The sequence below is a fragment of the Eutrema salsugineum genome, unplaced genomic scaffold, assembly GCF_000478725.1.
Source record: "Eutrema salsugineum unplaced genomic scaffold, Eutsalg1_0 scaffold_17, whole genome shotgun sequence".
Taxonomy (NCBI): domain Eukaryota; kingdom Viridiplantae; phylum Streptophyta; class Magnoliopsida; order Brassicales; family Brassicaceae; genus Eutrema; species Eutrema salsugineum.
Window position 1 is genome coordinate 2468885 of NW_006256852.1, and position 71566 is coordinate 2540450.

General features: G+C 36.8%; 8 protein-coding genes across 8 annotated transcripts in view; 4 read left to right on the forward strand and 4 right to left on the reverse strand.

Moving 5' to 3' along the window:
- Positions 1-17185: 17185 nt before the first annotated feature.
- Positions 17186-17512, reverse strand: LOC112087482 (thioredoxin M4, chloroplastic-like). The gene has a single exon (XM_024157398.1). It carries the CDS (start codon positions 17510-17512, stop codon positions 17186-17188), a length of 327 nt encoding a protein of 108 aa, XP_024013166.1.
- A 15-nt stretch (positions 17513-17527) lies between these two features.
- On the forward strand, positions 17528-18259 carry LOC112087483. The gene has a single exon (XM_024157399.1). The coding sequence runs from the start codon at positions 17528-17530 to the stop codon at positions 18257-18259; it is 732 nt and encodes a 243-aa protein (XP_024013167.1).
- Positions 18260-30448: 12189 nt separating this feature from the next.
- Positions 30449-31636, forward strand: LOC18020493 (F-box protein At5g25290). Its single transcript, XM_006403229.2, has one exon. The coding sequence runs from the start codon at positions 30464-30466 to the stop codon at positions 31478-31480; it is 1017 nt and encodes a 338-aa protein (XP_006403292.2). The 5' UTR covers positions 30449-30463; the 3' UTR covers positions 31481-31636.
- A 3892-nt stretch (positions 31637-35528) lies between these two features.
- On the reverse strand, positions 35529-37197 carry LOC18020495 (F-box/kelch-repeat protein At3g04660). The gene is made up of 2 exons (XM_006403231.2): positions 37081-37197; positions 35529-36965 (listed from the first exon to the last, which is right to left on the reverse strand). Exon 2 carries the CDS (start codon positions 36804-36806, stop codon positions 35664-35666), a length of 1143 nt encoding a protein of 380 aa, XP_006403294.1. The 5' UTR covers positions 36807-36965; positions 37081-37197; the 3' UTR covers positions 35529-35663.
- Positions 37198-39135: 1938 nt separating this feature from the next.
- On the forward strand, positions 39136-43923 carry LOC112087484. Its single transcript, XM_024157400.1, has 4 exons — positions 39136-39139; positions 39551-39750; positions 39984-40072; positions 43808-43923. Exons 1-4 carry the CDS (start codon positions 39136-39138, stop codon positions 43896-43898), a joined length of 384 nt encoding a protein of 127 aa, XP_024013168.1. The 3' UTR covers positions 43899-43923.
- An 8912-nt stretch (positions 43924-52835) lies between these two features.
- On the forward strand, positions 52836-58448 carry LOC18020496 (transcription initiation factor TFIID subunit 4b). Its single transcript, XM_006403232.2, has 15 exons — positions 52836-52956; positions 53077-53176; positions 53733-54235; positions 54321-54413; positions 55526-55571; positions 55701-56323; positions 56477-56601; positions 56713-56800; positions 56888-57023; positions 57135-57190; positions 57287-57343; positions 57424-57564; positions 57660-57728; positions 57818-58040; positions 58174-58448. The coding sequence occupies exons 1-15, from the start codon at positions 52915-52917 to the stop codon at positions 58314-58316; spliced, it is 2445 nt and encodes an 814-aa protein (XP_006403295.1). The 5' UTR covers positions 52836-52914; the 3' UTR covers positions 58317-58448.
- Positions 58449-66596: 8148 nt separating this feature from the next.
- On the reverse strand, positions 66597-68481 carry LOC18020497. The gene is made up of 2 exons (XM_024157401.1): positions 66765-68481; positions 66597-66667 (listed from the first exon to the last, which is right to left on the reverse strand). Exons 1-2 carry the CDS (start codon positions 68479-68481, stop codon positions 66597-66599), a joined length of 1788 nt encoding a protein of 595 aa, XP_024013169.1.
- Positions 68482-70172: 1691 nt separating this feature from the next.
- LOC18020498 (aspartic proteinase-like protein 2) overlaps positions 70173-71566 on the reverse strand; it is a 3796-nt gene continuing 2402 nt past the window's right edge. Inside the window, exons 8-12 of the mRNA XM_006403234.2 lie at positions 71424-71566; positions 71017-71141; positions 70821-70922; positions 70637-70734; positions 70173-70554 (exon numbers count right to left, since the gene is read on the reverse strand). The exon at positions 71424-71566 is cut by the window's right edge and continues 58 nt beyond it. Of these exons, the coding sequence (XP_006403297.1) occupies positions 70362-70554; positions 70637-70734; positions 70821-70922; positions 71017-71141; positions 71424-71566 (661 nt within the window). The 3' untranslated portion in view covers positions 70173-70361. The remainder of the gene's footprint in view (positions 70555-70636; positions 70735-70820; positions 70923-71016; positions 71142-71423) is intronic.

Sequence of the window (71566 nt, forward strand, 5' to 3'; positions counted from 1 at the left end):
TGGTGATGAAGGTGGTCGGAAGTGATGAATGAGGTGGAATGGGGATTGGTGAGGTGGAATAAGGTGAAGTGGGTGGTTTGGATCGGGTTTTGTCTCAACGACCATCTGCCGCGGTCAGGAGCCACGCGACCGCGGCAAACCGGTGCTCGGCCGCGGTCAGAAAGACGCGGCCGTGGTCGAAGGGCTGTTTCCCGCGGTCAGAACACCTGCGACCTCGGGGGCTTATATCGCTGCCTGTTTCCTGCTTTTCCTTGGTTCCTGCTGGGCCGAGCAGTCAGGGACCATCCTTCTTTTTGGTCTTTTCGGTTTTTTTTTTTTTTGGCTTTTTTGTTTTATAAGAAACACCTGAAACTAAGAAAAAGAAAAAGATCAATGGAAAAAGAAAAATAAATCCTAAGAAAAACAATACCTAAATGGGTTGTCTCCCATTAAGCGCTTTTGTTTTAAGTTGTTTAGCTCGACTTTTGGTGTTGGACGTGGCTTAGTCCAATGAAGAAGATCTTGTCCTGAGACAAGTCTTTTTCGACATCTCCTTGCTTTGCCTAGCAGGTTCTTCGTCACTCCAAAGTTCTCCTTCAAACTCTTCTGTTGCAGAACGTTTTCCTGCATTGCTGTTGTATGGGACAGCTTCTTTGAAGACATCTTTATCGATATTAGCAAACGAAATCCTCCGGTTTGGCCAGTCCATTATAGCTCCGGAAGTTGCTAGAAAAGACCATCCGAGAATCACTGGATGTGTTGCGTCTCTTGTTTCGACAATGTAGAAGTCAACAGACACTATGCAATCTCCTATTCTCAAAGGAATGTCATGAGCTATTCCTTGAGGTGTTGCATTGGAATCATCAGCTAGACTAATCTAAGCTCTAGTCCTGAGCAGGTGTTTAATACCAAGTCTCAAAGCAATTGCCTTGGACATCATCTTAAGACAAGTTCCAGAATCACAAAGCACGCTTTTAAACATTTCTCCTCTAATAGAACAAGAGATGAGAAACTGACCTACACCTTCGATTTTGTGAAGTGTTCAAACATGTTTACCTCTTCTGGCATGATTGAACAAGTCTTCTATCTCAGGGATTTATTCCTTGCTTTCATAGAAGTAATGACCTATCATGAAGTCCTTGCAAGCTCTGGTAAAGGTGATTCCTTCAGGTAAATTTCGAACCACTTCGTTGAACTCATCGAGCTTCTCTTTGTTGATTTTGTTGGTATAGTAGCTGCAGTCTTCGGGTCTTTGAATGTGGATTGAATAGATTGCAGCATCAGGTGATGTCCTGGGAAAAGTCAGGCGTCTGGCCCTCCCAAAATAGGTTCGGATATCCTCTTTTGTCTCCTTGCTATACCTAAAGAAAACTTGCAAACAACCAAGATGCCATATATCATCGAAACATATATAAAGAGGGATCGATTTCACAAACTTGTTGAATTCAATGAGTATTCCCCTGGAGATTGGTGCTCCTAGTTCCCCCAATTTGTCTGGATTGCCTCTTTCTACGAACAGACGATAGTCTTCGTCCTCGAGGTATTGTCCTTCATATTCATCTTCATATGCTAAGACTATGTTACAGGGAAGTACCTCATCTTCTTCTTGAGATGTTTTGGAGCTAATGGCATATACCGTTTGCTCAAGAAAAGGAGTCTTGACCGTCCCAGCAGGTGCACCAAATGAACATTGACCTGTAAGAATAGAAAAGGGCTGAAGCGAATCTGACCGACTATTCGCCGCGGGTGGAGAGTGGTTTGCCGCGGGTAGGAGGCTCACGACCGCGGGTGGAGGGTGGTTGGACGCGGTCACGGGAGTTGCGACCGCGAGAGAGAGACTCCGAGATGGTTCTGCTGTTTCATCTTCTCCTTTGCCATCTAAACTGATTTTTAGATCTTCCAACTCTGTTTCCTCTTCTTTTAGGTCAAGATCTTTGCTGGGAAGCGTCGAACCATTTGTTTCACGTCCTTGCATAAGCTTTTCGACCATCTCTTCGACTTCATCAAGGGCATAGACTACTTTGTCCACGGTTGAGTCAATTTCTTCTGCTTTGTCTTGAACCTTGTGTACTCTATCCACTGGCCTTGCGAATGCTAATCTCGTTCTCTCCGACTCGTCCTTCAACTGCTTCTATCCTCTCCTTGATAGTCTCAGCATCCTTGTTTGCTTGATTTTCGATGGTTTTGACTTGAGCAGAAAGATCTTCAAGCTTTTTGTTAAAGTGAGTTGACATATTGTCAATTTTCTCGTGAAGGGCGGTTCTTAATGCGGCTTGAGCTGCGATTAAGTGCATGACCACCGTTTCTAGCCGACTCAATCGGTGACTGAGCTGGACGTTTTCATCTTGGTGAGGCGGACGACGAACAGGATGTCTAGGGTTTGCCATTTGAGGTACGTAGGGCTCGTTCTGGAACGTTCTGTAGTCTTCGGTTCGAATTTCTTCGTAGAGATCGCGTAGGTACTGCTTCTCTCTGCGTCTGGTGGCTTGAGGAGTGGAAACAAAATAACCGAAAAATGGAAATATGTAGAAAAAAGGGTTCTAGAGTCGATTTACCAACCTTTCTTAGGGTTTTGCGGAAAAGAAAACGTGTGCCTTCCCCGGCAACGGCGCCAAAAACTTGATGCGTGTCGTGGTGAGGGTGACAATTTTTACCCTAAATGAATTCAATAGCCGCAAGTGCACAGCTGATCGATTGTAGTACTTAGGGATCAAATCCACAGGGAAGGAGGATCTTTCCTGCAAAAGCCTTCAAAAGAAATATAAAGTAAGGAAGTCTAGAACCAGGCCAGTTTTGTGAGGGTTTTGGTGGTGTGTTTAAAACGTAAAAACGAATCTTAAAGAGAAAATACAGTAGTTAAAATGACCTAATAACTAAACTTAACGAAAACGAGTAAAACGAGAAAACGGCTAGACCTAATTGCTTAGATGAAAATCGATTGAAAGAGTAAAGAAACTAGACTAAAGCTTGAATGAAAATCGGTGTGAATCGATAAGAAAGAAAGCGTTGGGGTTCAGGGAAGTTTTCTCAGGGGTATGAACGATTCAAAACATTGCTAGAGAGTAAATTTGATAAGATCTTAGCTTAAACTTTTCGAACTAGAGTCACGGACATATGAATACGCCACTGTCGTGATCATAGACAACTATCACTCTCAACCCTGACCAGTAGGTTTCCACTCTGGCCCTGGAAAAGAAGAGATGCATTATGTTTAAGACTCGTCAGCATTCACAAATCGCCCATAGGTAGGTTTCCACTCCTATGTTTGTTTTGCTCTCCCAAACTAGATCTGACACCGAATGAACACTTTCGTGTCACCAAGCATCTGGATCAGATTGTAGTTCATGACGCTACTCTCATGCAGTAAAAACGAATTCAGAAGAAAAAGTTCTAAGATTCAGCTCAATAGCCAATGGAATCCTCACCGAACATATATATCCCCATCGAAAATCCCTTAGACCCAACAATAAAACTACTCAGAAATGATAAACGAAATCAAAAACATAGTATTAAAAAGTAGAACAAAAACCGAAATTGAAAAAGAAAGAACAAGGGTTCAATCTCTCTCCCTAAAACCTAAAAACAAAGCTTAAAGTAAAATTTCTGTAAAGTATTTCTTCTCTCTTCTTCTCTCTTAAAAACGACCTAAATGACATGTATTTATAGTCTCCAATACTCTCTGGTGTCTAAGGTTCCAGAATTGAGGCTGGAAAAATGATACGGGAGAGAGAGAGACACGGCCAAGAGAACGAAAGAAGAAGAAGAAAACGCAGGGAGAGAGAGGAGGAGAGCAGCTCGGCGTAGAGAAGAGAGAAAGAGAGAAGAAAAAGGTGGCTAGGGTTTTGTTTAGGAGCTTAATGAGGGTTTTAAGGATTTGATTAGGTATTTATATGAAGATTTAAGATTTAAGAGTGGGCTGGGTTTAATGGACTCTTAAAACAAATTTAGGAAATGTCCAAATAAAAAGAAAAGGAAATAGAGATAATTTAATTTAATTAAACCGGAATTAGGAAACTGGTAACATCTGATCTTTGGTTAACCAAGAGTCGGAATGTTACAGATAGAATATTAACTGTAGATGTTCTACAACCAATTTATATATTTACTCAAGAACGATGTGGGCTGTTTTGATAGCGCTTTCAAGGAAATGGAGCTTAAGAGGACAAGCGGTTGCTGCAGATCTGGGTAACCATTGCTTCCAGCTTCATTTTGAAGATGAAGAGGAAATGATGAAAGTCTTCAACACCAGAACGCACCTGTACGCACGCTAGATGCTCATCATCCAAAAGTGGGAACCAATCATCGACCCATCCTTTCCATCCAGATCTCCTTCTGGATCCAGCTCAAAGGACATCTTCTTCATTAATGGAAAGAGCAAACCATTGTCAACATTGGCAAAGAAATTGGAGCCCTGGAAAAACATGAAATTTCATCAACTGAGGCAAAAATAAGAGTTAACATTAACGGGTTGGAACCTCTTACTATGGAGTTAATAATTGAGTTCGCCACTGGAGAAGAAACGCTGATTAAACTACACTACAAGAAGTTAGAAAAATTATGTTCTTACTGCCACCGTCTAACCCACGAGAGGAGAATCTGCCCAACAAAAGAACAAGATGAAGACAAAAAGAGGAAGAAACGAGATGACCAAGAGGGCCCCTTTAGAGAAAGGATGAATCTACACACTCAACACGGAGAGGGAATCTACCATTACCAAATAGACAGACATGGGCAACCTTTTGGTGAAAGACCATCTCAACAACCTCCAAGTGAAAACAGGAACTACCCTGCTAACGAAAGAGGGCACATAAGGGAAGGACCCAATTCTTACTACAGTAGATCCTCGCGACAGGAAACTCAGCCATACCACTCAAAGCAAACCTATCCTGTTCAGCACCAAAAAACTATTAAGCACGGTAATGGAGAAACAACCTCACACTACCACCGAGGTACAAGTAACACACCAAGACAAAACCACCTACCAGTCTGGGAGGAAAAGAGTCAAAACAATAACCTCATCGAAAAATCAGCTACATCGAGGCCACAAATCCATTCGCTGGAAAGAAATCTAGCACATGATGCTTTCGAAGCCTCACCACCCACTCTCGAACTGCTGAAATGATCATGGAGGATCTTCAGGAAGTGACAATCCACTACATTAACTGCAGAGACCCTGTGGAAAGTGCAGCAAGAGTTCAACGTGTCATAGCAGGAGAAGAAAGAGGGTTTATGGATAAAACAACAGCAAACTTACTACAAGTGGCTATGCAGCAGGAGAACCTGACAACGAATTCTCCAACCCATGAGATAGAGGCAAGAATAACTGTGGAAAGGACCCAGGATACAGAGAAAGAACCACTCATAACAAAGAAGAGAGGCCGACCTCCAAAAAGAACAATGCCATCTAACCCCCTCCTCCAAGGAGCATGCTCGAAGAAACTCCTGGCACACAGACTGCATAACTCACCTAAAGCAAAAGGCAAGAAGTCAAAGCCCCTGCAACACAATACGTAACAGTAGAATCCTACTCCAACACATCAAATCATACCTGCTACACATAACATCTCCGGTCTGAGCCAAACGCCACCAACTGCAAGGCCAATTCCCCTAGCTAACAGACCACCACCAAAGAGCAAGGCAAGCATCCCGAAAGCGAAGGAAACCTCGGATTTTCGAGATCCGCAGGATCCTCTTCCTTAAAGGTACTGAGATGGAACTGCTGCGGGCTGGGGAACCCTGCAACAGTCCAGCGCCTAAAGGAAATGCAGAAGAGCATTTCCCCAGACATCATGTTACTCATGGAGACCAAAAACAATGATGATGTTGTGCTCCAAAAACTTACATGGCTCCACCACGAGTGATGCGAGCTAGGGTTGCTGTCGCAAAATAGTTTTAAATTTGTAAGCCCTAGTGTCTGCAAGTGCACAGCCGTGCATTGTAGTACTTAGGGTGTCGATCAACAGGGAGAGTTGTCTTTTCTGCAGAAACTTCAAACTGTATTGGTATTCGAAGTTAAAGACCAATGGGGGTTTTTGTGGGGTTTTTGTGACACTGAAAATGCAATATAATACAAGACTAAGACTCTACTAAAACAAATGTTGGGCTGACAGGGATATCTTAGGTGATATTCGATTTATGCTAGGGTTCTGAAGCTCATAGGTGGCGATTTAGACTTCTCTGTTTTACTCTAATCGATGTATGGTGGCATTTCCAATTAGCTTTCGGGCGATTTATCTTCATCTATCTTCTGAGATCTGCATGGAACTGGAATAGACATATGTATGATTAACCAACTCTCGTCATCTTAATCAACTAATCACTTACCTCGGCAATTAACTCTCGCTCTCATGCCGCGAATAAGATCATGCATTAGACATTGAATTCGTCTGCTCACATCTTCTCTACAGGTAGCTCTCGACTCCTGTAGCAACTATGTTCTTCTGAAGCTTTGTTCTGGAAATCTGATACAACACTCTCGTGGCTCTGATTCCTAGATTCAGTAGTTAGATTGCGAGTTTAACTACATGCATTATGAACAACTTAGAAGAGATGAAATCTAGAATATGGCTAAGAAAACTACAGCAATCCTAATCGAATATGGATTCCCCTTTGATGGATCCCTTAAACCCAACAACTAAATTACTCTGACATGATTAAAGAAAGCATAAGCAAAGAAATACATAGCATAAACTGAATAGATGAAAAGAAACAACATGTTCTTTTACCATATCGATTTCAATACAGTTTTTTAATATAATGTTTTTGCTTTCTCTAATCATGTCTGAGTAGTTTATTGTTGGGTTTAAGGGATTTTTGATGGGGGCTATACATGTTCGATGAGGATTCCATTAGCTATTGAAGCCGAATCCTAGAACTTTTTCTTCTAAAATTATTTTTAATGCATGGGAGTAAGCTCATGAATTACAATCTGATCTAGGTCCTTGGTGTTGCGAAAGTATTCATCCGGGGCCAGATCTAGTTTTAGAAGAGCAGATCAACAATAGGAGTGGAAACCTACCTATGGGTGAACTGTGAATGTTGATGATTCTTAAACAAGTTTGCATCTTTTCCCTTCCAGGACCAGAGTGGAAACCTACTGGTCAGGTTTGCGAGAGATAGTTGGTTATGATCACGACAGTGGCGTATTCATACGTGTGTAACTCGAGTTCAAAAAGTTTTAGCTAGGAACTTTTAATTATTTTTTAACAATGTTTTGAATCATTCATCCCCGGAGGGAATTTCCCAGAAAACCCAGCATCTCATTCCTATAAGTTTTCCAGCAATTTTATTCAAGTTATTAGGTCTAGTATTTTCTTCATTCCAGCCGATTTTACTCAAGCAATTTAGGTCTAGTCGTTTTCTTTCTTTTTAGTCGATTTTATTAGGGTTGATTATTAGGTCATTTTGATTTCCGTATTTTCTCGTTTAGATTATTTTTTACGTTTTAAAGACACCACCAAAAGCCCTTAAAATATCACTGCTTCTAGACTTCCTTACTTTATATTTTTTTTGAAGGCTTTTGTAGAAAAGAACCTCCTTTTTGTGGATTTGATCCCTAAGTACTACAATCGATCAGCTGTGCACTTGCGGTTCATTGATTTCATTTGGGTAAAACTTGACACCCTCATCACGCACGGAATAAATCCACAGGGAAGATGTCTAATCTGCAAGGAAACACCAAACTGGGATAGTAAGCGAAGTCATAAACTCATGGGGATTTTGGGGTTTTTGGTTACGGGAACTAAAACTAATCCTAATATAATATTTACGGGAAACTAAATGCAATGCAAATGAGTTGCTAGAGAATATCGAAAGGTGTTCGACTCAAACTAAGAACTCTAGACTCATAGTAGGCAATTTAGACTTTTCTGGTTTACTCTAATCAGTGTCTAAGCATTTCCAATCAGCTTCCGGGCGATTTAACCTTATCTATTCTCTGGGATCTTCATGGAACTGGAATAGGCATATGTATGGCTAACCAACTCTCGTCATCTTAACCAACTAATCTCTTAAATCTGACAATTAATTCTCGCTCTCATGCCAGGAATAAGATCATGCATTCATTACTGAATTTGTTTGCTCACATATTCTCTACAGGTAGCTTTCGACTCTTGTAGCGACTATGTTCTTCTGAAGCTAGGTATGGATGATCTGATACAGCACTCTGGTGGCTCTGATCGATCCTAGGCTCAGAGAATAGGTCATGAATCTACTCTCATGCAGTATAAACAACATAGAAGAGATGAGATCCAGAATATGGTTTAGAAACTTAGAAATCCTAATCAAATATGATGTAGGAAATAATAAAAGACATGAAAGAATGCATAAGATGAAATAAAAAAGCTAATTAGATAAACAAGAGAAAGAACAATGGAAACAGGAGAAAGAACAATGGATCAGACTGTGAGAAGGTCTTCATTTGAGGCTGGACTTCTGATGGTCTGACTTTGAGCTAAAAATGTGGATTTCTTCCATTTTGCCATCTTTTTCTCTTAGTTTCCTGTTAAAGAGCCTTCAAACTACAAACATAGAGAAATCATAATAAAACTTCCTAAAATTGATTAAAACCTTTGAAAAAGCATTTGAAATCAATGGTGAAAATGGGTACAAATACAGTGTTATCACATAGGATATTTCCTTGATGACATACCAGGTATCTCACCAGATTTTTTTATACACAAGATAAATCTTGAGAACAATGCCAAGAATTCGATTGAGAGCCAAAAGAGATTAAGTCCAAACCTGATGGAAGTAGTGAAAAATGAAATTATGAAGCTTTTAGAAGCAGGAATAATCTTTCCTATTTTGGACAGCACGTGGGTTCGCCCACTGCTTGTTGTTCCTAAAAAAGGAGTAATTGTTATCAAAAATGATTAGGATGAGATGATGCTACAAGAACATTAACGGGACATCGATTATGCATTGATTACCGGAAACTGAATGCAACAACTCACAAATACTATTTTCCTTTACCTTTCATTGATCAAATGCTAGAAAGATTAACAAATCATGAATACTATTTCTTTCTAGACGGATATTCCAGATTCTTTCATATTCCCATTTGGCCAGAAGATTGAGAAAAGCCGACATTCACCTGTCCATACGGAACGTTTGCATACCAGCGAATGCCCTTTGGATTGTGTAATGCACCTGCAACTTTTCAGCGATGCATGATGTCAATTTTCACTAACTATGTCGAAGATTTCATGGAAGTTTTCATGGATGATTTCTCTGTCTATTGAAAAATGTTTGGCAAACCTAGGAAAGGTTCTGCAGCGCTGTGAAGACAAATATTTAGTTCTAAATTGGGGAAAATGTCACTTCATGGTAAGAGATGGAATTTTGCTTGGACACAAAATTTAAGGACAAGGTATTGAAGTTGAAGAAGCTAAGATTGAAATCCTGACTATCCTACAGCCTTCAACAATTGTGAAAGGTATCTGAAGTTTCTTAGGACATGACGTATTCTATAGGCGATTCATAAAAGATTTCTCTCCAATTGCTAGACATCTTACACGTCTTCTATGCATAGAAACGAATTTCGAGTTCAATGATGAATGCTTAGTAGCGTTTCATAAGATCAAAAACGCTATTGGTTCTGCTCTAGTCATGCAACCACCTGATTGAGAACAACTGTTCGAAATCATGTCTGATGCAACCCTAGGTCAGTGAAAAGATAAGAAACTACACGCAATCTATTATGCGAGTAGAACTCTGGATGAAGCTTAGTGCAACTATGCAACTACAGAGAAGGAACTCTTAGCTGTTGTGTATGCATTTGAGAAATTTCGATCTTATCTTGTAGGATGTAAGGTCATAGTTCATACCGATCATGCTGCGATTAAATATCTAATGTCTAAGAAAGACGCTAAACCGAGGCTAATAAGATGGATACTCCTACTGCAAGAGTTTCATATTGAAATTCGAGATCGAAAAAGAGCAGATAATGGGGTAGTAGATCATTTTTTTACAATTCGAGTGGAAGAAAAACGTCCTTTGAATGATAGTTTTTCAGAAGAGAATGTCTATGCAATAAAATACGATACCTATTTTACCGTGCAAGAAAACACCACCTAAACCTCATGTGTGGCGGTCAGATGCTTTTAATACCCCATGGTTTAGGCATATACCAAATTATTTAGCAGCTGACAATGAACCTCCACAATTCTTTGGTTACAGAAAGAGGGAATTCTTGAAGGATGTGAGACATTATTTATGGGATGAACCTTATCTCTATAAGAAATGTGCTGATGGTCTATTCAAAAGATGTGTAGCCGAAGAAGAAAAGGAAGGAATACTGTTTGGATGCCATAGTTCAGCATACGCAGGACATTTTGCAACCTATAAAACAGTTTCTAATGTCCTTCAAGCAGGCTTCTTGTGGCCTACTATGTTCAAAGACACTCACACCTACATCTCATGTTGTAATTCATGCCAACGAATGGGCAATATTAGTAAGTGGAATGAGATGCCTCAAAGCTTCATTGTTAAAGTCGAAATTTTTTATGTATGGGGAATTGATTTTATGGGACCTTTCCCAACTTCTTTTTCAAATCAACACATTCTAGTAGCCGTTGATTAAGTTTCTAAGTCGGTAGAAGCAGTTGCTAGCCCCACTAATGATGCAAACGTGGTTATGAAGTTGTTTAAATCAACTATTTTCCATGCTTTGGAATTTCTAGAATAATAATAAGCGATAGAGGATCCTATTTCACCAACAAAGTTTTTGAGAATTTCCTTAAAAAGAATGGAGTTACACATAAAGTTCCATCTCCATATCACCCTCAAACACTTGGAAAAGATTTTTATCTAACAGAGAAATTAAGTCGATTCTGAAAAAGACAATCGGAGTTAATCGCAAGGATTTGTCTGAAAAACACCTTTAGGGACCACACCATTCAACCTTGTTTACGTAAAAGCATGTCACCTTTCTGTAGAGCTCGAATACAAAGCGCAATTTGCAGTGAAGGAGATGAACATGAACCTTAAGGAAGCTAGAGAAAGAAGAATGCTTCAACTTCACAAGTTAGAAGTAATCCGACACAATGCCTACAAGAACTCCAAAATATACAAGGAGAAAACAAAAGCGTATCACGACAAGAAGATCATACATTGATCTTTTGTTCCTAATGACAAAGTTCTTCTTTTCAATTCTCGTCTTAAGTTTTTTTCTAGGGAAGTTATGATCAAGATGATCTGCACCTTTTTTTACAATAAAGTAAGTCAAACCATATGGGGAAATTGTTCTTTGGGGTAAAAATGAAGATATGTTCATTGTAAATGGACACCTTGTTAAGCCACACCTCGCAGAAGAAGAAGAGAGAGAAGAAATGCTCTTGATGGATCCACCAGGCTTATGTAACAACAAAGTCAAGCTAATAACTTTAAGCAAGTGCTTAGTGGGAGGCAACCCACTTGGAATTTTAGTTATTCCCTATGAATTTCATTTTCTATTGTTAGTGCTTCGTTTTTTGTTTCTTTTTATTTCAGATTTTTAGGCAAAGAACGAGTAAGAGATGAGGACACAAATTGGAAAACTAGCATCACTGCGGCTGTGCACAACCTACCCACGGCAGAGACACGATCGACCAGACCTGCAACACTTTCATCCGTGGTAGAACATAGTTCACCCGCAGTCTTGGTCCACGGCAATGGTAAGATAAAACAATGCAAGGTAAGTACACCTAAACACTTCAAATTCCAATCCATTTATTTACCGTCCTCTCATAGATTTTTCACACTGAAAACAGTGTGATTAAGTTTGGAGGAGGATGTTCATCCGTTACTAACGAAAATTGGTTTGTTTTGAGTTTATTTTTCATAAAATATTTTTTCATAAAAGACAAAAAATTTCAAAAAGTTTTCAAAACAGGAACATAAGATTTCGACCAGTGTGCTTCTACACTTCATGCTTGCTTTTTTGTTGTTTAGAACTAGACTAGGCGGTAGCTAGAGTACATGCATTACAAACTTCCACCAGAGGATTTCTATCTATGGAGAATTTTTTCTGACAGTATATACTAGCAGTGGCGGACCCAGGAAATGTTTTTAGGGGTCTCATAATATATTTTCTTAATAATTACTTAGAATTAATCATGTATGAAAGGAAGAAACCCTAAACAATTAACACCATGTGAACTCGAACTCAGGTTTAGGGGGTTCAACCATATAAACTTTAACCAAATTAGCTAAAATAGTCAACTGATTATTACATTTGTAAATTTCATAATTTAACTTGGTTCAAGTGACCCCCCTTTTCCTCATGTAGGTCCGCCTCTGTATACTAGCTCATTCTATTTGAACTTAATTTGATATCTAATTTTCTCATCATTGATTATAGGCAGCCATCAAGATATGCATCCATGACATCTTTTTCTTCATTTTTATCACTCTTTGTTGTCCTGGATAGCCAGTTCATCTTTAGCTGATACCATACCCTTAACCCAAGCCTTTATTTTCAAACCTCACGCATTCTCTCCTTAGTTTTTATCAACAGATATGTGTAAAAACGCCAGAGATGGAGGGACGACACAGTTTTCAGTCAATCAAAAGAAAGACTGAACAGAATTTTGGGAGGAAGTGTGCCAGCAACTTATCTTATTTCATGATGCCTCGGAAATCTCATTCTTATTGGTAATTTTCATGCTATTTAAGACTCTATATCTAAAAAGGTTTCCCTTTCTTAAAAAAAAAAAAGGAAGAAGACAATGAAAGGAAAGGAAAAAAAGCTTAAAAGAGTTTTAATGGGCGAAATATTTTGGAGCCAAAAAGCATCAAGTATTCATTCACAGGAGATATCATGTTATAACCTAGACAAAAATCTAATTATGGGGGACTTATGAGGAGAACTTAAAGAAGAAGTCAAAAATGGGAGACCAGACCGACAGCCCACCACTGAAACCGAAATATGTATCAGGGCTCAAGTGTCTGAGAGTTTATGACAAGGAGGAAGTAACTGTGGATCTCATCAGCTCCATTATCTCTTGTTGTATTGCATAATCTCTTGCATCCTCAGAAATTACGGTAACCTTAAACACTTTAAATTCTACCCCTAAAAGCCCTTTGAATACCTAGTCTCAATTACCTTGTTTATTTTTCTTTGATGAGAACCACTGAAATTTTTAATTAATGTTAAGAGCTAGTTGACTGAAAGTTAGGTCTAAGTATGTAGATTTTCGCATGATGGATTAACGGACTAGTGATGCTTGTATTTTGGTGAGAATTTTCTAGACTACACTCATTAGATGCATAATGTTGGTTATGGTTTAAAAGGACGGTCACTGAGATGCTGTTTAGTTCCTGTGATTTTAAGATTCTTTCTTGACTTTGATTTTTGTTTTGTTTGAGGACAAACAAAGGTTTAAGTCTTGAGGAGTTGATAACATCTTATTTTAGCCAGTTTTATGGATGATTTTAAGATCTTATTCAGGTGTTTTAAATTAGTTTTCAATGGTTTTTAATTTATTTTAGAGTTTCAAAATATTTTTTCAGGATATTTGGACAAAAAGAATGCATTTTGGAGCAAAAATATAATTTTGGATAAATTCAGACTGTTAGGAGTTTGGCAACAGATGAAGACATTCTCACCGTCCGATCATTCCCAAATTCGGACACAAGATAGAGGAGACAACCAGATTTCTAATGTAATTGGAATGGAATCAATCCAACAGTTAGATTTCTAGATATGCTTGGTGCATCGAAGGCGAATCAACACAGTCCGGAAGGTGAGATTACTCTCATCCACGGCTGGAGGACCTTTTACCGCGGCCGCAACTTTACAAACGCGGTGAGCATATTTCCAAGCCTCAGAAACCCATTTTCAAGCTCAAGTCATTCCCGTCAGTATTCCTGAAAACCCTAGACGTTTCCAAAGACTACATACACTATATATACCTCTTTTAGGTCATTCAGAGAGGGTGTTTTTAAGTCTGTTGATTTTTTTTCACCAGGAGTCTTAGAGAGTAGCCGTCTTTGAAGAGGAGCCACCGAGAGGGGCACCATCGGATTTCCTTCTCACCTTGTTTTTTGTTTCTTTAACTTTCTCTATTTCAATTTATAGCAACCTTAAATACTTTAATGATGTTAAACTCAGCTATGTCTGAGTAGTTTTCCAGTTGGGTTGAAAGGGATTTTTGAAAGGGAATTTCATGTCTTGAACCGATAAATTGTTAGATTTAGGGTTTATAATCTTCTAGGAGTCATTCGTTCATTATTTTTCTTAGTGCATGTTGCTTTGATGGCCACTTAGAAGCTGATCTTAGGTTTAACTGGAGCTACGACATTGATATATTGGATTGCCTGACCTAGAAGCGATACGAGCGAAATCGCTATGGAAGATGAAAGCTACTTATAGAGATTCGTAAGCATAGATGAATTCTTTTTAGTTAATGCATGATCTCTCTCACGGCAAGAGATGAAAGCTACTTGTCGAGTTTGAGTGATTAGTTGATTAGGGTGACGACAGTTGGCTAATTCTAGTTTGTGTCTATTCGAGTTCAGGAAAGTTGATTACCTTTATCGACTTGTTTATATATCATTAGATTAATACCCTTAAGCCCAGCGTTTAGTTTGTATTGTTTTACGACCCTTTAATTTCGATTTTCAACTTAGATTTAGTGACACCAAAACCAAAACCCCCATTTGTTTGTTCTATTAGCCTTTAGTCTTTGATTGATTCACACAAACATCAAAATCTATATGGTTCGACCCCTAAGTACTATAACGCACATATGTGCACCTAGTGTGATCATCCCCAAATTTGGACACAAGATAGAGGAGACAACCAGCTTTCTAATGCAATTGGAATCGAAGCAATCATACAGTTAGATTTCCAGCTACGGTCAATGCACTGATGGCGAATCAACACAGTCGGAAGCTGACTCGCGGCCCATTTTAAATCATGAGAGCCTATTTCCGAGCCTCAGAAGCCCATTTCAAATCTCAGGTCATTCCCATCATTATCCCTGCAAACCCTAGACGTTCCCGAAGACTCAAGACAGTACTATATATATTTTCTAAGTCGTTTAGAAAGGGTGTGCCGCATTTTGTCAAGAGTCCGAGAGAGAGCCGTCACCCATGAAGAGGAGCCACCGAGAGGGGCACCATCGGCCCTCCTTCTTCATTCTGTTCTTCGTTTCTTACTTTTTTTCATTTCAATTCTCTGCAATTCTAAATACTTTTGTGATGTTAAACTCAACTATGTCTGAGTAATTTCCCTGTTGGGTTTTTAAGGGATTTTTCAAAGGGAATTTCATGTCTTGAACTTGTGAATTGTTAGATTAAGGGTTCATAATCTTCTAGGAGTCCTTCGTTCATTCTTGTTCTTTGTGCTTTTTCTGTTGCCAGCCGCTTAGAAACTGATCTTTGGTAATTGGAGCCGCGAGAGTGTTGTATCGGATTACCTGACCTAGAAGTGATACGAGCGAATTCGCTATAGGAGACGAAAGCTACCTATAGATAATCATGAGCATGGATGAATTCTGCTTTTAATGCATGAGCTTAATTACAGCAAGAGAGCGAGAATTAATTGCCAAGTTAAGTGATTAGTTGATTAAGGTGACGAGAGTTGGTTAATCATACCTGCGCCTATTCGAGTTTAGGATATTCACTAGTTGATTACCTTTATCGATTTTTTTGTCATTGGATCAGTACATGAACCCCAACGAAAACCCCTTAGACCCATCCCTTAGTCCCTACTGTTTTACAATTGTTTGTCTGTTTTATTTCGTTTTGCATCAAATTCCCATTGTGTTAGTTCTATTAGTGTTAAATTCTTGATTGATTCATACTGAAAGCTCAAAATCTTTATAATTCGACCCCTAAGTACTACAACGCACATCTGTGCACTTACAGATATTTAGGATTGTAAATTTAAAACATGAAGGTAGAAGTAACCCTTGCATCCATTAGTATCATCGTCTTCTTAGTGTTTGGCTCGCCTCTTTATTTCTACATCAACATATTTTCTCGCCAGTAAATCTCCGTCTCTTCTTAGTTTGGTTTCCTCTCCTCAGGTTGTTGTTCCGCTTGTAGATTTTTCTTCTTCTCTACTTCTCATTGGACTGGCTTCCTGATTCTGGGCTCCGGTTGGGCAGCTTCCTGGTTAGTCTCTCTTTCTTAACCTACCTCTCATTTCCGGCCTGCCTTATGATCCCTCTTCTTGACTGGACTTCTCCACCTTGCCAGGGCTTCTCGATCCTCTTCGGGTTGATTGTTGGGCTCTTCATTGGGATTCTTCACTGAGCAGCTTCTTTGGATCCATTTTGCTTTACCTTTGTGTGCCTCATTATGTCTGACTTTTCCTCGAAAAAGGGGTCCGTGTCTTTTTTACGCTTCCTCTACTGATTTTATAGCTAAATACTTAGCCAATTATTTATTCTTGTTCTTGTAAAATCACTACTGAAAATCGAAATACTAAATCTATTTACTCTACATAAAACCTTGTTCAAATCACTTCTCAAATCTTGTTTGATCTCTTCGAGCTACAAACTTTCTATTTATTGTTTGATAGTTTTGCAATTCTTCTGTTATTATTATTTTTTTTTTTGGATTATTAGGAGGTTCTGGCCGAAGCCCGTAATCCCTCCAGGTTCGAACCACAGCATGTAATATTAGTTTTGTCCCAAAAACCCTTCGAACTAGCGACCTCTAGACTTTGGTTAATATAAACAAAATAATACTATTAAGTTAACATATGATGTTACATTGAATGAATTTTAGTAGAGTTGATATTACTTGATATTATGATATTGATATTGGATTTAACTCATACTTTTATTTAAAAAATACCATACAATTTTGATATCATAATAATCGGATATATTAATGATATTCTTAACACTGATTTATATTGTCATGAACATTTTCGTTAAAAATATTCCATAAATTTGTCTCCGATAATCTGCCTAAATAATAATATGTCACACCTCCTGAAATCATCAGCGAATGTTTGATCAACCTTCAACCACTAGCCCAAAAGAACTTTCACAACAATATGATAGTTAGTACTCAAATTATTTTATTTAAAATCTAAGTCACATAACTTTTACAAGAAATTGTTTTAACAAAATCGAACATCAGAAATTATTTCATGACTACATCAGTTGATGAAAGGAGACAAACAAATCCATATAGTAGATGTGCACAGAGGCAAAGGTTTGGCAAAAAAAAAAAGCAACTACAACGGACTAGAGACGAGGGAGAAGAATCACACATATATCTCCACTAGCTTCCGAATTTTCTCTAAATCAGTTCCGACGACTCTAGCCATTTCCTCTCCGCCTTTGAAGACAATAGTGTCCGGGATAGCTCCTACATTATAACGTGCTGTGATGTCAGGATCCTCCTCAAGATATATCATGTAGAATTTGAACCGATCTTCGAATTCCGTATCCAGATCCATTAGTAGTTCCATGACCTCAACACATGGTTGGCACGCTGGGTCTAAGAACATAACCATTACCGGGAGTTCGGACTGGATCACAAGTGGTTCCCATTCCGATGCATCAAGAAGTAGTATTCCTACACCATACATTAATAGATAAACAGAATGTTAAAGCGCATACATTCATTCTGGTATGATCTGTGGTGTGACCTTGGATGCTTGTATGAGAACACAGGTGCTCAAGGGTTCATAGATATGGGAATACCGCAACAAGCCACTGTAGGGGAAGCATTAGACAAACCACGAAGGAGAAGACATCGCAGGGCTATCTATAGAGATATTGAAGCCCACCTAACTCTGTTTTCGAACGTGAGGGAGCTGTCAGAAACAGATATACCTCGCTGGAAAGGAAAAAATGACATCTACAGAGACACATTCCTCTCAAAGGACACATGGATGCACATTCGTCAGGCTAAACCGAGAGTGGACTGGTACAGAGGGGTTTGGTTCCCCCAGACTACCCCAAAGTACTCTTTCCTCACTTGGTTAGCATTCAAAAACAGACTCGCCACCGGGGACAGAATAAAGACTTGGAACCGTAATGCAAACGCTTCCTGTGTCTTCTGCAACGACCCGATGGAAACCCGGAACCATCTGTTCTTCGAGTGTGCTTTTGCGAAGAAAGTTTGGGGAACCTTAGCGAAAGGGCTTCTTCTTAATCGGTTTGTTGTTGACTGGGATGCAGTGACTGAGCTTCTCATAAGCCACCATGGTCTACTACTACCACTTTTCTGGTTTGGTACACTTTCCAAGCCACTATCTATTCCATCTGGAGGGAGCGAAACAAGAGGAAACATGGAGAGGCGCCTTAGTCGGAGGATCGCCTGGCAAAACTGATTGACAAAGCGATTCGAAACCAGTTGAGTGTAATACGAGAGAGTGGGGATACGAGATATGGGGATGGTATGACTGTGCGGTTTTCATCACGATAATCTCATAGGATTAGTTTTCAAATTCATGCTCTGTTTCTTGGTAAACAGAAAACAAGTATGTAAGAACAGTTTGTTTTTTTTCTTTTGAATACAAATTTAACATTTATTCAAAAAAAAAAAATAATAAAGCGCTATAAATCAATGCAAACTAATAATATTTTTTAAAAAAGAAAGATTTTTCATGATGTAGTTAACCAAAAATCTGGTTAAGTTACCATGATTAAGTTTAGCGGAATAGACCAAATCATGTTTAGACGGTAGTGATGATGACACGTAAGGTTTGATTAAGAGATCTGAATCTGATGAACACATCCCAACATTGAATCCTAAACACACCAAGCACGTTACAATAACTGCTAAACTGGACATAACCCTAATTTTGCCATCGATACTCTCTGATCTCTCTTTCTCTCTATGTATAATCCCTCAACCCGTTTTAAAGTGTTGAAAACGGAACCCTCTAGTCTGATTTTATAAACCTTGAAGAGCGTATGGTCGGAGAAAACGATGCACAAGACCACTCTTTGGAATCGTGTGGAGAGGATAAGAGGCCACGTGAGTCCTTCTCAACCCACATGGTTGTATATATTTATATCATAAATGTGGGTGGTGCGCCCTTTTCTATGTAATAATGTAATGTATCTTCTAGTTGCAATCTCGTTTGTATTAAACGTAGGAGAACAAATACATAGGGGTATGCTTCTTACGGATATATCCCGAATTGGCTTCGTACCAGAAAAATGAGATGAAAGGTTTATTCCAAATCTAGATGTTCGTATAAATACAGACTTCGAAATCCCGATATGGGATGTGTTCCGCTCTATCTAAGAGCTTTAATTAGCTCACTTTAATTTTACTTAAGAGTCTTAATTAATGGTCAGTTGCCCCTCGTGAGCTTGTATTATCCTCTTTGTGGGATTGTTAGTTACCTTTCATGGGTTTGTATCTTCTCCACCGTGAGACTGTATACTTCTAGTGAGTTTGCTTATCCAATCTAATATAATGACGACCAAAAAAAAAATCTCTAAGAGCGTAATATAATATTACATCCGTGCAACACGAGGATAGCTATGTATAATATTTTTTCAACCTAACATTTTGGTGGGCATAATGGGCATAAAAAATATAGCCTAACCAAAATTCATGACGAAAGACACTCAAGAAATTATGCTATTTTATTTAGGGTAGTGTTATAAAAAGAAAGAAATATTTGAACATACAAGTTAATTAGCTATATTACAAACGTTTGACGTAATGTTGGAGCGGCTTGTTACAAAAAAAAAAAAAAAACCGTTCCCATGTAATATTATCTTCAGTATCTACAATTTTATAAATCAAAAGAAATATCTGATCCTATACAGTTGTCACTATCATAGCACCTTAGTACTTCTTAATTAGATGATATTAATCAACCACAATAACTCTTTTAAGATAGTGACAACCACAATAACTCTTCTAAAATAGTGAAAACCAGCTTTCAATGCTCTAAAAGCCACAAATAGATATTTAAATCTATTGTTATCATGCTGAAAACCAGTTATAGTTCCCGGATTAACTTTTTAAAGTAGATGTAAATAGACTGAGAGACTCGCATTCTTCATGACAAGCATATGCTTTATTGAATCTTTGATCTATGCTGTGATGTAATTCAATCAATTATTCTGAAATGACTTATAACTAAATAGCTTCCAAATATGCTTCTGTGAGCCATTCGGTTTGACACTGAACATATATGGAATTTCACATATATTGTCACCCAAAACATGTGTGCTTCCTTCTTCACACTCGCTCTAAGCTTCTATCCACATCCTTCCATGAGGCATTTAGCCATAAACAGCATCTTTGTAGACTTATATGCTTTAAAAGCAAATTTTAACATTACCGCCGTTAATCACAATTTTGATAACAGCTTATTCTTGTTAGGAAAACTTTCATTAACAGAGATATTAGCAGACCATGATGTAGTGGATCTTCCTACTTGACCAACAAACTTTTTTCTCACATCCTTATGATCAATAGAGATATCATCTTCATCATCATCTTCATCTTTCACTTTTCCATAGATAATGTAATATTCACCTTCAGCGTAATCTGCTGGATCTTTAGTATCTTCATTTGCATCATAATTATTGTCTGTCTCATTATCCATAGTATATCTTCAACATCTTCATCAAACTCTTCACCTGCATCTTAAACCAAATCTTCATCTGAATCTTCTCAGTATCTATCTCCATACGACTCGAGACAAAAAGACGTACCACATGCATTCTATTAAACTTGATCAAGCTTCGAACTTGTATGTCATTGGTGATATGCATTGGATGTGTATCCGAAGTCATCTTTTGCAACACTGAATCTGGTAATGAGTAAGTTAACTCCACCAACTCAGTCTTTTTGTCCAGATTATAATCATCTTCTGTCATTTCAATAAGTTCTCCAAAGGTACAACCATCACTCAAAAAGAACATTCTTCCTCTTTTGCCACTATCGACTACAAAATGCCACAAGTTCTCTTCCATCTTCCATTCTCCATAAACAACATGTAGTTGAACCATTCTCTATAAAAAAAACACAAAGAAGTCATATTAGCAAACGTAATTACAAACCATATTCGAAGACTTCATTTGAAGACTTTGTTCGAAGACTTTGTTTGAAGTCTGCTCTTTCAAGCTAAATAGCTATTAAATCAAGAAATTGATTTGTCCATTATATCAACTTAAACCAAATCAATCTCATTGAGTAGTTAAGACAGTATAGCTACCACACATGCCAAAACCTAAAAACATAAAAAATCATTATAAATTTTCTATAAATGCGTTTTTAAAATAATTAAATCACATAGACTTCTCCTGAAAATTTGTAGAGCAGATTTCAGGTGCAGCATGCATACTCCATTAGAAGTCTGCGAAAAAAAGTCAGCAAAAAAATAGGTTATTGTTGCATTTGACCAAACTGTTGACTTTAGAAGAATAGACTTGGAAAAGAGGTCATTTTTTCAGATAAGTCTACAACTTTAGAGTAGACTTCACTAGAAGTCTGTGAGTCTACTAGATAAAAAAAGTCAATTTTACATTTGAATTGGTTTGACTTTCCAAAGTAGACTTCAGGTGAAGTGTGCGAAAAAATGTTAGTTTTGTATTTGACCAAAAATATTCAGAGTAGACTTCAATGACGTCTACTTCAGTTTTCACTAAAAAAAGAAGGCGTTTTACATCGGAATATACCGACGTAAAATCGACGTAATGGACGATTTGCGTCGAATTAGCGACGAAAAGTAAATCGTCGTAAATCAAGCGTCGTAAAATCCAAAACGTCGTAAAATCGACGTAAAACTTCCAAAACCATAAAATCATCGTAATTTTGTCGGAAAGAATTCGTCATAAATTCAGCGTAAACTTTTTCAACGAAAATACGACGAATTTCGTTTCAACACAAAATCGACGTAAACTCGATGTAATATTACATTGAATTTACAACGATTACGCGACAAATTTGTTTTGTAAAAAAAAATTAAAGATCGACGTAAATTTGTCGTAAATTATCAACGTTAATTCGTTGTAAAATATTTCGACTTTAATTCATCGTAAAACATCTGACGTAAAATCGACGTAAAGTTTACGTCGTATATAAAAAAATAAATATTAATGAAAATTTGAATTTTAATTAATAAATTAATATTAAAAATAAAAAAATATTAAATAAAAAAATATTATAATCAAAAAATAAATTTGAAAATAATTAATATATGAAAATACAAATTCAAATACAAAATGTTTTAAAAATTAAAATAAATTTACAAAGTGATATCAAAATCTTCGAGGTTGATATCGACGTCCCGAGAAGGCTCTCCGTCATGTCCGCCGAAAACCACTGTACCATCGTTTCCCGTCTGAACTACGAGAGCCGAAATCTGACCCTGGGTCTGCTGATCAGAAGATCCACCGGAAGAAGTCCCCCTCCCCAAGAATCTGTGACCGGCGTTGCCTCTCTTGGATTGCGATGGCCAACTGTGGAATTGCTGCCGCTATGACGTCGAAGAGACCATTAATCTCGGAGATCCCCTATTTCTGGACCACTTGCTCATCCTGTAAGCTGGTGATCTCAGCATGGGCTGTAGCAAGCTCCTGTCACAGTTGAGACGGATCCTCATACGTGCGGCTTCCCGAAGATGAGGCGACTGGACAGTCTCTACTAGAGCCCATCTCTAGGATGCGGCCCTTCTTCCTCGGAGAAACCTACAAATAAAAGTGAAAACGTTAGATCATAACTATATACAGATAAGTAGTAGTTAAATTAAAAGGATTGAAATCATACCTCTTCGAAGATCTTGTCTTGCTCGAAGACAGTCAAAGGTACTTGGATAGTACCCTCAGGTGTGACTTGGGTCTCCCGTTCAGCGATACTCGTCATAGCTTCGTTGTAGATCTCCTCTGACCAAGCATCTACAAAAGTCTTGTCCTTCTTCCGATGAGTGATTTTGAAGAGCTTTGTAATTGGAGGAAGCTCTCCTCCATTCTCATCCGCCTACAAAAAAGGTTAAACATTAATAAATATATACAAAATTATGTAAAAATATATAAGTAAATAATTTAAATTTAATTACCATTATCAGACGTCTTCCCGCAAATGGTACTTGGCCAGAAGTGTGCTGAATCACTAACTTCCGACCGTCAAGATCGACCCGGTTTCGAACGCCCGAACACTTAGAAGCAATTTCTTGTGCATGCGGGTCCATCCAATACGGCTTTAACCCGTTCCAGCAATAGTATATATCAAACTCAGCTTCGCATCATCGCCGTCTACTTCCCACTTCAGCTTCCAGTCGGAAACGGTGTTGACAAGGTGTTTCATCGCCTTCAGCTGGAACTGTGTTCGGACCTCCTCGTTGATCGAGATGTCCCAGTTTCACCTTTGCGAGATAAGGAATGTACGTCTGTCATAAAGTTGGTGTAGTGGGTTCTCCGAGGAGGCATCGTCTGCAAAAGACAAATACTAATTAAAATTATTTTCCGGACCTATTATCTAATTCCGAACCTAACTATAAACAAATTCCAAACCTCAACTAATTTTGAAACTAAACTAATTTACCTATATTAATTAAATTAATTATTATTAATATTAATTATAATTACTAATATTATAAATATATATTAAAAAAAACTTAAAGAATAAAATACCTGAAAAAACTTGGAGAAAAACGGAGGAGAGAAGGCACAGGTAGAGAGAGAGAGGAGTAGGAGGAATGAGCGACGAAATGGAGAAGGGTGCATCCATATATATAATTTTTTTATTTATCATAAATCCATCATAACTTTACGACGAATTTACGACAAAATTGTCGTAAATCCGACGCATAATATCCACTGATCCACATATCGTATAAGACAAACACATGTGGCTGTCTTTGGATTAAACGACGGATTTCCGACAATTCTCGCAAATCGTCGTAATTCCGTCGTAATGTTACGACGGATTTACGACGATATCTTATAAATCATTTTTTACATAACGGCTGAGTTTCAAAGGATCGTCGTAAATATGTCGTAATATTACGACGGATTTACGATATATTTTTTAAAATTTGATAAAATGAAAAAAATTATACATGCCAAAGTATCTACATGCATTACTAAACATTGTATATGTGTGCAATACAACTTTTGGTAAGTATATATAGCATAATGATGAATATACTAATGTTTAAGATGAACCCTAACAAGTTTTCCTAAATGTATATATGTATTTAAGAACACTTGATAACATATATATGTGAAAAAATTTCAAAAATTTTTTTTTGTCTATAACTGATATGTATCTTATGAGAATGTAAACCATATAATTTCCATGCTTGAAATCCATCATATAGGCCAGGAAATGATGATTACAAGATTTAGGGGTTAGATTTGGCGTCGATATTACGACGATATGAAGATTTTCATCGTAATTTTGACGGAAAATTACGTCGAATTTACGACGATCTTGTACAAATCGTCGTAAGTTCGACGTAATGTTTAGCATAAATTTACAAGTTTTTGGATCTTATATTGGAACTCCTTATAGAATAAATGTGTTTCCTCAGGAAACTGCACAAAACAACAAATTTATAAGGTGAGAAAGCTAAACCTTATAGGTTAGGGTTTAGAGTGTTACGACGAATTTACGACGATTTCATCAGAATCGTCGTAAATTTGTCGTAAAAGTCAATGTCTGGCTAAAGTCAATATTTGACAATTTGCTTAATTTGATTGTCTTTCAGTTTTACACATTTGTAAGTAATAAAAAGTTACTTTTATAACATTTAACAACATTTCACTGTCCAAACCATTTAAAATTAAATTTAATGAGATAAACTGAATATTATGTTTAGCATTCAGGTACGTCTTCCGGGGATATGTCATTGTGTTCATCATCTTCATCGCCGTCCTCAATCTCATCATCTTCATCACTGCTTGTTTCAAATTCATCAGCAGCTTCTTCAGTGTCGTCCCCATGGTGATCTTCAACTTGTCAATTACGTGGATCAATTTAAAGAACATGTTCTTTAACCTCTGGTTCAGTTATGTTAACACAATCATCTTGTTGCATAGGTGGGAGATCTACACCATCAATTATACCCCTTGGAGCAACTTTAATAATCGCCAACCATGAAATTCCAGTACTTCAAACTTGAGGATATGGAACAAATGTGACTTGTTGTGCTTGTGATGCCAGGATAAAAGGCTCAAACTTATTGTATCGTCGTGAGGCGTTTACATCTACCACTCTGAACTTGTTAATACGCACTCCACGACCCACCGTTGGATCAAACCAATCACATTTGAATAGAACAGTTTTCATCCTTACCAATCCGGGGTATTCCACTTCAATTATCTCTTTTATGATCCCATAAAAGTCCACTTCACCTTGTACACAAACTCTATAGTTGGTAGTTGCCCGTTGAATGCCATGACTGTAAGTATGGAAAACATAGCCATGGGTGAAATACATAGCTGCAGTAGTTATCTTAGATATAAGACCATGGAGCAACTCATGAAACCATACTGCATATATCATGTCATCATGATCGACCTGAGCTTTTAACCACAATGCCTAGTGTTGGTCTTTACGACTGTTAATTTCATCTTCTGAAACACCGGCAATTCATTCTCGGACTTGACTGACAAAAGCGCTGCAAAATATGCACCACACATTGTTAATTAATATTTGTATGTATATATATCAATGCATATATGGTAATCAATAATCATATAATCCAGTAGTACCACTCGTAAGGAGCCAATTCGTCGCAGTTCAGAAGGATGTATGTATGTGCGCTGTGGTAATCCTTTTTGTTTGACCAACAAGTTTTTTTTAGTTTCCCACCTAGACGTCCAATCGGTGAGAATATATCTGGTACACCTTCTACTGCATTAATTTGTCCCACACCCCCATTATCATAACGTCTTGGAGCCCGTTTGCGTGTACAAACCTTTGGAGCAAAATAGTAAGACGTGAAATTAGAAGTTTCTTCTGCCAAACTTCCTACCACGATAGACCCTTCAACTTTTGCTAAGTTTTTAGCCTTACCCATTAAATGCTTCATAAAGCATTCAAAAGGATACATTCACCTAAACTGAACAGGTCCTCCTAACTCTGCTTTGTGAGGGATGTGTATAGGTAAATGTTCCATAACATCAAAGAATACAAGTCGAAATATTTTCTCTAAATTGCACAACAGTATTGGAATATTTGTCAAAAGTTGTGCAACTACATCTGCTGATAAGGTCCTTGTACCTAAATAACGAAAGAATGCTCCAATGCCTCCTAGTGCCTCATGGACATGTCCTGGTAGGAGTTCAGCAAATGCAAAAAAAAGTAATCGTTGCATAAACACATGACAACCATGACTTTCATCCCTGAAAACTTTTGTCCTTTCTCCACAGATTTAGCCAGATTAGATACATACCCATCAGGAAATTTCACGGCTGATGATACCCAATTAAACAATGCATCTTTTTGTTCTGCACCCAGCTGAAATACCAGAACTGGTGTTTTCCCATTACTCACAATATACAACTCAATTCTATTACATATATCAGGCAAGTCCATCCGTGATTTGACGCTGTCTTTGGTTCTTCCTTGGACGTTCAATACGGTATACATGATGTTATCAAAAAAAATATTTTCAATGTGCATAACATCAAGATTGTGTCTCAGCAATTGATTTTTCCAGTTTGGCAGATCCCAAATATACTTTTTGTGCTAATTATGATGAACCCCATATCCTTCAGGCATATTCGCTGGAGTGTGCCAATTTCCTCATATATTGGGGGACTGTTTCAATTCCACCCCAATGATCTATTTGTGCTTCAAGATCTACCCCTGTTAGGTACACTAATGGGGGGAGACAAACCAATTTATTCTTTATAAACAAACGCCTGTTTCTTCTAATTGATGGTTTGGTGGTAAAAACTGATATTGACAATCAACCCAACAGGTTTTCCGACCATGTTTAATCTGAAATGCATCAGTCCTATCAAGACAATAAGGACATGATAACCTCACATGCATTGTCCAACCTGATAGCATTCCGTATGTCGGGAAGTCGCTTATTGTCCACATGAGCACTGCTCGCATCGTAAAGTTTTTACCACTCGAACAGTCATTTGTTCATACTCCGACATGCCACAACTGGTTTAGCTCATGTATGTGTGGCTGCAAAAACACATCAACGGCCCGCTTCGGGTGATTTGGACCAGGGACTAAGATACTTAGAAACAAAAACTCCCTTTGCATGTACATATCTGGAGGAAGGTTATATGGCGTAAAGAATATTTCCTACCAGACATACCAAATGGACTAAACCCGTCAGTGCAAAGACCAAGATAAACATTTCGCTTAGATCTTGCAAAGTCTGGATGTACGGTGTTAAAATGTTTCCAAGATTTCCCGTCAGAAGGGTGAGTCATTTTGCTATATGTTTGTAAATGTTCTGCATGCCATCTCATCGATGCACCTGTCCGTTTAGATTGATATAATCTTTTTAACCTATCAGTTATAGGAAGATACCACATTCGTTGGTACAGAATCTTCTTACGCCCAACAATTTGCGGTCTATATCTTAGCTTTTGGCAGAAACGGCATTCTTGAAGCTTCTCATCATCTCTCCAGAAAAGCATACAATTATCAACACATACATCAATCATCTCAGAAGGAAATCCAAGACTAAAAACCAACTTCTAAATTCATAATACGTTTCAGCGGCCAAATTATCATATGGCAAATACTCTTAATAAGATCTGCCCAATCGTTCATGCAAACTTCAGATAGATTGTGATCAGTTTTTACTGTCATCATCCGAGCTGCTAATGATAATTTAGATAAACCTTCTCTACATCCCTCGTAAAGAGGCTGTTTTGCTGCGTTTAACATACCATAAAAGTGTTTCGCATCTGCATTGGGCTCCTCAACAATATCAGCATGTGTTTCATGAAATGCATCAGTAACTATATCATGCATCCTATCCTGATCTTCACCCTGAACTTGACTACTTTGATAATCATTTGATGCTTCAAAATCTCCATGTTTTTGATGATTACTACTACTCCGTGCAGCCATCCGACCACTATTTTGAGCATATCCCTCTCCATGCTGATACCAAATAAAGTATTGTAGCATGAACCCTCTATTCAATAAATATTTCCAGATAGTGTCAATAGGAATATGTTTCCTATTTTTTGCATTTCAGACAAGGACAATACATTTGTCGCTTTCAATTACAGTTTGCATAAGTCTTCAGTCAACGCCCCCTTTGCATCTTTTGGGGTATACATCCACTTTCGTAGATTGTATATACACATTTCAAGAAACTAAAAAACAACTTTTGTTTCTCACTTTGTTCTAATTATATATTTTAATTTAATTTGAACTAGTAAAATTATATTGAAACACTCTAAAGACTCAAAATATTGTGTCTTTGTATGTTTGTATGTGAGGGAGAATAATAAGAGAAGGGAGGGGTATATATAGATTTTTGTTTGGTTACCAACACATTTTCATTCAATATTTACATTAAATTTACATCAAAATGAATTTTACATCAAGTTTACATCTATATTACATCGAATACAAGATTAGGCCAAATCATCGTAAAATCCATGTAAATTTTACGACAATGTTACGACGATAAATGTATCATTGGTATTTCATCGTAATCGCGTCGTAAATTTACGAGGATTTTACGACTTCTAAATTATACGTCGAATTTACGAAAAGTTTTGTCTGCGTCGTAAGTTCGACGTAACGAAATCATAATTTTACGATAATTTATAATCGACGTAAAATTTCGTTGGAAATAGCCCTCTTTCTTGTAGTGTTTTGAAAAAGTATATGCCGTTTGAAATCTACTATAAACTTGACTTCATTTTTTTTAAGTTTGACTTTTTGGTTAAACGCAAAACTAACATCTATAAAAAGTCAAAATTTTGGTCGGATACAAAACTAACTTAAAAAAAAAGACTTTTCTAGAAGACTTCTGCAGAAAACTTTAGGTGAAGCCTACCTTCTAAAAGTCAAAGTTTGGTTAACTGCAAAAGTAATCTCTTTTTTCGGAGACTTCAAAAAAAGTCTATTGGAGTTTTTTGTTTTCAAATGATAATCAGTAGACTTCATGAGTCTACTCATTAAAAAAAAAATTAAAAAGTCAATTGAAAAACTAACATTTGTGTTGACTAGTAGATTTCAAAAAAGTCTACTAATTATAATAAACTCTACATAAAGTCTACTTTTGCGATATAGCTATATAAATTAGCGAAAATTAAGTATATAATTATCTATATCGGTTTTGAACTTGTTTTTCAGGTCCCTTAAGTGCCCAGATATTTTAATTCATTCAAAAAGAAATAACACAAATAATGGTTATATAAGAATCACCGAAAATATGACATCCATGAACTTGTAAATTTTAAAAAAACATGAATTGGAGAGTTTTGGAAATAAAATTGGGTAGAAAATTGAAAATTATGAGGTTATGAGCTATGTTATTGAGTTATTACAATTTACAAAATCGGTTGGAAAGCATTAGAACTTCAGAGTGGTAAGTAATGGTGGTTAGAGATATTGAAAAAGATGTCATTTTTGTAATTAAGTAATTATTAGAGATTTTTATCTTTTTGTTATTATTAAAAAATATTAATTTATATTGGTATTTTTGTAAATATTTGCGAGTGTGAAAGATAAAATAGAAAGAAAATGGTAAATTTAAGAAAACTGAAAAAAATAGATTAGTTTTGTGTTTGACCATAATTCTTTAGTTTCTGCAATTTTTCATTTATAAAATGTGTTCTATAGAAGTTTGATATACAGTACATAAATAAAATGATATATATATATATATATATATTGGGCCAGATGATGATAAACATCGGAATATAATTTTAGAATAATATGCATATATCTATTAAATTATGTTTACATTTAAAATAAAACTAAATTACTACATTTTTTATTTTACATATTATAATTTATTTCGAAAATTAAAAGTCCAGAATTATTTTTAAAATATATTTTTATAATTTTAAATTCTCAAAATTTCATGATAGTACTATTATTTTCTTACCTAATAAATAATTGGTTTAAAACCTTTTTAAACAGAGAGATTAGTTTTAAAAATATATATATTTTGAAATATTAATCAAGTGAAAGACCATCTTTTTGTTCCATTTTTGTATATTTAGGTTAACAAAACAAAAAATAGCAGTGACGAAAATTAAAAATAGACTAAAATATGAAAGTGAGTTAAAAGGAAACGTAGACAACCCAACAAAAAAGTAAAAAGAAAGTTAACACGCAAAAATGGAAATAAATATTTTCAAAGTAAATCACATTGGTTATCATCGTATTTATTTACAGAAAGAGTCTTCTCTGTCCAGAAACCAAACCTAATTCTAAACCTATAAACACCATGGAGACACCTAATCATGGCAACTGGTCAAACCTCCCTTTCGACATACTCAGATCTCTGTTTGAACGCTTGAGCTTTGTGGATTTCCATCGAACTAAGCTGGTTTGTTCCAACTGGTATCCTTGTTGGAAACAAACGGCCCCTCGGAAAAGCGTATCTCCATGGCTAATGCTTTTTCCAGACGACGGTGCTTATGTGCTATACAACCCAGAAGAAGACATGGTTTATAAGACAAAGAGAGACTTCTCAACGAGTCGATTCCTGGCAAGCTGTGGTAAATGGTTTTTGATGCTAGATTCTCGATCCAGATTATATATCATAGATGTGTTTAGCAAAGATAGGATCGGTCTTCCTCCATTAGAGTCGGTCGTATCTAATTTCAGTGCTCTGAAGCGTGTGGGAGATAGGGATAGGGAGTTTATATGGGAATTAACTGATGGTACCGTCTTCAACGCTTTCTCCGATGAAATTAGGGCAAGTCTTTGGGTAGACGAGAAGGCAGAAGAGTTGGCTTTAGTGTGGTTCTTTGACGCTCCTGCTGGTTTTTTATGCTTTTACAAGAAAGGGAATGATCATTACAATCTCATTCCGGTTGGCCAGTTTGGAATCCCCAAGATGCTAACAGGCCTACATGGTCTGGTTCTTCGAGGTTACCGCCTATATATCTTAACGACTCGTAGCTTCGTTCGAGTCATAGATTTTTCTAGACAGGAAGGTTTTGAAGAACTCACCGGGAGTGACCCATCACCAACGTTTTCTCCTCTTGGGTATAGTTGTAAATTTAGCATCGTTGTTACAACTGCAGGAGAGGTTTTGTTGGTCACGAACACAGTCTTTGAAAGAAGCGAAAGGGTCTTCCACGTCTACAAGAAAGATTCCAATGCAGACCCAGAAGACTACATGCCTGATCTTCTTGAGGTACATTCTCTTGGTGATGAGGCCCTGCTTCTCGACTTGGGTATCACTGTTTCTGCTAATCCTACCCTTGGTATCAAACCAAACTCTATCTATTTCACCCGTAATGACCTTATCCGTTATGGGACCTCTTGTGACCGTGCCCGTGTCTTGCCCCCTTATGAGGTGGACATCTGTGTGTTTAATCTTACAACCAAGACCCTTGAACCCTTCCCTGCTCCCCCCAACATGAATCTCAAGGATGCTCGGTGGATTTTGTCTATGGCTTGAAGGACTTGATTCCAAATTTCCAAATTTTGACCCCAGCAGAGACTCTTACACTCTTCTTCATGTCATACTCATTCAACATGATCTCAAGGTTAGCCAAGCATGGCTTGTGAGTAGGTCTCACTGAAGGACACAAAGAATAGCAGGAGAATCGAAACACTGAAGAGAAAGCAAATCGAAATGGCAGCTCTGAAAAAAGTAGAGGACTAGAACAGACCGATGTGCTCTTTAGCACACAGTGACAAATCGATGTGCTTTATATAAGACGTTGTCTTGTATTGTAACAATTAACTGTTTTTTCTTATCAATAAAAAAACAAAGGTTGAGTTTTGTATCAAAGAGAGAATCGTTTTTTTAATACTCTGTTTTGAAGACAAAAGTCGAATAATTGTATGTATGAAACAAGTTTTGTTTACTACACCAATTCCTCTCTTCTATTCTTTTGGTTTTTTGAAGATAATAAGCGATCATCTGTTAACAAATATGGATATGATGAGAGTTGCTATACCAGCATACTGAGGAGGAAAGAAGGGAACCCCTAAGTAAAACTCACCAGCTTGTTGTTGTCAAGAGGAAGATTTGTTTTTTTTCAGGTTCATGACTTTCTTGCAACAAGTGTAATCGAATACTTCAACTTTTTTTGTCCTGAATTTGTCCCCTGTTGCTTGAAGCAATGCTTTTGAGTTTTGTATTGCTAGTTTCTTTCTAATTAATCCATTCATCCCATCAAGCATTCAGCATCACAGGTTTTAAATACAAAATATTGCCTCGATCTTACCATTAGACTATTGAAAACCACTTTTCGAAATCAATTCAAGCATTACGGAAAGCCAAAGTACAACTCACCTGTCTTTTATCAGCACATTCTACATGTCAGTGCAACTGTTATAACATTCCATTTCATGCCAAGCTTTCTGCAAATTAAAGATTCACTATTTCATGAAATACATACAATTGCATTCCAAATAGTTTAACATATGCTGACCAAGCAACTCCTACATACTTTTACTGAATTACCTCTTGTGGTAACACGATACAACAATTAATAAAGAGAATACTTCTCAGAATTCTAAGTCTTCGAGTTTATTGTTCTCTGAAGAAAACGTAAGTACTAAGCAACTAGTGTTATCAAAATCTATCGATCTTCGTCGAACTCTAGATTATCCCTCTGCAACAGTAAGTATGGTGCTGGTAGAACCGTGAACCGTCTAGTATATAAGTGAATAAAATTGTTCGTTGTAAAAGTATCTTTGTAGTTGTTCTCTATAACCTGTAATTGATAATAATATTTCAGATAATCAAAACAGTATATGGATTATTTAATTGTTAAGAATATAACATAAACATAGGCAATTTACTGGTAATTTGTATGAGATTTATTTTCTTCAAAATAAATTATTAACTTTGTGATATATTTTAAATATTTTTTTTATTAATTTTTTTATAAATTAGGACCCGAAGAAGATGAATAGGTGGAGGTAGGAGGGGTCTCTATTAGGGTTTGTTTCAGCGGATCTGGTTTCTCGTCAGGTTGTCTTGTTCGGTTTAGGGTGATTTTGGAGATCTGAATTGGTTTTTGTTCTAGCGATGGTGAAGTATAAATTTCCAAAGGGAATTCTGAGTATCTTCAAGCTTCTATATACGGTTGTGGATGATCCATCACTGGATTCAATAATCTCATGGAGCAACAGCAACAAGAGTTTCGTCATCTGGAATCCGGAAGAGCTACATCAGAGAAAGATATTTGAGAGCCACTATTATGGCTGCGAGTTCCCAGAATTCTTGGCCGTGCTTAAGACTTATGTAAGTTTTTGTACAATATAATTGCGTGATCAAAACTTCTAATCATCTCTCTCTCTCTCTCTCTCTCTCTCTCTCTCTCTCTCTCTCTCTCTCTCTCTCTCTCTCTCTCTCTCTCTCTCTCTCTCTCTCTCTCTCTCTCTCTCTCTCTCTCTCTCTCTCTCTCTCTCTCTCCTACAATATATTTGTAGGGCTTTGAAAGAGTTAAGGGTGCTGGGCGATTGGAATTTGCAAATGCAAATTTTGTGAGGGGTCAACCTAAGCTTTTGGGGAAGTTGCAGTCCAAGGCTTGGGCAAATATGAGGAAGAGATTCCGAGCAAGAATGGAAGATGAAAGAAAAACACACCAACCAGCGAATGCGTTGGAACATTTACGAATTTGATCAAAACTCTCTCATCTTCTTTTCCTTTTTCTTCCTTGTATCATACACTTTTCATCCAGCTAAGTTAAACATTTTCAAAATGGCAAGCCCACTGTTCTGACCATGCTACATAGAGGCAAGCCTACATAAAACATTTACCCGCAACATAGATTATAGTCGTTCTCCAGTGAACGAGTCTTTCATTCTGCGATCGCCAGCTATTCACCTATTCCCTAGCAACTAGGTTCCACAAAAAGAAATATCAACTGAGGATGTGGAATCTCACCCCCGAACATACTCATTTTTATTCTTCTTAAACATAGATCGTGTACGTTTATATTGTGTAAGAATCATAGGGTCATATTATTTACAATTTTTCTTCAAACATAGATGAAATATCTTTGTCTGTTGTTCAGTCTTCAATTTAATTTACGATTAAGTTAATTTCATCTTAGTTTACTCAATTAATCTATGTTTGCTCCCTTTGCTCTTGCCCTATCTATCTCCATCGTCAACTCATGGTAACTACTCCTGAACATTCGAGAACAAGGATGCACCGTCATGAAATTAATCAAATGTAATTAAAAATTGATATGCTCTTCCACTAACAAGAATAGTAGAATTACTAGTAGTGAGCAATATACCAACAATAGGTATAATGGATTTTTGGTAAGGTATCTTTTTTTTTTGGAAAAGTGTTGAAACGAATTTATTATTAAACGTAAGAAATACAAAAGAAAAACAAAATGTGATCAATCAAGGCTTCAAACAGTGAGGACGGGTCAGACAGTGCAGGACAAGCGGACGGGTCAGACAGTGCAGGACAAGCGGACGAATGAGGCAATGCGAATAGTGTGAAACAAGCAATACAAAACATTTGAATGGTGGTGATCATGATCACGAGACTGTTTGCGAGCTATCAGCGTGACAAAACTGTGTCATGATGACCTAGAGCCACCACGCCTTAAGTTAGGAACATCGTTCCAAGCAGTGGCGTGCGGCTCATAAATTTAATGGACCATATACAATAATCAAAATTTATAGATATAATATGCAGAATGTTGCAAAAATATGTTAATTTTCAAAAATGCCCTAAACTCTACTAAATTTGTAAAAAAAAAAAAATCTATATCCAGTGAAAATGTACTTTTAGCACAAGCCAAGAGTCGGCACTGGTTCCAAGCGTCAGTCAAAACAACAATGGAATCTATTTAGGAGGAAATAGGAGTACCCTTGCCCAGTTCCAGTTAACAACTGCAAAAACCTAAAGCAAGAACCACAAGATCAGACATAGTAACTCGTCTCGTGTGAGGAAATGATGATCGGGAGAGTTTCTTATGAAAGGGACAATAGTTAGTTGGTCCATTCATGAATGGTTCAACTAGTAGTCTATTTCAATTTGTCATTTTAATTTTATTATGTAGGTTATCTTTGGTTTTTGGTATATATAATCAATCAAGTCAGACTAGCTAGTATGTAACTTTCACAACCTTTTTAATTCTACTATGTTTTGTCATGCATGAGAGCCTAGTGATGAAACAGAGTTATTCAACTTTTTCAATTAAAGTATTGTAAATTTATATCATTTAATAGACTAAGTCAACTTTGTTTGCAGTAAAGATTGTTTAATTATACACTTGACTAAACTTTCATGGCTGAATTACTCAGCTATTGATTTCTATTTGTGAATCGTATTTGAAGATTAACAACATGAAAAGAGATAAAAAAAAATTTCACAAATGTCCCAGTAATTTAGGACGCATCTTTAGACATAATACAATGAAGAATTCTAGGTTCTCTCCATATATCCCAATATAAAAACTGAAGTTTCAGGGAAAAAAAACTATAACTTAGTTAAAGCCATAACCATTGCATTTGCATAATCCACAAGCATACCAATTCATAAATTAACATAAAATAAAACAAACCACAAATGGGTGATCAGTTGTTTCAATTCCAAAAAGGACTCATACTAATAATATATGGTACATTAACGAGACTGAACTGAAACACCAGCAAATTCTTCAAACTGATAAACACCTTGGAAGAAACATAGGACTCTCTACATGATCCAGGAAGATTGTCTTACGAGTAATAAATTCTACACTACAGTTTTCTAGAAAGTCATATCTTCTAGCCTTGTCTTCTTTGGGATCGTAACAGACAATAAAATACCGGTAAGGGTAAAAGCATGGCCCAAATATTAGCTCTCCGGTACTAATAGTACCCCTGCAACAGAATTTTAAGTTATTCCCAAATACGGTATTCCCAACTAATTCTTCCCAACAAGGAACCAGGACTGAAATGTTTGTCCACTCTTGTTTGTTAACATCCATCAGAACCCACAAGTCGAATTTACCATTAGTTGAGTCATCTACTAAGGCTATCTTTCCATTGTAGTTCACGATTTCAAAGTCATCATCTCGTTTGATTTGGACACCCTCAGGTAATGTAATCAGACTAAACTCTTCAAATCTCAAATCAAAGCACACTAGAACAAATCTTTCGTCGTCAAGACTATAAGCTCCATAGTAAACAACCCCATTCTTGCATATACCTTGACTTCGAGTGCAATAGTGAGGATACTTACAGTGGATCGATCTCCATGCTTGTTGAGCTCCTAAAGTGAAAACTCGATGCTGAACATCTTTACGAGTGGAAGTGGAAAGTACTTTATATAGATCAGTAACCGGATCATATCCAAAAAGGATTGATCCAGTTTGGCCTCCAGGTAAAGCTAAGAACTGTCCCGTGCTAGGATTGCCAACAAGCAACTTATTATCATAATCTCTAACGCAGATCAAGCCACGGAAGGGTGTAGAAATAATATGCCCTGGAATGTTTTTCGGATTGATGATATGATCAGAAGATGGATTCTCCTGAGAGGAACAGCGATAGAACTGCGTAGCACGACAGAAGAACTGGAAAAGAAGAAGTGGCCGAGTAGAAGATCGAGTGATGTACAAGTGGGCAAAATGCTTCCCTTGGATTATAGATGACCAGAATTTTGAAAGGCAGATGAGCTTTGACACCGATCTCGGAGGCAGTTTCGTAAGAATCTGTATTATCAGATCCACAGGAAGAGAAAGAGAGTAGTCTTTAACATCATCTCGTTTCATTGATTTATTACCGGTCGTCAACTTTCTTGTTGTAGTGACCCTTTTCATGGCGATTCCGCTTCCTCCTTCCTCTTTCTTCTATTGAAACCCAACCTAGCTGCGTTGAAATTCTTTTTATTTACTTAAAATGAAACAATGAGTGCATATGGTAGCGGGAATAGCACTAGTCACGCCGGCGCAGTGGTTTCTTTAAGCTCCCGCTGAACACTAAAAATCCCAAATTCAGTTCGTGAGACTATAAAACCCTATGAGTAAAATTGATTGAAACAATCGAAAGAATAAGGCGGAGTAGGCGGACATGGGGAGGAGGAATTTCACTTACCGGAGTTACAATCGGCGGATGAGGCGGAGTGGCAACGGCGATGAACGATTTGGGAGAGGAGGAAAAAAAAATTTGTCGGGCAAGATATGTTTTTTTTTTTTTTTTCCCTATCTATCTAGTACAATCACATTTGACCCGTCGTATTAGTGATCCATAGACCACCATCGGTGAGCTCGTTATGATCGATTTGGGAAAAGATAACGCTTCTTACTCGATCTCCTTTCGCAAGAGTATCCGCCTATACATTTAGATCCCTCGAAATATGAGATAAAGTGCACTCTGAGAAGCTCTCTTGAAGGAGGTGGAAGGTATCTAGCTCTGTATTAAAAGACGACCAATCAGTTGGAACCTCAATCATACGCACCAGATCCGAACAGTCGGATTGAAAGTGGACCGAAAGTATCCGTCTCTCTCTCAAGCAGGACATAGCCCAGAGGAGGCAATCCATCTCGGCATGGAGGGCCGAGAGGCTTCTACGGCATCCCTGAAGTCCAAACAGTTCAAATCATCCGCCATCCACAAAGCTCCAACTGATGCCGCTAACCTATAAAGATATTATTTTAAAAAATAAAACTAGTTTAACATTAATATAAATAATATTAATAAGAAAAATCTTCTATTATTATTTTAAAAAGATACATTAAAAAAACCTTTGTGTCATGTGTGATTTATAACTGTGTCATGCTGAGAATCTAAGTTCAGAAAGTTTTTCAAAGATTTTGTAAAAGTACGCTTAATTTAGTAGACTAATTACATCAAATGCCATTAACATTAATTTGGTTAGAGATTAATATATATCAATTATATATTTAATACTCAAATATTTCATTTGTAAATATATTTTCTTTTTTTTTTCTATTTCTTATCAACATATTTATAAAAATTTAATACATAATATTATTTATATTACTAAACATTAGATTCCTTATTTCATATTTCTTTGATCTTCATTTTGTTAAAAAAAAATCACATTATCAATTTAATAATAAAAAATCTAAATATTTTCATACATATTATAAATCAAAAAAAAATTTAAAGTATCTTAGTCTAATGTTGGACCGGTTATATAGAACATATTAATCTAAATTATTATATTTAATATGTAATTTCATTCATATAAAAATACTATTAAAATTAATTATAAAACCAATAATTATTTAGCATTTATGCAATTATATTACAAAATAAATGTAACTTCAATCATTTTTTATAATTGAATAATCAGTACATATATATAATTATAAATATCAGCTAATATTTTTATAAATATATTTACATATTCAATAATTATAGTTAATATTTATTCCGCACATGGTGCGGATAATCATCTAATAGTATTAAGGTAAAAGAAACAATGTTTCTTCAATTTTGTCCTATGTTGGAGAAACATTGACCATTTGACTTGATTGGCAGTGCATATTATAGAGCTGTAGGAGCAAAGAACAAAATCAGTGACTTATTATTTAAATTTTTGGTTAGTATCAGACATTTGTGTATTCAAACCCGATCAATTTAAATTATTTAAATTTTTGGTTAGTTAAATTTTGGATTAATATCCATTCGGATATTTCGTAAATTTCAGATCTGTCTGAATTTATCTTACTTAAGTTCGGTTTGGTTCGAATATTAAAACTAAGATCTAATACTTACCTGAAAAAAATTCGGATTCGGATTATATCTATACTATTAAAATAGAAGCATGTTTTGTGTCCAAACAAGTTTTACTTAGTTTTCTACTATTTTGTTTTTGCATAACTTATATATATATATGTTCAAACAAGTCAATTTAATATAATATTAATAAAATATTATAATTATAATTTATATTTTAAAAGAAATTTGAAAATTTAAATTTGAATTTAGATTTGTTCTAGATTTTCTTAAATATAGGTTATGTTATTTATCAAAAATCATAAAATAATATTATTATATTTTTACAAAGGGGTTTTTGCTAAAAATAACCCAAAACTTGATTTTGAATACAAAAGTAGACCCCTGAAAAAACATTTGGCAGATAGAATCTACAGGGGTAGTGAAAAGACCATTTAATCCTGTATGAGTAAACAAAAAAACGGATGTCCTAATTACTGTTTTCTCCCTGACGAAGTCTACTAAAGAGAGAAAGAAGTCTAATAGTAGACTTCGTTTATCAAAATGAAGTCTACTAAGTAATTAAATCAGAAAATTTAATTTAAAAATTTTAAAAAAATTATTGTGGTATCAAAATTATATTCATAAATTCCGTAATTATAACTCAAATGTACATAAATTATTTTTTTATATTGATAAATGGAAATTTTTGTTTTTAAATTAAGAAGACGTTTTAAAATATAGAAGTCTACTAAACCGAATAAATAAATCTAACCGAAATTAAACTAAAATTAAACCAAAAAATAGTTATTTTAATCGAAAATTTTATCTTACTATATAAACCAGTGAATTCTGATAAAATCCTAATTTTATCCAAAAGAAACTATACGGCGCTTTCCTCTAGCTTACATCCCCTCTCTCACTATTGTTTTTGAAGCTCAGAGATCTGGTGTCCTTCTTCTCTCTCTTTCTCTCTCTTTGATAAGCATCTTCTTCCCAATAATAAGACGTCCTCGGCGATCTGGAAATTTCTCTACTTTCTTAACTCTGCTCATAAAGTTGCTATTCGGGAAATCTGAGGTATCCCCTTTCTTTCAGTCTCTCTCTCTCTCTTTCTTTCTTTCTTTCTTCTCTCTACAGATCCCTAAATCCTCTCCTTTGGACCGTTAATCACAAACCCTAGATTTAACAAGAAAAATCCTCACAGCTTCTTCATCCTCAATCTCTACTTGTCTTTCTCCTTTCAAATTCGCTTTCTACTGGAAGAAAAATTTGGGGACTTTTTCTTCTGGGTTAATCTCTGATTTTATCAGCTATGGGGAAGAATCAAGCTTACAAGGCTATGCAGAGATCTAGGGTTGGCTCCAGCTCGGCTCAGCCGGAGGAGGTTGAAGATGGAATGGTTTGTACCCTTTCATACTATTTTCTTAATTCCAGCAATTGATATTGATTACGTCTCAAGATATCTTATTTCATTTGATTAATTTTGTTTTGATCTTTTGTGTTAATGAGTGATTGAGCAGCGGGATTCGATTTTGGGAATTAAGCTTGCCCCTTACGAGTCCCATTTTTGTTTAGGAAAGAACTTGTAATCGTAGCTTTTAGGGCGTTTTTTACAGTGATAAGTCCATGTTTGAGGAAAATTAAAAGTTCAGATGTAATCTCTTGGAGTGTAGCTTCGAAGTTTGTGTCGCAATGATTCAAGAGTCTCCTACTGTTGTTGCTATCTATAAACACAAGAACCATTTAGACATGTCAAACATTAGGGTGCTTTGATATGGAGCTTTTTGTTTTTTGTTATTGTTCGGCCTGAATGATGATGATTTATTGTATCGGTTCCGGGAACATTTCGGATGAGGAGTGTCGCAGGTGGATGGTTCATTTCATACACCAGAGTGGCATGCGGCTCTGTTACATAATAAAAAAAACTACTTTGTATAGTTAATTTGTGATCTATGGTAAAATGTTGTTAACACTCTTTTAAAATTCTGATTTAAACAACAAAAAATAAAGATTTTACAGAATTCTGTTTTAACAAAAAAAATTCATCAAAAGAGTTCTATTGCTTCTTCTAAAATAAAAATTCAATAACAATTTTCTTAGAGCCAAAAGAAAATATGCTTGAATCTGGTAGTAAGTAAGTTAACACCACCAACTCAGACTTTTTATCCACCATTTCAATAAATTTCTAAAGATACAATGTGTAATGGTATCTATTGGTCATCATTTGTAATGAGCATAAGTGTATTGGTCATGTTATGTATTTTTATCACCTAAGACAACATATTATATCTAAAGCCACATAAAAGAACATTAGTAGACTACACGACGAAGTCTACTTTGATAAACTAAGTACCTAAAAAATTAAAACTTCTGATTCAACAATAAATATCCAATGAAATGAAATAAAATTCACTGGATAGTTCAATCACTTACGAAGAAGCAATTCTAAACAAAAAAATTTGAAAAATAGTTTATAAATTTGCTTAAAACGCGTTTTTAAAAAACGTCAAAAGTAGACTTCTAAAGCAGTCTTCGAATGTAGACTGGAGAAGAAGTCTACTTTGATAAGCTAAGTACCTAAAAATCGAAACTTGTGATTCAACAATAAATATCCAATGAAATGAAATAAAATTCACTGGGTAGTTCAATCACTTACTAAGAAGCAATTCTAAACAAAAAAATTTGAAAAATAGTTTATAAATTTGCTTAAAACGTGTTTTTAAAAAAACGTCAAAAGTAGACTTCTAAAGCAGACTTCGAATGTAGACTGGAGGAGAAGTCTACTTTGATAAGCTAAGTACCTAAAAAATCGAAACTTGTGATTCAACAATAAATATCCAATGAAATGAAATAAAATTCAATGGGTAGTTCAATCACTTACTAAGAAGCAGTTCTGAACCAAAAAATTTGAAAAATAGTTTATACATTTGCTTAAAACGCGTTTTAAAAAAAACATAGGAAAGTAGACTTCAATTGTAGACTGGAGGAGAAGTCTACTTTTTCATCGAGAAGTCTACTAATGAAGTCTACTTTAAAAAAGGTCATTTTTGCAATTGACCAATCTGTTGACTTTTTCTTCAGTAGACTTCAAGAGTAGACTTTAGGCAAAAAATGTTACTTTAGCAATTGAAAAATGCGTTGACTAGCATAGTAGACTTCTATTGTAGACTTCATGTAAGAGTAGACTTCTCTGGCATTATACTTTTGAAGTCTACTTTTTAAATAGAAGTCTACGGAACAAAATAGGTTATTTTTGCAATTGAATTTTTTTAGTAGACTTCACGATGAAGTCTACTCAAAAAAAGATTCCTTCCAAGTTTGACCGAACACAAAAAGTAGACTTCACAAAGAAGTCTACAAACTGTAGACTTCTTCGGGAAGTCTACTGAAGTTTTTTGGGATTTTTTAAATTTTTTAATTTTTGAAAAACAGAAGTCAAACACTAAAATGACCTATACATTTTTGGTCAAACTACAAAAGTAACTTTAAAGTAGACTTCGTATGCAGACGTAAGCAGTAGACTTCATACGGAAGTCTAAATCAAAAAGTCAAAATACGGTCAACTACAAAAATAACCTCTTTTCTTTAGTAGACTTCTTGAGCCTTCAAACGAAGTCTACTAAGTTTTTTTTTTGTTTTCAAAGGATGTCGAGTAGACTTCTCGTGAAGTTTAACGAAGTCTACTTTTAAAAAGTCAGTTGCAAAAATAACCTTATGTTGACTAGTAGACTTCACAATACTTCACGAGAAGTCTACTTTCGCGATATGAAAACTGAAATGGAGAAATTGAAGTGCGACGATTACCTTTTACAAAATTGAGCTCGGCTACAGTTCTTTTAAGCACATGGAACTCAGAATATCACCAAAAATAAGCAACCCAGATGTTAAGTAACCAGAAATCACCGAAAATGCATGACTTTTGGCATTGTAACTTAGCCCAGATATTTTGGAGAAGAAATTATGAAAGAATGAAGAAGGTTATGAGTGAATGAGCTTAAATATTTACTTATTACAGCTTTAAAATTGGTTGATAAGCATTTATTCCATTTTCATGGTTGTTCATGGTGGTTGAAGGTATTGAAGACGATGGCATTCTCGTAATTAAAAAGTCTTTAGAAGGTCCAAGAAGACTTTAGCCAATTAAAGAAAAATCGAATTATTAGATGTATAATGGCATTTTCGTTAATAGTTTAAGTGGGAAGGATAAAATTGTGAGAAAATGGCAAAAGTTGGAGAGAGAAAAAAAAGAGGTTAGTTTTGTGTTTGACTTTGAAATATGGGTTAAATCTGAAACTCTCCCTTTTACAAAAGTAATAAATTTGATATTAATTTAGATTTAATTTAAATATTCAAATTTAAGTAATATTTATATTATTGTATATTTTTATTAAATAAGTTTTAATTTTTTAATATTAAAACTTAAAAAAATACAAAATATACAAATAATATGAATGAACGGGTTATAATTATGTTTTAATAATCGCAGTTCTTTTCATATTAATATAAATGGATATGTTATAATGATGTTTTTATAATTATTGTATTTTCAGATTAATATAAACGGATATGTTAGAATAATGTTTTTCTAATCACGATCATATATATATATTAAAAAAATAAATCAATAGAAATAAACTATATATAAACAGAAAAATATGTATTATTTATTTGAAAATTATATCTAAACAAAAACAAAAACATAAATTTTATTATAAAATTTGATAAATTATATAATAGTTCCTGTGCGGATGCACATGATAATATCTAGTTAGTTATATTAAAATCAAATACAATCAAACCTCAAAATACCTAAAATTTATGATAATTTGTTTGTTTAGGGATATTTTATATTTTCATCATAAAATTACATATCTTGACATCAAATATAACAGGTTTTTACCAGAACTAATAAATATAAAATTGATTGCTATATTGACGTAAAAGTAAACTTGGTGGTTGATGTGAGTGTAAAAATGTCTTCATATTGGTTGAATGAGCATTGATAGTAACTGATCAAATTGTGATCAAATTGTGATCAAAATGCTCAAGCCTGGTGTTTTGCTAGTACGACAGTGTTTATGATTTTGATCATGTTCTTCATGCTAAAATTTTGGTGTTGAAATGTTTTATGTAGGTATAATTGTGTGGATGCTGTAGTTGCTAAAGGAGAAGAGAACAAAACTTACTTTCTATATAGATACTATATTAGGTTTCACATAATATGAAGATACAAATCCAATTGAATATTGAATATATAATATAGAGGAAGTCTTAGACTACGAAAAATGTTCTCATACAAAGATATGTAATATACATTTTGCGATACCATTTTAAAGGAGCATTGGGATTTCTACTTACCTGCTCAGACATTTAAATGTGTCGGGTTCTTAAGGCTCCCTAGTTCCCCAGATGGTCGATTGTCTGCATGCCTGATCACTCGAGCCCGACTGATGAGGCCTTCAAAGCAGCAGTTTAACTGGAGCTCCATCAAATGTCCCACTCAAGCCGTTTAGAGTCCATCAAGGTTACAAGTACTTTTTATGGAGCATACCGAACCAACCAGATCAAAGAATTTGAGAAACAAAACGACTTGTTCCGGAAACTGTTGGAGTAAGCTTGAAGAAAGCTTGAGATGAAGATTTCCTAAAGAGTTTAGGAAAAGATGATTTACTTAAGAAGTTTCTAGAAAGTGTTTAGGAGTTATCTAAAACACATAAGCTTTATCTAATTGGTTTAGGTTTTTATTAATCTCCTCTTATATATAGCAATGTCGATGTGTGGCATTAGCTGAGAGATTAAGAGAGAGTTTTAGAAGCTTTAGTTTTTGAGTCAGTTTTCTAAAGCAATAAAACAGTTTTACTTTTCTTTGATCTCAAGGAGTTAAACAAGATTTAGTATCAGAGCCAAAATACGAGAAGATGGGAGATATCGTGGCGGCAGAACCAAAAAGACCTAAGGAGAGTGTCTCTTCGACCGTGCAATGTCCGATGCTCACCGCCACCAATTACACCGTCTGGTCAATACGCATGAGAGTTGCTCTAAGAGTCCACAAAGTTTGGGACGCTATTGAACCAGGAACAGAAGACAACGACAAGAACGATCTAGCAAAAGCCCTCTTATTTCAGTCAATACCGGAAACTTTACTTCTCCAAGTCGGTAACCTCGAAACATCAAAACAAGTCTGGGATTCGATATATAAACGACATATGGGAGCAGACCGAGTCAAAGAAGCCAGGTTACAGACGCTTATGTCAGAATTCGACAGACTTAAGATGAAAGAAACCGATAAAATCGATGATTTTGTTGGGAAACTTTCAGAGTTGTCATCGAAATCTGCAGCACTAGGAGAAGTCATTGAAGAATCCAAGCTAGTCAAGAAATTCCTCAAAAGTCTTCCACGGGGAAGATATATCCATATTATTGCCGCCCTTGAACAAGTACTCGATCTTAACACTACCACATTCGAAGAAATCATTGGAAGGTTGAAAGCTTATGAAGAAAGAATAGCCGATGATGAGGAAAGTCAGCAAGATAATCAAGGCAAGCTTATGTACGCCAATGAAGAAGAGTTCCAAAACAATGGTACAGGCAGAGGCAGAGGTCGGGGTGGTCGATTTTATGGAAGAGGAAGAGGTCGTGGTCGCTATAACTATCAGCAAAACGGAGGACCCAGGCAAGAAACAGACAGATCTAAAGTAGTGTGCTATAGATGCGATAAAACAGGGCATTATGCTTCCAATTGTCCCGACAGATTACTCAAGCTACAAGAAGCACAGGAGAATGACGATAAAGATACACAAGAAGCTGAACAATTAATGATGCATGAAGTAGTACTTCTCAATGAGAGAAACATTAAGCCAGAAAAATTTGAAGCAAGTTCAGACGAGAAGAATATCTGGTACTTAGACAATGGGGCTAGCAACCACATGACAGGAGATCGAACCTACTTCAACAAACTCGATGAGTCTATCACAGGAAAAGTACGTTTTGGTGATGACTCCCGTATAGATATTAAAGGCAAAGGAACGATCCTATTTGTGACTAAAAATGGAGAAAAGAAAGTGTTAGCCGACGTCTACTTCATACCAGATCTAAGAAGCAACATTATCAGTCTGGGACAAGCAACTGAAGCAGGTTGTGACGTAAGGATGAAAGGAGATCACCTTACTCTACATGATCAAGATGGGAAGCTACTAGTAAAAGCTCATCGATCACGAAATCGCTTGTACAAAGTGCTAATGGAAGTTGAAGATACCACGTGTCTACAACTCATGGACCTGAGCGACTCTGCAAGATGGCACGCAAGACTTGGGCATATTGGAGCAAACAATATGAAAGCAATGATGAAGAAAGAACTGGTAATCGGATTACCAAACGTCACACTTGAAAAGGAAGTTTGCAGTTCGTGCTTACTTGGAAAACAAGCAAGACATACCTTCCCGAAATCATCATCATATCGAGCACAAAGAATACTTGAACTGATACACGGAGATCTCTGCGGTCCCATCTCACCTTTGACTGCAGCACAGAACAAGTATATATTTGTACTGATTGATGATCATTCAAGGTATATGTGGTCTATTCTCATGAAGGAGAAAAGCGAGGCACTCATGAAGTTTAAAAGGTTCAAAGCGTTGGTTGAACAAGAAACAGGTCTCTCAATCCAAACACTTCGAACCGACAGAGGTGGAGAATTTGTATCACAAGAGTTTCAGATGTTCTGCGACAACTCAGGCATACAACGACAACTAACCGCACCATACTCTCCCCAACAGAATGGAGTGGTGGAGAGGCGAAACAGAACATTGCTTGGAATGACCAGAAGTATCATGAAGCATATGAACATACCTAACTACCTGTGGGGAGAGGCAGTGAGACATGCAACATACCTTATAAATCGAGTTGGAACAAGAACACTAGAAGCACAAACACCCTATGAAGCTTTCAAAGGCAAGAGGCCCAATATTGAACACTTACGTATTTTCGGCTGCATCGCCTACGCAAAAACAGAGTCGCAACATTTAAAGAAGCTCGATGACAGATCTAGGATGTTGGTGCATTTAGGCACAGAACCAGGCTCCAAGGCCTATCGACTATTCGATCCAAAGAGCAGGAAAGTAGTAGTAAGCAGGGATGTTTTCTTTGAAGAAAACAAAGGTTGGAAGTGGAACAATCAAGAAAAAGAAACCGATAATATCCCAGGAATGTTCACACTCGGCATCGGAGAATTTGGAAACAAGGGAATCAGAGAAGATTCAGATATTGAAGAAATAGAGGAAAACTGTGAAAAAGAAGACGAAGAGTCTGATCTCGATTACAGAAAGGAAGTAGAAGATATTGAAACGGCTGAAGATCAAGAGGAACTCCAGCCTGAGGAGCTTCAGCCACCTCTAAGACGATCAACAAGGCAGACTAGAAAACCAAGTCATCTTGAGGACTTTGTTATGTTGGCAGAGTTAGAAGGAGAAAAGCTTCTACTCGGAATAAATGAAGAACCTTGGAATTTCGAAGAAGCGAAAGTTCTAAAGGAGTGGAGAGATGCGTGTGAAGAGGAAATTGCTTCAATAACCAAGAACAAGACTTGGAACCTCGTGGATCCACCTGCAGGAGTTAAACCAATCGGTTTAAAATGGGTGTTTAAAATCAAGAGGAACTCTGATGGGACCATTAACAAATACAAAGCAAGGTTAGTGGCAAAGGGCTATGTGCAGAAATTTGGAGTAGATTTCGATGAGGTTTTCGCTCCAGTCGCAAGAATCGAAACCATTCGACTCATTATCGCACTAGCGGCTTCAAATGGTTGGGAAGTGCATCACTTGGACGTCAAAACTGCGTTTCTCCATGGAGAACTGAAGGAGGTGGTGTACGTAACACAACCCGAAGGATTTGAGACAAAGGGAAGTGAGGCCAAAGTCTACAGGTTAAACAAAGCACTATATGGATTACGGCAAGCTCCAAGAGCATGGAATAACAAGCTAAACGCAATTCTCAAAGAACTAAAGTTCGTTAAGTGTTCTAAAGAGCCATCGCTATATCAAAAGGAAGAGGAAGGAAAATCACTTATAGTGGCTGTTTACGTGGACGATCTATTGGTTACAGGCTCAAGTATGAACCTAATTCTCGAGTTCAAAAAAAGGATGTCAGCAAAATTTGAGATGAGCGATCTCGGAAGACTGACTTACTATCTTGGCATTGAAGTTATTCAAAACGAAAGGGGTATTATGCTGAAACAGGAGAGATATGCGGCTAAGATATTGGAGGAAGCAGGGATGGATAGCTGCAATGCTGTGCATATACCGATGGATTCAGGGTTAAAATTGTCTAAAGCAGAAACAGAGAAGAGTATCAATGAAACAGAGTACAGACGAAATATTGGATGTCTTCGTTATTTACTACACACTAGACCAGACCTCTCGTTCAGCGTCGGTGTGTTGAGTAGATATATGGTAGAGCCCAAAGAGTCACACGGAGCAGCACTAAAACAAGTGTTGAGATACGTACGAGGAACTCTTTCTCTTGGAATTTCGTTTGGACGTGCTAACAAGACAGAACTGATCGGCTACAGCGATAGTAGTCATAACATAGATGTCAATGATGGGAAAAGTACGACTGGACACATCTTTTACTTGAATGATTGTCCGACCACTTGGTGCTCACAGAAGCAAGAAACTGTGGCGTTATCATCATGCGAAGCCGAATTCATGGCTGCAACGGAAGCTGCAAAACAGGCAATATGGTTGCAAGAGTTACTTGGTGAAGTTACTAATGGCACAAGCGACAAAGTTACTATAAGGATTGATAATAAGTCAGCAATAGCACTTACGAAAAATCCAGTGTTTCACGGACGCAGCAAACACATACATCGAAGATACCACTTCATTCGAGAGTGTGTTGAGAATGAACTGGTACGAGTTGAACATGTTCCAGGAACTGAACAAAAGGCTGATATTCTGACTAAGGCACTTGGAAGAATCAAATTCAAAGAGATGAGAGATCTCATTGGAGTACAAGAGGTGACAATGAAGAACTTCAAGCTTAAGGGGGACAATGTTGGAGTAAGCTTAAAGAAAGCTTGAGATGAAGATTTCCTAAAGAGTTTAGGAAAAGATGATTTACTTAAGAAGTTTCTAGAAAGTGTTTAGGAGTTATCTAAAACACTTAAGCTTTATCTAATTGGTTTAGGTTTTTATTAATCTCCTCTTATATATAGCAATGTCGATGTGTGGCATTAGCTGAGAGATTAAGAGAGAGTTTTAGAAGCTTTAGTTTTTGAGTCAGTTTTCTAAAGCAATAAAACAGTTTTACTTTTCTTTGATCTCAAGGAGTTAAACAAGAGAAACTCAACTCATCAGAGACTCACAGAGAAGTAGAATTGGTTCAATATCATCTTGCACCAAACCGGAATCCAATTTACAAACCGGGTGGTTCCTGATTGTGTTACTATTGACGCCTGTACAGACATATGTCTATTGTTTGATACATTCCGGCTCAACACACAAAGATTCAGGAAGCAAAACCACTTGGAGAACATTAGCAGCTCATTTAGATGAGCTGAATATCTCCTCGTTCAGCTCTCAAGTCGGGTGATTCTGAACTTACCCAATTTGGACATACACACACTAATTGGATATTTCCAACCAACCCAGGAAGAGATAAGCTACAAACCGACTCTTTATGGAATCCTGGTTTATATTAGACAGTGAATTGGAATCATGCCCAAACCGATTTTTATTGGGGAGTTATTCACTTTACAAGTTGGCAGTTCTGTTTCAGACCCAATTTCGCGTCTATGCCGAAGATCATGCTACACAGCCCAAATCAGTCATGTTCTCAGCCCAATACCACTTGGATAACATTGTTAGGTCTGTCTGCTATCCAACAAGCTCGAGATCCGAAGAAATGCCCATCGGATTTTAGAGTTATACCCCATTTCCCAAAGCGGATTGACTTGGTTCTGTTTAAGGCAAGTTGCAGATCTGATGGTTGCCAGACTTTGCAAACTTATCTATGGCGACCAGGAGATTATCTATTTCATCTTGAGACATTCCAGAAACCCTTCAGATGCTCCAGCACCCAGAGGATCAGGCGGATCCTCTATTGCTCACACTTGCCATATTTGGAGTTATTTGAATCAAATTCAAACAGCTCTTTCCTATTCTATCTGCACACGAATTTGAGGCATTTCCCACATTCAAGAAGGTCCCAAGACATCACCTATATCTTCCCAAGCTATCTAGATACAAGGAAATGATCACACTTACCATTTCTGGCTGAAATCCCCATCAAAGCTCCAACGGCCATAAGATCAAGGCGCCATCATCTCTTGATCATCTATCATTTATTTTCGTGTATTTGCGTCATCATCTCTTGATCATCTATCATTTATTTTCGTGTATTTTATTTCATGTATTAGTCATTTAGACCGTTAGAAAAAGTCTCTTGTCGAGCCTATATAAGCTCTTGTATTCTTCATTGTAAAACACACCTTTTATCAATCAAAATAGAACTATTCAGTTTAATCTCTCTTAAAGTTTAATTGCTCCATTCTATTTGTTTTCTATACTTAGGTGGATTCCTAGACTAGAAAGCAAGCTGGATCTCTGTCTCTTGTGTGGATTCACTGAGGCTTAGGTTCCTAGTCTTATCTCAAAGGCTTTCCGCACCTTTGAGTGGCGATCTTCATCCCATCAAGCTTATAAACTTTCGACAACCTTGTGATTAAAGCATTGGTGGATTCGTGCCTACATCACCAACTTTCTGACTGCCCGGATACATGGCTGTCTGGCTGTACAACCAAACCAAACTAATTGAAATTCAAAGAATTAATATCTTTAATTAAATATATATTATAAAAATCACATAAAAACCTTAAATGTGATAACCACTAACACTTTAAATTTCAAAGATATTTCACTAGACTATAACCTTTAAACTAGATCTCGAATACATTGTTAATTGTTATACCTTACTTATACGAAGCTCTTCAACCGCTTCCCCTTCCTCTAGTTCTAGTAGGCGCCATTATCAAAACTTGGAAATAGAAGGTAGAAAAACGAAAGCAGCCTTTTTCTCTCTCCTCCTTTTTCTCTCCCGAGCCTTTCAAATTTGAAACTTTTTTTCTTGTCGACGCCTTCAAACCTCTCTGATGTCCCTCTCCGGTGCGCGTGGTGGCACACCATCGCCGAAAAGGGACCTCCTCGCTCCCCTCTTTCGTTTGATATGTCTTTAAGCTTGGTGACCATTGGTTCGGGTGTGGCATCGTGGTGAAGCTTTTTCGGCGAGTGTCTCTTCTTCAATGGCGGCGGGACCTCAGCGGCGTCGCTGGGTCGCGGTGGAGGAAGGTGTCCTCCATGGGTCGTGCCTCTGTTCTGTCTGCCTCGACGGGTATTTGCTGCTTCTTCCTTTGCTCTCCGACCATTTTTGGACGGCTGCTCGGATTTCTTTTGAGGGCCTCGTCCGGCAGCGTGCACTTTGTCCTTCTCGGTGTTTGGGTGTTAGTCTTTTTTTTCTCTCTCCGATTATGGTCTCTCTCACGCTTCGGTCTTTCTGACACAGCGGCGAAGTAGCATTTGTAGATCTGGCCTCCTCGGCTCCGGCAATGGTGTTTAGAACCTTGAGGACGGGTTCGACCTCTGTTTTGGTGTCTAGGTCGGCTTGGGTCTGGTGGCAAGCTTCGGAGTGGTGGCTCACGTTTTTCCGGCGGGTGAAGCTCCACAGCGGTGTGTCTCAGCGGTGGCTTTAGGCATGTGGCTCGACAGTTTTTGATCGGCTTTGACGGTTTTTGCTTCGTTGTCGTCTTCGACATCGGCAAGGCATAGGATACCCAAAGGTGTGTGTTTCCAACAAATGTGTAGTAAGCCCGCGTTAGTGTCTCAGAACTCGGTTCATATTGGCTCCAGATGTGGTCCGGTGTTGATGGTGGAGCAATGCAAGACGTGACTCTTGAGGCGCCGGTTTGTTGTTGCGGCTTGCTTGTAGCTGTGGGAACTGATTCCTGCGGAGATTTGTTTTTGCAGGAAAGGCGGTTCGAGGTGACGATCCGAAGGCCTGCTCGGGCTCTCTTGTCGACGGTTGCAAACTTGCCTGTTACAAAAATCGGAAATCCCGTTAGTTCTCAGAGGAGCTGTAGGTGTCCCCTTATGAGGTTTGAGGGCTGGCTTGAGTTGATACCTGTGGCAACAATGATGAGAGTTCTAGTTCTTTAGAGCTATGGCAAAATGGAATGGTCCGAGTTTCGGCGTGTGATTGCTGCATTCTAGTTTGGTATTGTTTCGATTTTAATTTTTTAATCTCTCGAGCTGTTTTCTTAGCCTTTCGTGTTATGGTTTGCTGCTTATTTATCGTTGTTTTGTAGTTTTTGTTTAATCTATTTTCTTTGTATTCCGTGTAATTTCTATCAAAAACCAAAAATTGATAATTATTAAGGGAAAAACTCTTATCTTATGGTTTCCATAAGCAGTGTATATATACATTACATAACTAATGTATCAGAAACCCTAATAGGCCATGAGACATTAACCTGATGGTTAATGGGCCGGTTACTAAAAGTCCATTTGTTTATAACAATAATATAATTTTTATATGTTATTAGAAAAAAAAAACTTAGAAACAAGTGTATTAGTCTAAAGTTTTGTTTTCTAGTTTTTATTTAGTAACTCATTTATAATTATAATTAGTAATAAAATAATGATATAAATTTTAATTAAAATTTCAATGTTAGACATCATCTTTTTTCTTAACAGAACAGTTCCATCAAATAATTTTGATAAACCTTATTAAAAATCTAGTAAATATTTATAACGCGAGTGAAATATCTTAAAGGTTTAAAGTGTCCATCAAAATGTTTATACGAATTTTTCTATAAAATTATATTTAAATGTATCAAAATTTTATTATCTTAATTAAAATCAGTTAATTTATTTTTGATTTTCATTATAATTTTGTTGTTGTCAAAAACAGAACAAAAATATAATCTGATCTCGAATACAATTTATTTTCGGAATCCCTAAAACCCATAAAAGTCCAAACCAAATTATTAATTGATAATTGATTCCGAATATGATTTATTTTCTAAACCACGAAAAATCCAAAATTCGAACCGAATGCTAATTACTCCTTTATATAAGGACTCGTCTGCAACTTACCACTAGAGATTTCTCTAACACCTGTTTCCTTTTAATTCCTCTTCGCCGAGCTTTCTATTTCCTTTTTTTTTTGTTTTCCCCTTTAATTTCCTCGTCAATGGATCATCCTTCAATTTTCAAGCTTCTCGAAGAAGACGAGGTTAGGTTTCCTAATCTCACTCGTTTTTAAGAAATCCTGAATCTGTTCAAGCTTTTTTTATCTGATTGATGCCTTGCTCGGTCGTGATTTTGATTCCTGCAAATTTGTGTGTTTATGTAGGATGAATCGATGCATTCGGGAGCTGATGTAGACGCGTTTCAGGCCGCTCTGAATCGAGATATTGAAGGTTCGACTTCACTGCCGCTTGTGACAAATCCTGGTATGGTTCCACTCTCTCTGAGATTTTACTTGTGGAGGATGAAAGCTGGAGTTTGAATCCTAATGCATACTGAGAAGAAGTATTTGAATAGTTTATGAGAAAATTTGTGCCAAATTATTGAATTTATAAAGCGATTCAGGTGCACTACTGATCAAAAGAAAAGAGGATACTTTGTGGTTTTCTGCTTATGGGAATCATTAGCAAATTTATGTTTGTTTCGATTTTGTGGTTTTCTGCTTTTGGTCATGAAAGACTCGTTTTTTCAGGGCTTTTGTATGCTAATGACGGCATAAGTTTTGTCATTGGCAATAGCCTGTCTATTTGCTTGTTAGGTATTTAGAATTGATCAATGTGTTGGGACTTATTAGCCAGGTAAAGATAGTAGATTGATGATCCTGATACTGTTTTAGTGCTTTGTTTTTCTCTCTGGTCTTGGAAGTGATCTCTATCCTCTTTTAGTGTGTGAGATACTGAGTATGCATTTTCTGCATCATCTGGTTCATGTCTTTTTGGGATTTATCTGATTCGAGCTACATCAATCAATTGCTTGAATTAGGAAACAACCATTCTTCTCCTAGCCAGCAGTTTGCGACATGGAAGAACGGTATTGGAGATGCTAACATCAATCTCCAGACGCAGCACAGCCTTGAAAGCACCCAGATGAAGGAGCAGCAAGGATCCGCCGTAGACAATCAACACCAACAGGATTTAAAACGCACAAATGAATCTCATTTACAAAACATTCAGCCTCAAGACCTTCATCGAGCTGGTCAACTCTGGGAGAATCCTTCGCAGGTTCCGCAAACAGCTGGGTTGCAGATTTCTGAAAAGAATCCGACTGGTAACGAACAAGAAAGATCACATAATCAAGAGAGTGAATCTCAGTATGTGAAACTGCAAAAGATGAGTAGTCAACAGGCTCGTGCAGTGGAACAGCCTGTTAACCCTATGATTCGCAACCCTAAGCAAGTACCGTTTGCGGCTTTGCTTCCTACCTTAATGGCCCAACTCGATAAAGATAGAGCACTGCAGCTCCGTACCCTATATACTAGACTTAAGGTAAGCCTATCTGTGATAATTACTTAGACATTCTGTTCCATAGCTATTGCATTATCATTGCTTTCCTTCTGATACTTGTTTGCAGAAAAATGAAATCCCCAAAGAGGGGTTCACACGACATATGAAGGATATCGTAGGCGATCAGATGCTCAGGTTGGCAGTTAGTAAACTACAGCAGGTAACACCATTTTGCTTATTTTGTGTCATATAGTGAGTCAGTGACTAACACCAGGCATTCAACTTAGGGTATAACTTTGCGCATGGAATTCATGTTGTAATTGTCTGTTTGAAAACTTATGGTTGCTAAGCTTATACTCATGTTAGTATAAGTTTTGTATGGAACTCATGTTGGAAGTGTCTGTTTGAATACTTAAGGATTAAGTTCGTGTATCCATGTAGACTATTCTTTTTTTATTGGCTTGGATGCACATAGAATTGTCTGACATGGGCACTGGAGATCTTTAAGTCAACGAACTTTTGGAATATATACTTCTATCAAGATTTATCTTGTGGTTTTTTTACGCCGAATTTAGACTGAGATTCTTAACGATACTGTCTAGCTGATGCCTCTCATCTTTATTTTGTTCCATGTCACACCTTCTAATTATCTTCTTGTTTCAGATGATAGGAAATTTTTTAGTTTATAGTTTTCCAGTTACTATTTGGTTGGTATTATTTTACCTCTTTCAAGAGTTCAATGCCTCTTTTGCGAAATCCATAACTAGAAGGTCGTACTTGCATTGTCTGCATCCTTTCTCGTTTGCACTTCTTTCCTTCACCTTGCAGGGGCTTCACAAATTAGTTGGGTAACATATTGAATAAGGAAAAACCCTGCTTTTCCCCGATTATGATCACAACCAAAAAAAAGTCAAAAATTACTTTTTCAGAAAATGTTATCTTAGCAGATTATAATTCTTTTCTAAGGATATCAGACTTGTGCCTGGGTTCATTTATCATATGGTTTTACTGACTTGCGTTTGTCCCACTCTTACATCTCATTCACTCCTTTTGTGACATATTTTTATGGGACATGTTATGTTAGAAGGGTACTAAAATGATACTTCCAGAGTTTTGTAAACGTTTTCATTAAAATCTGCACAGTGGGACTGGGACTAGTTCAAGTATACCAACTGATACAAGTCATATCTCATTTCCCATTTCCAATAATAAAAATGCGTAAAACCATTGAAGCATTTGGAATTCCTGCACTTTCGCATTGAGTGGCATTGAGTGGGTCTACAGTACATGCCAAATACTACGTTAATATTAATTTGTGCTCCTTGTTTTCAGGCGAACTATAACCCGGGAAAAATCGGCATTCCAGCTCCTTCTACTGGTATATATTAATCGCTGATGCCTCTTTCTCATTTCCCGATTAGAAAAATTTTATGTGTTTCCGTAGATATGTCTTATTGTATTCATGCAGGAGCCAAAACCATTACTGACTCAATCTGTTCAATCGCAGAAATCAATAATCAAAAATCTCAGTCTGATCCTCGTGGAGTCCACCTTAACCAACTGCCTTCCTCAACAGGCAGTTCAGTTCCTGTGCAGGGACTTACCAAACATCCGCATCACCAGATGCAGCTTCCACCAAGTTCTTTTCCTATGTATACCACCTCTGGTAGTTTTCACTCATTCCCGGGTTCAAACTCCAATCCTTCTGGTTCCCCGTTGAGACCACACCTCCATGATACCCATATGAGACATGTGGCGCATAACCAGACCATGGGATCAACTGGTCTTGGAGGACAGCCCCAGTCTACCACAAACATGATGACTATGCCCAAGTTCGAGAGGCCAACTTCTGTAAATGATCCTAACAGGGTTCAAGGTGGCCCTACATCGCACTTCCAGAACAGCTCATCGTTGCCTCTAAATTCTGCACCTAGTCAAGGATCATCAGTGTCCCATGTGAAGCAGGAATCAGTTGATCAAAGTTTTGAACAGAAGAATGCAGCCTCAGGGACTTCGAAGGAGGATTTAGAGAAGGAGTCGTCTAGAATGGTTTTATCCACACCTAGCAACATGGCGCATGCAAGCTCTGTTTCTCCTTCCATGACAACTCAACTGGACGCTAGCACAGCAGTAAGAGAACTATTAATATATAAATTTCTCATTATCAAGTCAGTTTCAATTGTATTTTGTTTGCCTCTTCTCTTTGATCTCTTGAGGCAACCATGGTCTTTTACCTCAATTTTGGACTGTATTTCTCATTGACAAATTGTTTGTGTCCATCAGATGAATTCTCGTGGCCCGTTGGGTACATCTCAAGCAGGAGTTAATGCTAGGACGCAACCCAAAAAGCCTTCTGTTGGTCAGAAGAAACCCCTTGAGACATTAGGTTCTTCACCGCCACCAGCAAGGTAATTGAGCTGCTCAGGTTTACAGAGAGGGAATTATTTACAGCCTTCTTAAGTTGCTCTTTTTCGTTAGCCCTTTATAATCATAGTTGTTTTGTATGGATCAACTTGTAGCAAGAAGCAAAAAGTAGTGGGGAATTCTAATGATCAAAGTATTGAACAGCTCAATGATGTCACTGCAGTCAGTGGTGTTAATCTCAGGGTATGTTTCATGTCAGCTTCGGTTTTCAATTTATATCTGGGTGTGGAGTACAGAATAAATCAAAATCGTCATCTGCATTTTGTTTAGGAAGAGGAAGAACAATTATTCTCTGGGGCCAAAGAGGATAGCCGTGTCTCTGAAGCATCTCGGAGAGTTGTGCACGAAGAGGAAGAAAGATTAATTTTGCAGAAAAGTTCGCTGCAGAAAAAGCTTGCGGAAATCAGTTGAGATTCCTCTCACTTCTCCTTTTTATTTCTATTACCATGCTTCTTTTAAGATCTAGCTTTTACATCACTTTGAGAAGAAGCTTATATATGTTTTTCATATCTGGTAGTGGCGAAAGTCGGTTTGAAAAATATAAGCAGTGATGTCGAGCGGTGCTTGTCTTTGGTGAGATGTCAAATTTGTTGTGCATTGTTTGAATACAGTACTTGAGCTTCTTTTTTTATTTTTTTCCTTTCTAATCTCATGCATTTGGGTTCTCAGTGTGTGGAGGAAAGAATGCGAGGACTATTATCTCATATAATTCGGTTGTCAAAGCAGGTCAGTCCAACTTTCTCTTACTACATGCTTCAACTTTGTTGGGGTCTAAGCTTTTCTCAAGCTAAAATGTGCTTTTGCAGCGGGTTGATACTGAGAAATCTAGACACCGGACTTTTATCACGTCAGATATTCGGCTGCAAATCAACGAAATGAATCAGAAGGTTAAAGAGGAATGGGAGAAGAAACAAGCTGAAGCAGAAAAGCTTAAGAAACCGAGCGAGGTCTGTTCTGAGCTCATTATCTATGCTCTTAATCTTACTATAGCACACAGACATTGCAAAATTTGTTAGTTTTTTTTTGTATGTTTTCGCTGCAGAGTGAAGAAGGTGATGGTGGAGTTGATAGTGAGAAGGAGAAAGAAGATAACCGTTCAAAGGGTGTGAAGGTATTGGAGAAACCAATACTACTACATTTTGTATTAATTTTACCTTTGCAATGTTATTTGAACAAAAAGTGGTTTTGGATATGTGAAAGGGCAATAAAGAGGACGACGATAAAATGAGAACGACAGCTGCAAACGTTGCTGCTCGTGCTGCTGTGGGAGGAGACGATACGTTTTTGAAATGGCAATTAATGGCAGAAGCTCGTCAGAAATCTGTATCTGAATCTGGTAAAGACGGTAATCAAAAATCAACCTCAGGTGGAGGAAGAAACTCCAAAGACAGACAAGATGGTGGACGACGGTTTTCTGGAGCTAGTGAGTCCATTATATTTTACTGCTTGTGATGTGGCTTTTGTGGGTCTTAGATCTTGCAGCTAGCTATTGAGTTAGTTAGTTTCTCGAGGTTTTGTTCGATTTAATAATAAGCTCTGAATTCGTGTTTTTACAGGTGGTCGAAAATTAGGGAAGAACCAAGGTTCGTCGCTTCAACCAAAAGTGGTGAGGACAATCTCTGTGAAGGATGTGGTTGCTGTTTTGGAAAGAGAGCCTCAGATGTGTAAATCCACTCTAATGTATCGATTGATTCAGTAGAATGCTTGACTATCACATAATCATTATATTTTTGTAAGTTTCTGATGATAATTTTAGCGTCAAGAACAAGTGAATCATACCAGTGTATGTTTACTTGTGTTAGATTCATCGTTTTTGATCAAATTATTGACATGGCCAATTAATCCCAAACTTCAATGACAAGAGTCACAAGACAAGCCTGAAAAAGACCAACTCAGACAAAACTAGTCTTTTTAAGACTTCCAATAATCATAATTTGATGAAATGTTAATATTGGAAGTTAGAGTTAAAATGGATAATCATATCTGTAGCCAAAATGTCAAAATCGTACCGTTAGTATCAGAAAAATCGAGATTTAGCTTTGAATTGTAATAATGAGATTCGAGGCAATGTACGAGATTTGGCAGCATTACTGAGAGATTCAAGTAACAATCAAAATATCAGAGATTAAAAATTGACTAGGAATTAATCCGCACATTGTGTGTGGTAATTTTTCCAAAATTGTCTTCAAAATTTATTTTAATTTTTTGATTAATTTAAAATTAGTGATAAAAATCTATAAAAAAATATAAATAAATAAAATTGGTAGCAATTAAATAATAATACATATATAAATATCACACAACCGATATTTACTTATATATATATCATTGAATAAGATTTTGAGTTAATTTTGTTATGCAGTTTAGTTATTAGTAATTTTTAAATGTGAAAGTGGTATGATGTTAATATATATATACTTATATACATACTAACATGGATTAGAATCTAAATATATATATCTATAAAATAAGAGTTTAATTGTGAATATTTTATTAGAGATCAAACTATTATTTTAACTTAATGAATTCTATAATATGTGTTAATAATGATTATATATAAGATTGTCAAAGTGGATAAATCCGTCTATTTAATATATTTCACAATTTACTAAAATATGTTTTTGACTAACTCGTAGAAAAATACAATTTAAAACAAATCTGTAAGTTCTATATTTAACTATCTCTTAAAAAAGAATATTTAATTAAATTTTCTATATTTATAAAGCTTATCTATGTAATATATTTATAAGTAAAATTTTATTTTATGTAATATCTTATAAATAAATGTTTATTTATGTAAAATATTCTATAATAAAAGTTCATTTCTGTAATTATCTATTCAAATAATAATATAGAAATGTATCGAAGCTCAATGCACGAGATTTGGCAGCATTATTTCCAAATTTTAGTTTAGTTTAGCTTCAAACCCATTTTGGTTTGTTGTCATTCTGTTAGCACTTGGAGCTATTTTTTTTTTTTAGTAAGGGAAATGCGATCATGCGCCGAAACTCTAACTTAATCCGCGAAGAATGTAGAAAGTATTCTTATTAACAACAGAGGTGGATTTTCTGCTAAGTTAACATCAATGCTATTGTTTGCAACTAGAGCTTCTGCATTTTAAACACTACACTTTTTTTTTTAATCGTAAAGAGTCCACAGTTGTGAAACACTAGAAGTAATTGCTGGACTTCCTTCATGTTTGGTTTTTGTTTTTAGTGAAAAATGGTTGTTTTGTTTGATCCTAATGAAAAAGATATGGGAATCATTGCTTGCTCGATGGGTTTCGTATGTCAATGAAGACTACAACCCAAGAGGGTTGTTACCATACTTTTCATCGAAGTGTTTTATACAAGTTCCTTCCCACTAAAGCATTTTCAAGTGATGTTTAGGATGTTGTAGTCAATATAGAAGAGATACGTTGATTGGTATGTGCCAAACGACCAATAAATGGAACCTCCGAACTTTGCCTTTTAAATCTCGACGCTTCATTTTTGGGAGTTGAGGGTAATGATAAAGTTAAAAAGTATCAATGCCACTCCCATTAACATTGAAGACGTTAGGGTGAACATTAAAGATGCATTATGGTATCAGCAGTTTGCTAATTGTTGGTGCAAAGTAATTAATTAATTATGGTACGTAGCGTCTATTTATCCTTTTTATTTTGTGAGTTTTGAGTTTATTCAAATGTTTGATGTCTTTTAACATAATGTAGGGTGGTATGGCTCTTAGAGGATGTGTTTGTGTAAACCAATGATATCATAAATATTTCACCTCCACGCAGCGCACAGATTTAAAGTCAAAACCTAGCTTATAAGATAATATTAAGGAATAAAATGATTCTCATTAATTCCGTAAAACTGTGTTACAAGTGCTTAAATACATGATTAAGCTAAAGGAGACTTAACCAAGTAATAACCGAAACTAACCAACTAAACCAGTTATAATCAATTACTCAATTATGTATGTACAACTCTAATAGCCCCCCCTCAAGCCGTTGAATCCAAAACCGCAGGTGAATCCGGATGAAAAAGGCTTGATATCGACATCCGACGAAGTAATGAGTGAAACGGTCCAGGATGTAACGCTTTGGTTAGTATATCAGCGTGTTGATTCGCACTTGAAACATGAAACAAACGCAGAAAACCAGCTTTGACTTGATCGCGAACGGTGTGACAATCGACTTCGATGTGTTTGGTCCGTTCGTGGAATACAAGATTTGTAGCAATATGTTGTGCTGACTTGCTATCACAATATAGCTTCGCAGCAGTTGTGACATTAACTTTCAAATCCCAAAGAAACTGATTGAGCCAAAGAAGTTCACACGTAGCTAATGCCATGCTCCGATACTCTGCTTCTGTGCTGCTGCGACTAACAGTTTGTTGCTTCTTTGATTTCCAGCTAATCAAAGAGTTTCCCAAGTACACACAGAATCCACTTATAGAGCGACGAGAATCAGGATAAGTAGCCCAGTCTGCATCCGCAAAAGAATTTAAGCAGGATTCAGAGGAAGCAGGGTAAAACAGACCCTGACCTGGATTGCTCTTTAAGTACCGAAGAATCCGATAAGCTGCTTGTAGATGTGCATCGGTTGGAGATGATAAAAACTGACTCAGGTAGTTAACCGCAAAGGTAATGTCCGGTCGTGTTATAGTCAGGTATAAGAGACGACCAATCAGCTCCCTATACGGCGTTGCATTCTCTAGCTTGTTCCCAGTATCTCTGCTCAAGTGAACAGAAGGATCCATCGGAGTTGATGCCAGTTCACAAGCTAACATCCCAGTGGATGCGAGTATATCCAGGGCATACTTGCGTTGACAAACAGAAATCCCAGAAGAGTTTCAGGCAATCTCCAATCCCAAGAAAAACTTCGGTGCGCCCATATCTTTAATCTGAAAAGCTTCATGTAAGGCGTCCTTAAGAAGCTGTAACTCAGAATCATTGTTAGAGGCAATCATGATATCATCAACATACACCAATAAGGCTATAAATGATGTACCAGTTTGCTTAACAAAAAGAGTCGTATCATCAGGAGACTGGATAAATCCAGCTCGTAATACAACACTAGAAAAACATTGGTACCATTGTCTCGATGCCTGTTTAAGGCCATAGAGAGACTTACGGAGACGACATACTGGATTCGGTGGTAATGATGATGAAGCTGGAGGTGTGTAGCCCTGTGGAAGACTCATATATATCTCTTCATCTAAGTCACCATGCAAAAAAGCGTTTGTCACATCCATCTGTGTAAGCGTCCATCTGTGAGAAGCAGCCAATGCTAAAACAAGTTTCACACTTGCAAGCTTTGCAACAGGGGAAAACGTGTCTATATAATCGATCCCTTCTTGTTGCGTGTAGCCTTTAGCCACTAATCTGGCCTTATAACGACTAACAGAGCCATCAGGGTTATACTTAATAGTATAAACCCACTTGCAACCAATTACGTGCTTACCAGGTGGAAGAGTCTCAATGTCCCATGTTCCCTGAGACTCAAGAGCAGACAACTCTACATCCATAGCTTTCGGAAAATGTGGGTGAGCCATGGCTTGCTTGAATGTTTGTGGTTCTGTCTCAGTAGTGCAAGATAGGATAAAAGACTGATAGGAAGGTGATAACTTGGAATAGAAAACAACGGATTCAAGATGATAAAGGACAGAAGGTGATATAGAAGATGAAGAGGACTGAATTAGGTTACAGTGATAGTTGGACAAATAACCTGGAGCCTTGATCTGTCGTTTTGGTCGGCCAGTGTTTGATGATATTGCTCCTGTATCAGCAGTCACAGTCTCAGATATAGGTGGAGCACTAGTGTGTGATGCAGATGCAGGTAACGATGAATGAACAATATCAGATACTGTATCAGTATGAGCATATGAATGATCTATGATGATTTCAGATGATTGTTCTATCTTAACATCAAGAGCGACAGGTATTGGCATAGGCATAATAGATTTACCAAAGTAATCATGTTTATGTTCCGAGGAAGAGCCATTTTTGAATGGAAAAATTAGCTCATGAAAGATGATGTTACGAGATATAGAAACCACATTAGATTCCAAGTCTAAGACCTTATAGCCTTTATATCCCGATGGATAACCTAAGAAAACACATGGTCTGGCTCGAGGAGTGAATTTATTTCTATCCTTACTGAGAGTAGAAACAAAACACAAGCAGCCAAAAGACCTCAAAAAATTATAATCCGGTGCTTTCTTATAGAATTTCTCATACGGAGACAGTTTATTTAAGACTAAGGAAGGGGTTCTATTGATCAAGTAAACGGCAGTGATAACACAATCAGACCAATACACTAGAGGAACATTTGATTGAAAAAGTAATGCTCTAGCTACATTAAGTAAATGCTGATGTTTTCTTTCAACAACTGAGTTTTGCTGAGGCGTATATGCGCATGAGAACTGATGCAAAATACTATGTGAATGAAGTAAGCTAGTGAAAGCAAGTTCTGGTTCATTATCACTACGAATGACCTTTATAACAGATTGATATTGTGTCTTAACCAATTTAATAAAAGAGGGAAAAACAATGGAAACATCACTTTTATTTCTTAACATGTAGAGCCATGTGACCCGTGTACAATCATCTACAATCGTGAGAAAGTAACGATAGCCCTCTACAGATTCTACAGAAAATGGTCCCCAAATATCTAAATGAACAAGATCAAAAGGAGACTCAGACAAACGATTATGAGAAACAAATGGTAATTTTCGTTGTTTAGCCAGTGGACAAACTTCACAAAGGACAGAACTAGATCTATATGAAGGCAAGGAACCTGAAAGATGCTGTAACTTGAGAGGAGATGGATGACCGAGGCGTTGATGCCAAAGATGTCCATCTTCTAACAAGGATCCACAGAAGACGTTGGAAGAGGGAGAGATAGCAGCAGTCTCCAGAATGTAAAGACCGTGCAAAATAATTCCTCTACCAATCGTCAAGTCCCGATAATTGTCCTGAAGATAACATGAGTCAGCATAGAAATGAGCAGAACACTGATTATGATGCAACAATGTACTCACGCTTAAAAGATTGAATTTAAAGGTGTTAATGTACAGAACATCATGCAAAGCTAAGTCAGTAGTAATATGCACAGTGCCAGTGTAATGAATTGGAACACTAGTGCCGTGACTCCATTTTCTGTGATGGAAGCTGTAGGAGCAGTAGATGAAGGCTCTGAAGTCCGTACATGAGCACTAAGATGCTGTAGCAAAGATTGAACCTGATCAGCTGTAAATTGGTTCAAGTCGAGAGTTGGAACTGACGCATCAGCATCGACTGCATTAGCCATAGCAGGCTTAGAGAAATGAGATTGTTGTGGAAAAGTAGGCCTGGAACCAGTTTTGAATTGTCCAGGTGGTTGAAAGTTCGTCTGGCCAGAAGATTTTTGTGTTGCTTTCTGACCCGGAGGATAACCGTGAATCTTGTAGCATTTCTGAACTGTATGTCCTAAACGCCCACAATGAGTACACACAGGACGTTGTTGCTGTGGTGGTCTATATGAAGCAGCATAAGCAGCATTTTCCGAAGGACCTGAATATCCATTCACAGGAGCAGAATTGTAGTTCGGTGGAGCAGGATCTGTATAAGTCTGAAATGCCACATTTTCCAGGTTTGTGGATGGCTTAATACATTTCTGTCTCTCATCCTGAGCTACCATGTTGAAAACATCTTCTATTGAGGGAATAGGTTTCAGCATTAGGATGTGTCTCCTTGTGGGTTCAAACACTTCATTCAACCCCATTAGAAACTTTGTGACACGGCTACATTCGCATTTTCCACAAGTGCAAACCGGAAGTTCCACATAGTTCTTGTACTCTTCCCACAGAATAACCAATTCAGTAAAATATGTACTCACATCCATCGATCCTTGTTGAATAGAACTAAGACGCTGTTCAATTTCATAGACTCTAGGTGCATCATCTTGCTTGAATCTAGACATGAGATTCTTCCAAATAGACTCAGCCGTTGGCAAGAACAACAAACTCTGACCAATCTTTTTAGATACAGAATTCATGAGCCAAGTAGCTACCATATCGTTACACCTAGACCAAGATCCAGCATCTCTATGTCCCGGAGAAGGTTTAGTAATCGTACCGTCAATGAATCCAAGTTTATTGCGGACGTTGAGAGCCATACGAATGGACCGGCGCCAAGAATGAAATTCTGATCCAGAGGTTAGTCGATCGGAGACGAGAACCAAGCCGGCGTGATCCGAGGCATGAAGAAAATACGGATTTTCATATTGATCGATGGTATGTGATTGAGCTGTGTTCGCAGGATTAGAAGCAGTCGAAGCCATTTCCGAGAAAGAAATTGACGACGATGAGAAGAAATCAAGCCGAGATTATGAAAAGGAAACAAGAATCGGCATTGAATCTAGATCAAAAAAGGGAGAAATAGCGGAAACAAGAAAAAGATCGAGATAGCAAAAAGAAAATCAATCACTGCGAAAATCAACCCAAGGATGAAATCGGAAGATATTTGAGCTAGCGAAGAACTCATTATCGAAGAATGAATGGCGATTTCATGAAAAGAGGTTGAAGAATTTGAACGAGAATCAATGGCGGAAAAACTCTATTTCGTAGAGAAAAGCTCTGATACCATATTAAGGAATAAAATGATTCTCATTAATTCCGTAAAACTGTGTTACAAGTGCTTAAATACATGATTAAGCTAAAGGAGACTTAACCAAGTAATAACCGAAACTAACCAACTAAACCAGTTATAATCAATTACTGAATTATGTATGTACAACTCTAATTAAGTTTTTACTTACTATTTTTCATGTCACTCTACTAATTCAATAACAAAACATGTCGGGCGAAGAAAACGGTAAATAAGGAAGGTGCGATGCTGCGCCACCAGAAGGAACAAGAAGAAGTCGCCCATTAAAAAAATTATTTTTTCTCTAGAGGATGCTAACTATTCGAAGAACAACGACGAGGTGGATTTGAACAAGTTACAATCAACGACATATACAAAAGCCGGAAGCTCTAACCAATTACTATAATGATCAAACCAAGTAGGACTAAATCGCCTCAATGTGCCTCCTATATGTTTTTGTTAAAAAATGTGTCCGTGAGGTTGGTAAGGACCTTACCAATATGTGGTACAATAGTCATTGTTTAATTTATCTAATAGACATAGTTGAAGTTTGATGAACCACAACAATTTTAGTACATGGACGAATTCGATCCCTGACCTTTAATCCACATAATGTGCCCTCTACTCACTCGAGAAAACGTCATCCTTTTGGTTCGGAGCTAATACTTTTCATAGCCATGACTTCCTTATTCTTTTTGATACTTCTGGTTTAATAAATCATATAAAAAATAGAGATTAGTCCAAATAATATATGAAAGTTCGTAAACTTGTCTACTCTAAACCATAATATTCAAAGTAAAAGAATGATCATGCGGACCTTAATGTGGTTTTGTGGTCCTCCCCACCTTCTGCGTTCCTCACATTTCCCATTTACTTCACATAAAATACTCATTTCCACTTTATCCAATGCCACCAAAAACAACGTTGTAACTCGTACGTACCTCCAATTTCAAATATTGTTTATAGGGTTTCTTCGTAAAGTTTTCAGAATATTTGATGATTCGATCTTATCTATATACAAATAATCCATTTGATACCATAAGGATAGTGTAGAATAATTAGAGAACTCAATTACGAAAAATGTTCATTGAAACAATAATCAGAAGTAACTTCAAAGACTATGCTGATACTACAGGAACATGCAGCTTAATATGTATGTTAATGTCGTCATTTTGTCACCATCCGGTTCAAACTCAGGTATTGCATGTTCTTGTATAAAAACAGACTATATATATGTTGATAAACTCTTTAACAATCTGATACTTATCCATCACAAAAGTACCAATCTTTCTAGTTTAAAACAAACAAATAAAAAACTTGCTTATGAGATAAAGTAGCTGCTACATAGATTTATCGATCCATGGGGTCAATTTTTCTTCCGTTGTACCATCATTCTTTCCTTCTTCTTTCCTGGTTCTTCTGAGATCGTAGACAAGCCTTGAAAGAGAAACAAAATTGTTTATTTCATTTTTTATATAGGAAAGATCCAAAACCACATATTCACACACATATATACATAAGAAATAGAATATACCATGATTTTTCTCCTTGAGCATCACCCTTCGAAGCCTCGTCGCTCTAACCTCTTCGAACAGCCACAAGGCCTCCATCTGTTTGCTGATCATTTGAACAGCATAGTAAGGGATTTTTCCATGAAAGCAGCGGCCATTGACGAACATAATACAGTCCATCAAGCTTTCTCTTGAAAGCCCTTTGATTTCGTAAGCTCTTGACCTTGTCCAAAGACTCTTACCATGCGAGTTCACTGGTTCGGACAAGCAAAGAGCTCTGGTGCAGTCACTTATGGCTGCGTCTACATATCCAAGAAGTAAGTAGCACTCTCCTCTGAAACTATATAGACTCATTCTCTTTCTCCTAAGTTTCAAAGGGCATAAATCTATTGCTTCTTTGTAGCATTTAATAGCTCCCTCTATGTTTCCTACACAAAGCAATTGGTTTGCTTGCTGCTTAATCAAATTCACAACAACACTTGACTCTGTTAGATTTTCTTGATTATCACTCATTAACTTTCTCTCCCTCTTTCTCCTCTCTACTTTCGTCTTCCATATGTCGTTCATGGCCTTTTGGGCCTTGTTAGTGTAAACACAACCTCTCTTTGTATTGTAATCCATTAGAAGAACCCGAGTTATTATATCACCTAGGTTTGGTCTATTACTAAGGGCTTTAAGCTCAACTAGGTCAACTAGATAGAACAATGATGTCTCTAAGACTTTGTACCTTGTTTCTTGGTCTTTGAGAAGAAGCAAAAGACAATCTATACCCATGTATTGCCAATCATCAGAAGACCGGGAGAGATTGCATAGACTCAATATCATTTCTCTCGATTCCGAGACATGCCCTCGCCCTTGTTTACTATAACAAAGAATCCTGATTAGTCCGATGCCTGCAGGAGAAGTGTGGTTTACCAATTTACCCCACATTTTGCTAAGCTCCTTGAGAAAGGTTTGGTTGCAAATAAAGGAAATAGACTTCTTCTTGTAAGCAAAGCAATTGAGTAAATGAAGTGACCAACATTGTAGCTGGCTTGCCCATTCCTCGGCTTTTTGGTCTTCCATCTCTAACCCTCCAAGTCCTCTAGTAAGCAAGTCAATATGATACCTAACTCTTCTTTCTCTTTCTTGAACACTCACAAACTCTTCGTACACAACATCAACACATGTCGTTGCAATCTCCATGGCTAATCTCACCACTTCATCCTCGTAAGCAGCCACTGCCTCAAACGTCCTCTCATAGCTCGCCAAGTGACCTAACGCCCTAACCGCGACTCTTTGCTCAACCCAACTCATTTTTCCTCTCATAAGCTCAAGCAATGGAGCTATGACACCAGATTCCACAGCTTTCGCAGCAAGCTCAGGATTCTTCATGGTGTAAGATCCAATGATATGGGCTGCATAGTAAGGAGCATACACATTTTGGCCAGTCATCACCCATTCTACATCCTCAAGACCTTTCTTCAGCAACTTTGTCATGCACTCGAAGACCCCGAGAGATGGTAACTCGGGGTTCTCAGGGTCGGCCATGGCGACCCTCCAAATGAAACTGAGTGTGAGAGCGAGCTCTGTGTCCTCTCTTGTCATGTGCATATCTCTCAGAGATAACTCTAACCATGCTTTTCTAACACAAGAGTCTTTTTCTTCCATGACACAGAAGAAACAACACGGTCTGAAACCGACAACAACGTGGGTCATCTTGGCCATCTTGTTTGTACTCCTGCAAGAGAAGTGGTCCATGAAAGATCTGAGATTTGTCTTGGCGTTTTTTGCTGTTTTTTTTTTCTGATTAAAGAAGCTTTAATACAAAAAAGGGGGAAATAGGGTTTATATGTGATCCAGGTAGATATGCGCAGATCAAAGTGAGTTTTTTGTTTTATGTGAAAAGTGAAACTAAAGTGGCCTAGTGATGTTATGACATCTAGCGGCCGCATGAGAAAGTGAATTTGCAAATGGTCGTTTCCATTTAAACAATTGAAAAAGTTGAATGAATTTTTTAGTACAGTATAGTCGTTTTTACTGACTTATGGCATTAACAGATTATGACATGCGTTGTATACGGAGAATTGTTAAGTAAACTGGAGAAGTTTTACTACGGATTATTTAGAATGTAATATCATATATGGTTAACAAATTGTAATGATGAAAAACCTTTGATTAATTTTAAGGATTGCAATCATATATATATATATATATATTCAAATTTGTGATATATTTAAACAATTGCCTTAGGCTTGTGCTTGAGGTTATGTTGCTTCACTAATGGCAGCAATAAACGTCTGATCAAACACCGAACGTGAGCAGTATTTTTTACTTATTTTCCCCAAATTAAATATATTGTTTTTTTTTCTGTCAAAAATGATTAAGTAGAAGAACCATAGTTTGCACGGAATCGCTCAAAAAATTACACTTCTCGCTTTGGAATTGGAATCGGAATCAGAATCGCACGGAATCGATCAGAATCGTTGGAAATCGCGATTCTGAAATTTTACTATTTGGAAACACTGAAGAATTGTTCGATTCTATAATTTTAGTCGGAATCGTATTCTTTGTGGTTGGAAACGTTGCTGCAAATTTCGACTAAAATTATAGAAGAAAAAGACAATTTTGTTACGTTTAATATATTTCAAACCCATTATATATTGGATTTTTGTTGTTTAAGTTTAAAATATTTCTTTTATATAGTATTTTATGTTAAGTGTTTCATTATATATATATATATATATATACACGCTTCCAATATGTACGGTTTCTTAAATATTTTGAAAAATTGGCTTCTCCGCATTCAAGCGCTTCCATTTCCGCGATTCCGTTTCCACGATTCCGCTTTCGATTTCAACTTAGCTATAGTCGATGCATTGGACGAAGTGAAATTATGAGCTTCTTAACTTTTGTCAACAGATGTGTGCCATCTTCTACGCATTGGAATTGGTGATAAAGAACTTCCCATGGATTAAACTTATACGAGATTTGGGGGTAGGGGGTCGTGAACGAAGGATAATGATGATTATTATTTTGCATAAAGACTTAATTTCGAAACAGAAAAAAATTTGCAATTTATTGAATACTAATTTATAAAGAATATACTTTTTTTTTGTCACCATAAAGATTATACATTACATTAGTTTCTTTGTCAAAAAATTCTCAACCGCAATGGTTCTTAGTTTATAAAAGGTTATAAATCTTGTTAACCCAGTTAAAAAACATAGAGAAGTTCTTATCAAATGTAACCCAGAACAGCATTGTATGTTTGATATTTGATTGGTTTAAAAGATAATGAGAAAATTGAAATATTTGGACATATTTTTAGATCAAGATGCTATAAATTGAATATTGATCATACAGTATTTAAGTTTGTAGAAGTGAGTTTGAGTAGCTTTGTCTCCTCAATAAAAATTACTAAGCAATAAAAAAAAGGATCCCAACAAATTTTCTCATTTTCATTCTTTCTTTCCTTATACATCAAAATAAGGTAACTACAACAATTTACTTGAAAAAATCAAACTGTCTTTAATTTTAAATGAATCTTGTTTCCTGAAATCTGGGGTTTAATTTCTTTCTATCAAATTCAAATATATATATATATATAGAGAGAGAGACTCTATAAGTGATGGTGAAGCTCAGGCATTAGATGTTTCAGAAGAGAGAGGCTGAAGTTCTTGTTCTTTAACAACAGCACTTACAGGCTCATAAGTAGCTTCCTCTTGCTTTCTCCTTCTCCACACCAATACAAGTTTGATCATCACCGAAGTAACGAGCAACGAGATCATCACTCCACCAACAACGCCAAGTAAATGCTTCTCCCACCAGCTCCTACACCAAATCACAAATCAAATCTAAGCGAAACAGCGATGATAGATACATGGAAAGGTACAAAGAGAAATAAAAACATTACTGTTTCTTCTTTTGTTCTGCCTTCCATTCTAGCAACTTGTAGCTTCCAAATTGCCCAGGTAGGCGTAACCGATTTTCCTTTAAAAGCAACATTATCTTCTGCAAACCACGTAAAAAAATAGAAGTCACATCTTTTTTATGGACGCATGAAGATATCTAAAGCAACAATGGAAAGGAGAAATTACCAATGCTGTATTATTGGAAATGTACTCGGAAAATTGTGGAGGAAAAATTCCCCATTTCAGGCGATACTCATTTTCTCTGGACGTGATACTCAGCAAGCGAACCTGTTACAACGAGAAGAGAGATTGAGTATGATTTTTATCACAACAAAAACACATTAGTTAAGAGAATTAGCAGAAAACGAATGTCTAAGCTTGCCTGTGAGCTTTGTATCTCTAACTCATGGGCAATGAAATCAGCAATCTCTGAGAAGTTGGGCTTCAATGAAGAATTGTTCACACTTATTGACACTTCGAAGGTTATACTTCCAATCCGGAAAACACCTTCAAGTTCGTAAGGTATAGTCAATAACAGGTTAACACCAAAATAGAAAAGAAAAAGAACCAATTCATTTCAAATGAATAGGTAATGGTAGAAGTAGTTTTAACTATTTCACCTCCAGAGACAAATGGAAAGTTTTACAAGAGGAATAACAATTTACTATCTTTGTATATAATCACCACTCTATAAACAGAGTTCTTGTCTTGTGAACAGAAATCAAAGAAGTAAGAGAGATAACAAAAAGAGTGGTTCAAGATAAATCCCTGAAAATCCGAACAAACTACCTGGAAGATCCACCGTAGGAGACTCGCTCGAAGCAGGGCTTGGAGAAATATGAGAAGTTTTATTCTGGGAAACTGGTGAAGTAGGTGCAGGAGAATCTGGTGCCGCCAGCCTCTTCCATAGATCGGAACAGTTGGTCTTCAAA

Excerpts from the sequence above, each read along its gene's own strand:
- LOC112087482 (XM_024157398.1), bottom strand. The coding sequence starts at position 17,512 with ATGTATGGTGTAGGAATACTACTTCTTGATGCATCGGAATGGGAACCA.
- LOC18020493 (XM_006403229.2), top strand. The coding sequence starts at position 30,464 with ATGCTTTTTCCAGACGACGGTGCTTATGTGCTATACAACCCAGAAGAA.
- LOC112087484 (XM_024157400.1), top strand. Across the intron at positions 39,751-39,983 it reads TGCTATTCGGGAAATCTGAG|CTATGGGGAAGAATCAAGCT; the intron begins GTATCCCCTTTC and ends TGATTTTATCAG. Across the intron at positions 40,073-43,807 it reads AGGAGGTTGAAGATGGAATG|GTATAATTGTGTGGATGCTG; the intron begins GTTTGTACCCTT and ends TGTTTTATGTAG.
- LOC112087483 (XM_024157399.1), top strand. The coding sequence starts at position 17,528 with ATGTTAAAGCGCATACATTCATTCTGGTATGATCTGTGGTGTGACCTT.
- LOC18020495 (XM_006403231.2), bottom strand. The coding sequence starts at position 36,806 with ATGAAAAGGGTCACTACAACAAGAAAGTTGACGACCGGTAATAAATCA.
- LOC18020497 (XM_024157401.1), bottom strand. The coding sequence starts at position 68,481 with ATGGACCACTTCTCTTGCAGGAGTACAAACAAGATGGCCAAGATGACC. Across the intron at positions 66,668-66,764 it reads GCTCAAGGAGAAAAATCATG|GCTTGTCTACGATCTCAGAA; the intron begins GTATATTCTATT and ends TTCTCTTTCAAG.
- LOC18020496 (XM_006403232.2), top strand. The coding sequence starts at position 52,915 with ATGGATCATCCTTCAATTTTCAAGCTTCTCGAAGAAGACGAG. Across the intron at positions 56,602-56,712 it reads TCTTCACCGCCACCAGCAAG|CAAGAAGCAAAAAGTAGTGG; the intron begins GTAATTGAGCTG and ends ATCAACTTGTAG. Across the intron at positions 57,344-57,423 it reads TAATTCGGTTGTCAAAGCAG|CGGGTTGATACTGAGAAATC; the intron begins GTCAGTCCAACT and ends GTGCTTTTGCAG.